Source organism: Argopecten irradians, chromosome 5 (assembly GCF_041381155.1).
Source record: "Argopecten irradians isolate NY chromosome 5, Ai_NY, whole genome shotgun sequence".
Classification (NCBI taxonomy): domain Eukaryota; kingdom Metazoa; phylum Mollusca; class Bivalvia; order Pectinida; family Pectinidae; genus Argopecten; species Argopecten irradians.
The window spans coordinates 43,561,806-43,633,894 of record NC_091138.1 but is presented as its reverse complement, the minus strand read 5'-3'; the positions used below and the strand labels follow the sequence as shown (position 1 = coordinate 43,633,894).

The window sequence follows — 72,089 nt, the reverse complement described above, 5'->3', positions numbered from 1 at the left end:
ATTTTATCTTAAAATATTTGAAGTACATATTTATATTTTTTATAAAGATGTCACAATTTGGAATTATAACAATTTAAAAGCCGTTCATCTCTGTTAAGCATCCTGACAAATTTAATCGATCCATTTAGCTCTTTCTAAGATTTAAGTTCTTGGAGACGTAAGGTTTTAGTCGGATTAAGGTCTTTGTGCTTTTTATTTTTTATTTTTATTTTACTATTGATCATTATTCTGTCAGATAATTCCATGAATGATATTAAAGTTCGCTCCAGCTTGTCGTCAGTATAATGTCACAAGGTAGGGTGTGTTGATTGGTGTCTTCGATTGCATTCTTCAGTGATATAAAAGGGCAAGAGTTCCACTATGTAAGAAGACACAATACGGGTATACCACAGTCTCCAAAACACGCACCACATACTTCATACACGCTACACATCGCATACATGGGAAGCCGTCCTTACATTATCCTGTCTGTTAAATAAAGGACGTAAACATTATCAAACAAATGATCGTGATATCATTAAATTGATATTAATTAACTATAAAAATTCAGAAAAGGAGGATGTTGCGAGTGTAAAACACATGAAATGAATAAATCAAATTTTAAATTTAATATACAGTACATCGTAGTCTATTTAATAACAATCCATCAGGTTTTTCTGTTAATTGGGTTGGGTTTTTTTGTAAAGTGATTCCTTTTCTATAAACAGAAATAAATAATATTGTAGATACACAAGCCAATAGGTTTATATTTGCCAAGCGAAGTGTATCTTTCACATTTTAATGGTCTTCTCATAATAATTCCAAGTTCTGACTACCTTTTTTGCGTTACATTTATAGTTCAGTAGACTCGAATATAAATAGTTTATATTGTCTCTAAGAACACGCACGCGGAGACTCAATTATCCTTCGGAATTATACAAGACGTCTACTGTCTCCGTCAAAAGCCCGTAACATCCTGCGCTTCGAACAAGACTCATTTATTGCTTCTATAGCAATGTGTTAGCAATCTTGAAGATAAATAGTCATCTCATATGGACTTAAAGTAAATCGAGCCACTTCGTTCACTACTCGAACGCTTCGTGATACTTTGAATACGGCTAACTTTTCAGCAGGCTTGACTATTTTATTTACATAATAACAATACCAGCAGCTATCTTGGAATTTATTATTGTTCTCAAAGAAAACAAATGTCGCGTTTAGAAAACTCCAAAACATACATGGCTGTTATTAATTTATCTAGCATTAGTGTCCTAGAGTGGAGATGCGGGAACCCTATATTAATGTCCGTACATCCGTCCCTCTGTCTCTCTATCTGTCCGTCCACGATTGGAGTCAGCGCGGTGATTGCTGAAAATGTGTAGGTGTGAATTTCGTTAGCAGTTACCTCCCATGCGGGTAGGTATCTATTGTGACGTCGTTATTTTGTGAGCGAAATTCACGTCATTTTATCTTATGACAATTATGACATTACGTTCCCAAGCACATTACGTCACAACCAATACCTAACCGCAAGGGAGGATAGCTATGTATTACACAAATGCAGAATATGGGTTTGAGGTTTTCCCCGAGAAATCCAAGATAGCCGTCAAGACCCTCTAAAAGGAACTTTTTTTTTAAATATCCCATTTCAGTGAAAATTGATATATAGTGATTTGCATGAAGAAGTCTGAAGAAATACACAATGGGGTCAACATTTTAAAACTGTCCAATTTCAATGCCAATTCATATTTATGGGTGTTATGTTATGTTATGTTTATGTTATGGTCATGCATATAATTGAAATTGTTTCAGTAAGGTTCAAGAACTAAAAAAAGTCAGTACCCTGCAATTTTTACAGCCCAAGGTTAATTTAGGGGGATGGGGTCCTTTTTGACGGATAGTGTTCTCGGTGTTGCCAGATTTTTTTTTTCTATTTGTGTAGAGCTCCATTTTTATAAGAACACACGTAATAATTATATAGTTGTTTTTGATAACGGTTTTGGGTATATCGTTGTTTTTTATCATTTTGAAATGTAAGTTTTTCACATCATCAAACTATTGGTAAACGGCTTTGTGATCAAAAGGAACCAACCAAATAGTGATCCGTATGCAAAATAGGTCTTCTAAGATTGATTTCAGTGCCACTTATATATAAACTTCTATTCTACGAGCAAATGTCGCTTAGAGAGTCTTATCACAGAATGCAGTTTGATGCTAGGAATTTGGCGTATCTGAAGTAGGTTGTCTTAGGGCGGCATATAAAACAATATGTATGTAAATAGCAACTGCAATGCAGTATTAATACAATCGAACCTGCTCGGTTGACATAGTCAATTCATATGTAAATACAACAGCGTGTTCGACATGAAAGTTTCATTAACTAGGCCGGAATACTAAAATGGTATCGACCCAAAAGAATGCAGCGGGATTTACAATGCATTGTAATGCATGTTCAATGCAGCTTGCATTTGTACGTCTGTTTGAAGAACCATTACAGTGAGCCGTGGTTTTCTACGTTCTTTGATATTTCGTTGACCTTGGTGTTCAGCGAAGACCGTTTCATCGAACGTTTTAAAATGATCAATTAAAACAATCACAGAAGGAAAGTCAGGGTCAGATTGACCTGTAAATGGAATATTGATATTTGTTATTTAGACTTAAATCAATGGACGTATTAACATTTTTTCTTCATTTTATTGTGGCTTCAGAAAAAAGCTGTTGGTAAGACCTTAAAGAAAAGTTCCTGCATCTGTTTAAAGGCCCACTACCTTTCCGAAACGGCTTTTAATTTTTTTTAATGGGAATGTAAAACAAGATCGATAATTTTGTAGAGTATTAAGAATTGTTAACTTACCGTTGATACTACATTTATCATCACCTACTGAACGATTTGATTAAAATAAATAAAATGTTTATTTTCATAAAGCGGGTCGTATTATGTTTCCCGCCTTCGTCCTAAATACCGCGCGGTAGTTGACTATCACTGTGCCAGACGGCAAAACAGCGAATTGACTCTCCACTGTTTTCATATATTACGCAGGAAATCTTGCATATGCTCGGTGTCGTTACCTTATTTTAGGTCATCGGTATGCATTTTCTGAGTTATTAATGTTTTTCAAGAAACCTTTATATTTTGCTCCGGAAAGGTAATGGACCTTTAAATTCACTTATCGGAAAAGGAACACGAAATATTCTATTTTTCTATTTTTCCCTAATGCTTAAAGTTATTAACTTATGTAAATAAAACAATAACCTAGTAAATCGAAGTGAAAGTAATAATATATATAAAGTTGTCTTTGTAACCAATAAATAAATACAAGACCACGTGTACCGAATGTACCGACAGTTACCGATCGGGTTAGCATGCCGATTTTCGCTTTGACTAATGACTGTTGACTAATACTGCGTCATATGGTACCAGTTTTATTTATTTCCTTTTAATATATCCACAATAAATTCACATGGTAATAAATGTTCCGGTTTTATAGTTGAAAAAACACTTATATTCATTGGAACTTATCTTTAAGAAAAATTAAACAAACGCTAATTAAGCTAATTCATTTTATGGTTTAATCAATATGACAGAAATCAATGACAGTTTCTTAATTAGCAAACACGTTCTTTTAAATTAAAAATAAAACTAAATCAAAGTCGTTCATGGTAAAACAATCTTTATTGCACATAGTCAATGATATTATCTAAGACAGCACAAGACATCTCTTCAGTCATTTCCTCAGTCTATATCTGTTTCTTTTTTACCCAAACAAACGGACGCTATTCAATAGAACGCATGCACAAACTTGAATTCATTATCCACAAACAACTCGTCGCCGGATCTGCATTAAAAAGACATGCCTATTAAATTCAATTCAACACCATTGTAGAATAAATAAATTACTTTCAAAGTCTGACAGCGGGCAAAAAGTTTTCGTTAGTCAGCCTTGTATATTTTAAGAAGTCAGAACAGATTACTTAACAGTTGACCAGTTCGACAGAGTTGAAGGACAATGGAAGCTCAGCTGCAGTGACATCATCGTCATGCTAGTCACGTGACAAGAAGTTTATGGCTTTTGTCGAACTATTTAAAAGCGGATAGCTAATTAGATAGGAGTAAAGCTCCTTGAATTACGAAAGGTATTTTATATTATAAAAGAAACGAAGACGAACGATAGTAATAATTGTTATTTCCCTACATTCAGTTGTATTTTCGGAACTTTGAAAATATATGTGAAATAATCAAGACTGGTGAAATAGCAATATAATCTCATATGTTATCTATAATTATCATTTACACTTACAATATTTATAGATTTTAAATACATTTTTATTCTAAAATACTATCTAGATGTGATAATTTCAACGTTATTGTTGCTTTAGTTTTTAATCGACATTCAGCTTGATATCTTGATATTATACTTTTCAATAGGAAAGACGCAATACTTCTGCATGATTTACAAACCAAGATTAAACTTCTTGATACTGCTGCAACTCGTGTAGTGCCTACCCGAACTGACTTCAAATTACTTGTCTATTATATAGGTCTTTTTATATTTACTCAAATTAAAATGTTATCACTCATAGAAAGGATAAAATAATTTAGGTTTTTGTCTCCATTTGATGTTTCTATAACATGTGAAGCAGAATATCAAACTGGAATTCAAAGTATGTAGATAAAACAGACTTTGCTGATCGGTTACAAATCGTTTCTATAATGGCTTAGTTTCCTAACCAACCAACTTATGATACAACGATAGACATGACAGTACTCAAGGGATCATCTCTCTACAACAAATCGTTAAATCACAAAGTTTACCGACATTTAATGCTCCAAATTCCATATATTAGTGTTAGCATCGATGGCTGGATTTCTTCTTCGCTTCGGTTTTTTGAAATGATGCCCAAGTCATTCCAACTTGATTTGGATAGTAACATGCATATACATCAGTTTGTATGGATTTAGATCGTAAGATGTTCCATGCCTTATTTGCATTCCGGAGAACCCAATTTCGAGAGGCAATAACTTCCAATGAAGACATATTCCTCATACATATATAGCGACTTTGATGGCTGGTGATATTCTGTAATTTAAAGCGCTGTAAAATCTGGTTATCATCAATGGGCAATGTTACATTACCCATATGACCAAACGGATCTATTATGACGCAATAAACATCATCTTTTACAACACGAATAGTGTTTTGGCCAATAAACCTAGCTTTATTGTCTGTTATTTTGATTTAGTTGAACACTAAGTGCAAGTTATTTGCAACATATGACAAAATACATTGTATCTCTCTCACAAATCAATTCCACATCAACACGACCATCGATCGACTTCATATCATTTATATGAGAAGTTATGAGTTGGACGTCTTAAAATCTTATATGAAGATATGTAGTATTTTCATAAAATGTGACAAGCAAACATTCTAACAATATAAAGCTATGTATATTTAACAAGTCAGAACAAATTCACTATAACTTGGCACAAAGACGAAACTACGTGAAAAAAACGATAGACTTTTAAATTACACACGTAGTAAACAACTTCGTTGTGAATTTCCCACAACTAAAAAAAAATACTAACACCAATTAACAAAATAATTATACTACAGGAAAAAAACCCATTCAAGAGTACTATTCCTTCCGATTGACGATTCAGAGTTATTTCAAGTACACAACCGGAAGTTTTATCGACTAGTTATGGCTTGCGGATACACAGCATTGGCACAACACGGAATGACGACAAATAGCTATTGCGCTGGAATGGAACGAGAGAATGGGCGCCCATTTTGGTCTCCATTGGGCAACAGGTTTTCTGACGTTTTACATATTTCGCCCAACAAGAAAGTGGGCAAGATGTTAACATTTGTATTTTCGCATGATGGAAAGAATCTTAAGGTTCATGTCAATATCCTTTTCTCTTAACCATAGCAAAATGTGTAAGTTGAAGATCGGACCTTTTCTTGTCACCTCGTTCAAGCGTCCCTGTGACGCAGTATCCAAGTTGGAAATCGGCATTACTGATATTTGTCGTCAAGGTCATCCGAAAATCAGGACAAACAGTGTCTTTGAATTTCCCTGTGATGGTCATTGCACCACTGCCTTTATCCGCCATTTTACCCTTGGTGGTGCGTTTCTTAACTCCTGAAACCTCAACGATCTTGCAGCGCGTTCGGCTCCACCAATAAGTTTTCAGAAGCCAGTAGGATACAAGAGCTGGCTGGGCCCATCCTTCGTACGGAAATAACATGACTTTTGTTGGGTACCCCTCATAGTTAAACACCTTCCGGCAACATTTACCGCGTGTTTCGTAATAAAACAGCTGCACCATTCTTACCGGGTCCTTAAATGTATTATTGTCCAGGCGCTGAAGGAGACTACAGCGCCGTTTATGAGTCGTAATGTCTTCCCACCATGCAACAGTCGTCGGCCATTCAGTTAATTTACATGATGATTCTGGAAGATAAAAAGAGAAAACACATTTGATAAATTGTATATCTAACGATATAGTGTTGCGAGTGATTATTGTCATATTATTTGACACTTGGGGATGAACTATGTCTGATATGGATGTCACAAAACCACTCAGAACCCACTTCCGGGCATAAAATCAGGAAAATCCATCTCGGAATATGGGCACGTGATTAATTGGAATAGACGTGACCGTTGACGTTCCATGTATAAGGATTAAGGCGTCAGATGTCGGGATCTCTTCATATCTACGTATAGGGGGATACATTGAGCGGAGGAAAATGTCAGAGGAGCATTTTGAATTAATGTTAGCCATGAGAGAGGACTCCGTCTTATTAATCCGTCCATTATATGATATATCATACGGATCGATCGTCCTTTACGTCTAAGAGTACAAAGCATTGTTGTATGATTTTTACTCTATAGCAAATAAACAGTGGTGACACAAATATGATCCCTATAAAGATCGGATGTGAATGAAGGTAGAGCTGCTGTTTATAGTCATATATTATCTTCTTATATCTTTTTATTATTTCATCATCTGCTATGCTTAATTAGATAGATATTAATGTCATTAATGGCTCCCTATGCACCTATGCAGATTTGTTGTCGAAACAATTTTTTTTTTTTTTGCGTACTCATTAATTTATACACAATAAAAATGACGTGGCTTATACTTCAAGTAAACGTTTTGAACTACAAGTGTATTTTCAGTTTTTAAACTATGAGCTTGTAATCCTTGTAATGCATACAGGCTATCAAACGCCATATGATTTCTATTAATCTTGGATGCATGTGTTTGGCGAACAAAATTTGTAATTGACTATAAACAAAGCTAGGCCACTGTCCTTTCCATTCCATTTCTATTTTCAGTTAATTCTCTTTTACAGAGCATTTATCGCTACACAAGAGTGGACAAGTTCCGGTCAGTAAACCGAAAATCCATGAATGCCCCATAACATAGATCAATATGAAGTAAATGGTATATGAAAGGGGAACATTACCACGTATCTAATATCGTTAAGGCTGAATTAGAGTATATGTGTATGTGATCTCCGTTTATGTGGGGTTTGCATGCACGCTGCTTGGATAGAAATTTTGTTTCCTATCATAGAATCGTTAGAGAGGGAACAAAACACCAATAAGATTACTATCTATATATTTCCTATATATGAAATGTACTTAGCTCCGATATATATCAAAATCGGTTTGTTTGCGTTCAGTGGAATTTGCCAGTTGTCTTCCTTTCGCATCGAGAATATAACATCATATATGTTTTTATTTAAATCGATTACCTTTTATCTCGAATATTTTTAATCTTGACCATTTTGTTCTTGCATTCAATTTAATAATAGTCGGCCTTCGCTGACCATATCAATCGATGAACTGTAAAATTCAAACACATACTAGAACGTCCATCTTTGCGCGGCTGAGGAATCGCCAAACAGGCTAACCAATGCATGTGCATTAATAAAATTATTGAAAAAATATCAAACAAAAAGAAAAAGCCCCCACGGGTTAATTTTGATACTTTATTTGCATTTTACTGCACAATAGCATGCAACAGAATGCAAAATCACGCGACGGAGAGATTTCAAAATGATATCCGAAGTTATTGAAATGGATCCACGTTCGTATTTTCAACCAAGAGTGCACTTCTCTATATTGCAGTTTCCGGTAGCCTAAGATAAGAATGTCCTATACAATGGTAGATTAATCAACAATCTAAATTCAAACGTCAAAGTATTTTTTTAAATGAACCACCAGATTTGTGTTAACTCGGACAAAGCGAAAGTGAGGCTGTGTTAAGTGAGACGTTAGGTAGAAGAAAACAAATTATGAAGAAAGAAAATATTAGATCCTAAATTTTACTATCATGCAGCAGGCACAATACTACGCCCTACATGAAAAATCCGAGATTCTAATTAAGATCAATATTATCTTAAGGTTGTGCCTGAAATAGACTTATCCAATACGTTGACGTCATTATCACAAGATTACGGTCATAAGTAATACCAACTATGAAGGCTTCCGAGACTTCAAGGTTTCGTGGTGCACGAATGCAAGTTCTCATGAATCTATCGTGCTTCTATGTAATCCATTGACGTGTTTGGGTAATTAGCCTCAGAAATTGATACTTAATGAGTGCAAGCGCTTTGTTTTATTACAAACTGAAATTGCCCCCGAGAGCTCAGGGACATATTTGTAAGACATCGGTATCAAATTCATCTTTACCAGTAGATTAATCACATGCTTTAAAATGAGATGCCGTAAAGAAGACGAATTTATGAAAGACATTTATGGTTTCAAACAGAGATTTTTTAAGCTTTAAGTTAAGCGATTGGTTTCTATTATATCCGTGCATATCACTATTCTTTATTATTCAACGTGAGATCAAAGATTCAGTTGTTCATTTCTCCTCGCAAGCAGTTGCCTCGGGTCTTAAACGCCAAAAGAAGCTTATAGTTAGATGAGAAGGTAGGTTATCCCAGGATGGCCATCCATGTATTGATCTCAGTATCTAATGAACGCGAATACCCTTAAAGATAGGTGATTAGTTCTAAACGTAAGACAAACATGCAACTCCACATGGCTAGGCTCATCATCAGACGGTAATATATTCCGGTAATCTATGCTATCATGTTCGGTAGGGAATTTTTTGCTTCACATAAGCTGATCATCCTTCTAAGTTTTTTGATTACTTTACAAGCCGATCGTGTGCTCAGAACGATTTATATGGGAGAGGTACTTATCCATTATCCACTTAATGCTTATGAATCGGTTTGGTTGTTAACTTGTACGATAAGAGTCTTTAGCTTTAATATAAAAACATTGCATGTTCCGGAAATAGCAATCGGCCTAAAAAGGGAGATAATTAACCCCACTGTCCTTGTATTTGAAACATGCGTATGTAGCGCTGTGGAAGTTTAGATCGAAGATGGGTATTTTTATTGCAATTTGTATACAATAATATTATCATATCATCTGTGTTCCAATTTCCAGCTTAATTCCCTTAACTGGTAACGTGATAGCGCGTGCGGATTCTTTTGTTTGAGCGATCACGATCTAGAACTCTACTAAATGACCACTAACGCACGCTCACACACAGAGGATGGGTGATGTATATAGGCCAGTTGTTTGCACGCAAGAACTACCCTCAATGCATAGTTTATGGTACGAGGGTGGGGGTAAGGAGTGATGAACGATATTTATCAAAGGACTTCTTTCATGAACAATGGAAATATGCCCAAGAACCAATTTGATTAAAACTAGATCCTATATGTAGCATCTTTAATTCAAACCCTTGAAATGAGTTTAAAAAATTAAACAGTCCAAGGGGCCTGTGCTGATGCCAAATTAAAGTTGCCCAGTAGAGGTGTATGACAGGGTTCCCTTTTTGATCCAAAACAGAATCAAAATAAAGTTGTATGTCGTAAAACTGTATTATTCTCTTAAGAGTATAAATAATCACAAATATTTAGGCAAAATGTAACAAATACCATTTTGACAACATTTTTAAGACAGAAAATGTCGAAATTTTGAGAGTTAGTTCCGGCCATGTCAATCATTAACAAATATGATTCCCCCTATTCCAGATTTGGGAAAAATTAATTTAGAATAGTTTTATGCTCTATTGCTTTGCTCTCATTAATTGCAACTGTCGTAAAATAATACGAAACAAAAATTGGGACACAAAATCATGAGGATTATTGTGGGGCTATATTTCTCGTTGATATTGATTCTCGTAAATGTGATAGCATTTGTACCGTCAGTGATGTTAACCATGTGACCTACAAGGTTACTAGAGTTAGATATCTCCATTGACAAACACTACCGGATATGCCTCGCGTTAATGTGGTGTTAGGGATGGCAACCATTTCATCTCGTGGTTTAAAAAATACCCGTACAATGTTTGGCCTTGGTTAAGCATTGACGAGATAATCTGCAGGATGCCTTGATGTACGAATGCAATTTTCAACCTTTGAAATGTTCACACGTTCAACCGATCGTTAAATCAATATAGTACATGGAGCATAGTGTTTATATTTGGACGTGATGTTGTTTTTCGCTTGAATTGAGGTCTGCATTACCTAGCTAGGGAATGTTTGATATATAATTCATGTTCAATAAAACGTTACCTTCGTATTGAAATCGGTCTGTGTGCAGTTCAATTAGTGCCAATGTCTGGTACAAGTTTTACCACAAAGCGGAGGTTAATCGGGGTGATCGTACTCCTATTCCTCTTACAAATATCTGTGATTCCGGATTATTTGTATTTGTGCTGCACTAATGTTGTGGTATTTGTCAAGATTTAGACCAATATACCATACATTAATCATAATAATGGATGTCAAAAAACCTTTAAAGGATTGATTTGCAAAACAATGTGTAACGGGTATTCTGGTCACGTTTATGTTTTATTTCAATAGAAATCATAGTGTTTTTGAAATAGATATATCAAACAAACGCGTGAAACATTTCCTCTCTGCCGTTTGAAAATTATGTCGATGGTCCGGTTTATTAAATTCGATTCTAAAAATAAACATTAATTCCAGAAATAATTAATATGGATCTTCCTAATGAAAACAACGACCTTCAAATAAGATATTTTGAAATGCCAACAAATTTATATAGCAATTTGGACTTATCGTTAGGTTTTTCGCATGTGTGTGATTTTCCGTGGATAAAGTGTGATATATGAAAATATACTCTGATTAGTTAAAATATGTATGGAATAAAGATCGGCATCATCATCATTTACGATATCACTTAGATTATTCTCAAGGATTAGTTGTCAAACGATAACATAAGCAATTTATTTTGTGTTTGAATTTTTACTTTTACCTTCTATTGAAACCTCAGGGTCAAGTTTCACGAATATTCCTCAACTTTAAGGAATTCCTCAATGTCAAAATTTCCATAGCAATGAAGGCATTGAAGATTGTAAGGAAGGTTTCTTACCTTAATAATTTTCGTTAACTTCTTTAAATTAATGCTTTCCTATGGGGAATTCCAAGTTAAGGAATTCATTAAAGTTTTGAAGTGTTCATAAAACTGGGTCAAGATGATTTTACAATCAATTTCGGCAAAATAACATTTTGTTTCCGCCGTCAAATCAAGAACTGGAAAGAAACAAATGGTCCAATAACACCATAAATGTACACAGGAGTAACATCTGACATATTCATTCTGTGTCGTCTGCGTGTTGCGCAGCAATATATTCCGCAGACGTAATGAGTCGGAATTCCACCAGACGGCGCTCGGTGGCACTGGCGGGAAACACTCTGACGTTGACTAACAACCGCTCTATAATCCCCCGTGTAATATTTTTCTCGCTACATTTACCATTATGACCCTGATAAATGAGATGTAACGATAGCACTGTTGTGTGATGGCATAGTTAATTGCCCTTCCCATCCCCAGGGGTTTTACCTTATTTCTACCGGATGCAAAGAATAATGGTATTGTCTGAAGACTTTCCTCCGTCTGCCTTATGGCAGCAAAATGAAGATGATGTTGATCAGTTGAAATAACTTGTGGCTAACCCAATATCGTTTAAATTTCCAACAATAAACAAATCAAGCAAAATGAAAATTTATTATGCTTCCGTGTATATAATGTTTATCATGCTATATACAGCTACTTTAGCATACATTACATTAATATTCTTGTCAGATGACACCGGATTTAAAGGGGACTCGTGATAATCCGGAAAACTGACTATCCGGACGAAAAATCAGACAAAAGCTTGATTTCTGACTATACGTAATCAAACGGTACGGGAAATTCGCAGTCCAAACGGTTTGGGCTGGGGACATAAGTGTTCGGATTATCGAAGGTTAACCGTAAATAAGATTACAGTCGGTCATAACTAGCCGTTCGCACTCTATTTGTGAACAAAAGAATCCATAATTTTAAGCAAATTAATGAGTAAGGTGTGGTTAACAATATCAATGGGTAAGAGTTACGTTGGCTGCTTAATGATGTTCTTTAACATAGCACAAGGACAGATACTGTTGTTGGAGACAATGGTACCTACAAGTTTAAAGCGTTAAGGAGTAGCATGCCTTCAACGGAGAAAAAAGGCACCATTACTTAAGCAATCTATAATTCAATTTTGCACACATCTGAAACATTGCATGTACCTTGTTGTCATCAATGAAAAAGGTACCTGTAATTTACGGTGACCGTTTGAATAATTTAAGTAATATCAATATCCTATTTTTCCATTTTCTCTTATATCTTTTCGATAAATGTATGTGTACATTATTCTTAAATGTTTGATTTTAGAAAAATTAAAAAAAGAATGTAACCCGTTTTGAATTTAAGGAACTTCACTATCCTATTTTTTCATATTCTCAATTAAAAATTTTAAATAAGTGTTGATGCAAATACGATTTCATACTTGTTAATGAATGACAAATTAACGAACAGCAGATTTACACTCTATAATAATTAGACTTCATTGAAAAATGTTATCATCATAAAAAGTGTATGGCCTTTATCATTCAACTTTGCTACCAATGACAATTCTCACAACGAGCACATCAGTAGTTCAAAAAATAAACCGATTGGAAGCGTTTCAGAGATTCCAACGTGTCACTTTAGATCTAAACAATATTTGTAACTTACAAACTAGATATAGCTATCTCCTGGGAAATCACATTTCGTTGTGGAAGGTATTCAAATTTAATTGATTTCGACTTGATATTGAAACTGTTGTCACGTCTCGTAGCGGAGTTGACGGTTTCCATTGTTCCAAGCCGCAGATAATCTGTTCATACTGGAACTGCAATTAGGTTTTGTGTACTGAAGACAAGCACACGCCATACTATGGAAAAGGTAACCAGGGATGATTGGAGTTTTAATTAATTATGAGGTAGAAAAAATGCTGACACCGACGCAATCTAAACTACAAATATTAAGTCGTTAAATAATTATGTTGAATCATTTTGAGTGTTGCAAACGAACATTACATGTTATCAATCAATGTACCCCCTCTATAGAATATTGTGCCTTGCATGATTAATATTCTGTACAGAGGAAGTGGGACGACTAGTTCGCCCGTTGTCAGTGTAATGTGACTGGGTGGGGCGTGCTATTCGGTGTCTTTGGTGACATGCTTCAGTGAGGTAGCACTATAAAATGGTCATATGTTGCAATATCACAAATTAGTCGTTCTGAATACATGTTTCAACTTTAAGGCATAACTTTGGAAACTACCATCAGCATCCTTTGTCCCTGGTGTAGTTATCCAAAAGTAAGCAATAATGCGACCTTGTTTGGAACCGGCTCTATCGGACAATAAACTTTACAACAGCAATATTAGTGTTTATCTAATATATAACGAACTTAAAAAAACTACGTTCATAAGTAGTCATGAACAAAATTTCTCTTAGTACTTTAACTGTCAATACACAAGAAATAAAAGCAACAAATAATATTTTTACAAATTCAAATTAAATCAACACTTAAGGTTTAAAAAAGAAAATATTTTGATTATGAATCTACATTAACAAGGAAATTCTTGTAACACAAAGTATGCGTTTTCCAAATTCGAATGTTATAGAGAGCAGTATCGATCGAAGTCATTGATTTTAGTCTATCACATTTATATCAATTTCTTCCTGTCTTGAATAATATTTCAAGAGCCATTGTCAAAACACATCCATGTCTGTAGGTTTTGTGCTTGTATGATGAAACCCAAACTTCACATTCTATTTAAGGCAGCTCTCACAAATGCTTTGCCTTGTATGTAGTCACATAGTGCGACCAAAACACCACCAGAATACATAGCAGTAGATCTAGACCAATAAGGATTGGATTGTTTGTTTGCCGAGGGACACATCGGTCATGTTATTTCTCGCGCGAACCTGTCTTGATTTGGTTACTGTTCACAGACATCGATTTACAACGAGTGGTATGTCGTAGCCCCTTACCTTGTACATCTTACAGACACAAATTGTGTCGCTGACAAAATACACGGAACTCTCCGAAACATTATTGCAAACTTTATCTTCCTCTGGTACAACGTTTTGTAATCTAAATGATAAATTGGAGACGGTACCGAATTATCCAGTTCTGCGTCTAACAAATATTCTTATCGTGTGTTGAGGATATTGATTTCGTCGACACCCGCACAATCTTGTAACATAATTCATTAATTTGACATCTTTGCATTATTAAAAAATGATGAAAATCTTATATCATTGAAAATTATCCCGGTATGAAAAGGTGTAGTTGTTGCTGGTAGATGGTTTTAAAATGACAATAAGTTTATAGGTTTGAAGGATTAGCGTAACATCCGTATTTACGGTAGATTCCTCCATTCTTTACGTATTATCCGGCAAAGCCATTAAGTCAAAACAACTGATTTGGATCCCTTGTCACGCGCATTTTATAAATCCGCAACGTAAAACGTGCGATGAGTCGTTCCATGGGGACCAATCATTAATTGAAACTGTCGTCAGCTACTAGACAAATTAGCGGTAGGCTATTTACGTGTCAACAGCCCTCGTGATTTTCACAAATTGCTTTCATATGCATGGTTAGGTACAACTGTTGCTAATGTCGGTGCAGATGAATAGCAAACATCGTAAATTATCCGTTTCTTTTAAAACAATCTTGATAATTATTTGCAGTTGAATCCCTTGTTGCCGATAGCTTATTTTCACCATTAAGTTCTCGTTTCAAGTGACTACAGCTGGCCTCCTCGTCGCCTGTTTCCTTTATCATTGTTTACCTTTGTGACATCTCTTTGTCGACCGAGATGTTACCTAAAATGTGCAGAATTTTTAACCGCATAATTTTAACTTGGGATTATTGTTTTTAAATTTTTTCTTTAGTAATTTCATAATTGTTTTTAAATTTTTTCTTTAGTATTTTGTTTTTATTTTGTTTCATTTCCAATAATTTTCATAGAATTATTGTTAATTTCTTTTGCAATTTCAACAAAACTATTAGGACTGCCCCATCCTTGTATGCGATGTGATAAGTGCATGTTAAAGGATAAATGCTTTTGTCTCGTTGCGATAGCACGGAACTATTACATGTTCTGTTTCACTGAAACTTCCATATGATTGCATCAAATATGATATCTCAGCGGGTCACAACTACAGTAACTGAATATTGCGAAACATTTAAAAGAAAGTAAGGTAGCGGGACATTTCTGAACGTTCGGGATTGATCACCATATCCTTATGCAATAAACATGTCATTAAACTCTTTGTGTCTTCTTCTTTGGTTGTAGAACAAACCATTTTCTGACGTCAATTCATGATATTCTTACAAGAAATCACGTGATTCCGCTTGACAGATGTACCTTCTTGTTACAATATCAATACACATAGAAAAGATGCAGCATCAAATGCAATCTTTGGAGAAATCAATCGTTACGGCTGCCACGAGAAGAAGATATATATATGCGAATTTAAGACCCTGGTTACACAAATGTACGGCCATGGAAGGCCTTCTGTACGTAATGTGTCCCCTTAACAAGACGTGCGCAGAAAATAATCGATACAAGCTATGAATTCTTGAAAGAAAAACAAATTGGAAGCCGAACAAGTTTGACGTCTTTAGTGATATCAATTTAAGGCTAGACATGCCTTGTATACAAATATCGCCTCCACGATAGGAGAGCTGTTCCTTTCTGATATACGAGTGAGCACAATAATGACAAAGTAACTTTGATTGATCGACCGTCTAAGATGAGCTATTTTTCTTTTTTATATATCTTTAAAGGAAACCATATTTCTAGAACAAAAATTATAACCCGTCTTCTGAAAAACTATAGTATATATCGATATACTTGTATGTTACCAAAAAGATATTCTGTATTGAATAAAACAATAATTACTAATGAAAAATATTTCCTCACATTTTTCCATGATTTTTTTTATTTGGGAATAAAATTCCGTAGTATGTTTGTTTTCAACTTTCAAGCAGATTGACGGAAATAGGTCAAATATAGAACACAGAAACTTTGAATCGCAATTAAATAGTCTCCTGGTAAAATTTAGATCAATTCATTTTCCATCCGTCATTGCAAGCTGTCAAAGAGAAGACAAAGCCTGCACTACAACTACTAAATGATTGACATTCCATTGCATTCTTGGAATTCCTTTGTCATGCTAAGTCGCAAAACCAGAACACTTAGATGTTCTGCGCAATGTCTTTTCGTAATTACTTCCTCTTCACTCGTGCGGCGACCCAGCGTGGCGTTTTAATTTTATTTTCCGGTAGATTTGATCTGTTCTCTTGCTGGAGCTATATTATAACGAATTGGTTGTGGGTGACTCTATTGTGATTAATCGGTGTTATCTATTTCCATTAGGTTAATGCCCAATACAAACAATTGTTGATTCTGTTACACAAACACAGACTATTTCCCATGGAGAAATGGTAATCATTAACATTCGAAACCCGAGAAAATAAATTACGAAAAATCATTGGTCTCGCTTTTTCCCCTTTTCTTTTCGTTTTATTTCTATCGCCACACAAAGCTTTTGCGATAGTTTTACAGTAAATATTATTACTAATATCATTATGAACAAAACGGATTTTTTTGAACAGTAAATGTGCTAAATGCATTTATTTTATGGCTATTTTAAACGCATGAAACAATGGTTTTTGCGATGGTTTGAAATTTACGATACATCATAGAAAACTTCTTTTGACAGTTTCTGATGAAAAAAGAAAATGATGTGTATCTAACTAATTTATCATTTTGCTACAGGTGAAGTGACAAACACAATGAAAAAGCAACAATTAGTAGGCGTTAATTTCTTTTTTTCCTCTTTTCTCTCATAAACTAATTTAAAACGTTTCCTTTTTTGTTAATAATGAAGGGATAATTTTTCTAAGCGTAAAGTAAAAAGCCCAAAAGGAAACATTATCTCCATGTGCAGATGATTCATAAAGTAGAATAAAGCGAACACATGTTCCGGTTGACTGCACATGCTGTTTGTGCCAAGGCCGGATGTTTTTCATGTGTAACTGGACTATGTTACAGTACCAGATACAGACAGAACATCAATATTTGACATGACCTCCCGAATAGATCCTAGAAACCAGACACAATATAGCACCAAAATGGCGGACACCACCAACCTCACCCATAATTCCCAGCAGCAGATGATGGCTCATGTTTCATCTGTAAAAACGTTTCAAGTCGTTTCTTTTTACTCTCCTTTTCATCGCCAGTGTTTCGTTTTTCCATTTATAAGGTTTGTTTACTAATGAACCTTTGATGCCCAAATATACTGGGACTATTGCAGACATAAAAACTGCTGACGACCGATGAGCCGTTGTATGACTATCTAAGCAGACGATCGGCGACAGAATGGCTCTCTATCTCCGGAATTTATCTAAATGAAAGGACAAAGATGTCGTGCATAACAAATTTTAATCAATCCGACATTTCACTGGATTGCAATGACGGGACGTCCCGGTGTTGTTTGAACTATATACATATACAGAATGTCTGGTGTTGTTTGGGACAGCCACAAACTGACACGAACTAGTTTGGTTTCATTTGGTTTGGTAGGTTTAGCAGGTTTAACATGATGTTAACAGATAGGGTCATTGACGGACGGTCTCCCATGTGTGCAAGGTGTTACGTTGTGTTGATGTTTGTATGTTTTGGGAGGCTGCAGTATATTCGAAAGGTGTAGATACGGTAGTGTCTTTTTGGTAACAAAATATGGTACATGTGTGAAGATGCAATAATATCAAAATAATAGCACATTTGGCACATCTTATTTGAACAGGTAAAATGTAAAATTTGTCTAAGGAACGAGGAACATGCTTATGTAAATTTTAAGTTGTTGCTTGATTAGTTTACATTTATTCATTATACAATCGTATCGTTTAAAGGACACTAGGTAATTTAATATATATATTTTTTTATTAACAATACAAGTACATTATTGTTATTTAACATCAAAATAATCGATGAATCTAGTTTTACTTTTATCTATACTTGACTTACAGGATCAACAAAACATAAGGGTATGTAAGCCTAAAAATATTAAATATAACAACATCTATCATATTAGTATACGCAAAACATGGAATTTGTGATATTACAAAAGCAAATTCTTATAAAAGATAGAACTATTCATAAATAGCGATTACGTACGTTTATTGAGCTGTTTCGTTATAATATTAATTCTTCAAATTATATTATGCTCATATTTTATTTTCATACATGCCATATCTTTGCTTGACATCTGTAGAATCTGAATGTGAAATATTGGAATCTCTATTCCGTGAAATTTTATAATTGAAGCAGGACTTGCATCATACCCCAACCCCACAGTCTTTTCTGCTCATCGGTATATAAATACCAGCAAGGCTGTACGAACCTGTAAAACGTAGATCTTTATATTTTCTTTATCGGGAGTATACGTAATTGCACATTATTGATGGCACTGCTTTCTGAATTTACACTTTTACAATGCAATTCCACTTCAATGTCAAGCCTATACAAGGCATCTACATTGCACTAACATTGAGATCATGGTTAGCCCTTTTCTCTCTAGTTCACTTAATCAGGTACATAAAACACACTTGTAAGTGGATTATGTTGCGTCATTCGTAGGCTAGTGTTATGCTGGATTATACAATTTACTCATCAAACGCGAACTTGTTAAGCAGAATAATATGATTAAAATTACAATTTCTCATACATAATTTCTAAAGTATGGCATAATTAAGCTACCACATACCGAACACAAACATCAGTTATTCCTTAAATATTTTATATCTATTTATTAGGCAATAGTTATGATATATACGAAAACGTAAGTGATTAATTACCGTTAAAAATAAACATCGCCAAAATAACGAATAAGTTGTGCCTACAGGGAACAAACATGTTTATATAAGTACGACACGTTTGTAGCAGTCTACCAATTTAAGAGCATTGTCGATACACCATCCAAACATTCACTGAATTATGAAGTAGGACCGGGGAACTGGTGCGGTCTACACTCATTTAGATCATGACATATCGTCTCCTTGAATTGAATTGCCCTTCACGATGATTACGATGTATTTACTATCTATACGCAACTAATAACTTCTTAGTGGGGCCGTATCATAAACGGGCCATTACTTCATAGTCCCCTGAGACATATCGTGTTCATTCGTTCCACCCAACAGAGCAATCATGGACGTAGTAATTCACTATAGATATATGGATACGTATGTGAATTGTAATATGAATTTTGTTTTTAATATTATGTTTCACGTCTAAGGTAGTTTCGTGTTGCAAAGTTAAGCGGGAGTAAAACAGTCGAACAAAAGCCAGTACCTGATGTGACTTAAATGTTAAAAAAATCGACCACTGTGATAGTATTTTAAAGGATTGATCGTTTCTTTTAGAATTTTAAAAGTGCATTTACATTGGAAATGACATAAAACTGTTTATAGTGACCTGAAGAAGTTTATCTAAAGTCTATCGGTTGCGTTTGTCAGAAATATCAATATCACATATTATTTTGTTTCTTTTATATAACAAGGCTGCATAAAAAAACGTATTTACAACCATTAGACGAACAAAGGTATACTAGTTTAAGAACATAGGTTATCGAAACTTTTAGTGGGTAATAAATTTAATTTTTATTGGAGTTAAATTGGTTGACACCGTTATGTACGGGAGGCAAACACATTCAACAAATACTTCTCGTTATTATCAACGCCATGTACTGTGAAAGATTAAGACAAAAGGATCGCCAAGACAAAAGGATCATCACTGTGTGCAATTCTCGCCTTGAGTGGCAAGGTCATCAATAATTCAACTTTACGCCACAAGTGCGTGCACGCGAAGCACAATTACGGGGTTGTCCTAATTACCCCGACAATGTAGGGGGCAAAACTCGGGGCCTGGTGTGAAACTTTACGTAAAAAGATGATAAACAAGAGACAGTGGTACATGGCTACAGGAGGAATGGGATTTAGACATGGTCGTAAACTCTCGGGTGATTCAAGTCCGAAGCAACAACACGTTATCTTGTTCAGAATAACTGAAGACAAAATGTTTCGATTAGTACATGTTGTGCATTTCAGAATAATCATGTATATGTACTTGCTTTTTAATTGTGAATAACCACGTTCAGGTATTAATCCTTAGAGATAGGTTTTCGCGCTCAACATTTATTCCCCGCAAAAATTAATCATTTTATGTTTAATATCAAACATACAATAAATACAAAACGATATATTAATAGTGAATTGTACTCCATGTAACTTTACAAATTTGGCATTAACGCAATGCTAATAAATGATTCAACCCAGGAAACTACAAGTAATGAAATATTTAGTTGGAGAACAAACACTGAACGTAAAGATGCGGGAACCCATATTTTTCTATGAGCTTAGTTTAGAATTTCTGACACATCAAACAAGGAAGAAACATGTGGAGATGGTCACTTTTGGCCCTGCAGGAAGGGTGTCGTTGCTGTCATTACTGCATGATGTGACCGACTAAATTTAGGATCTTATTTCCAAACTGACTTTATTTTCCTAACGTTTCCTTTGACACGCCTTTTGTCCTTCGGTTAAGAGCTCGTCCCCGAGAGGTAGACTCTGTCCGAGACACACTTAAGTCTATAAAAGTGGTCGATTTTGGTCCTGCTAAGCGCTCAGCATACAGGGAGTAGGAGGACTGGTTCGCCCGTTGTCAGTATAATGTGACCGGGTGGGGTGTGTTGCTTGGTGTCTTCGGCGGCATGCTTCAGTGATAAAACACTATAAAAACTGCAAGAAGACACTACACGAATATACTGCAGTCTCCCAAAATACGCACTTCCCACCACATACATACAACAAACCGCATACATAGAATTCCATCCTTAAATGATCCTGGCTGTTAATAGGACATTAATTAATTAAACAAACAAACAAATAATTAAAGTGACCTGGTGGGGTGTGTTACTGTGGCATGTTTAAGTGATATAGCCTATAAAAAGGACAAGAGTTCCCCTACACAAAGTGACACAATACAAATATACCTCAGTTTCATAAAACAGGCACCACGTTCTTACCACACGCGACATAGTCCCTAAATGGCGCTGGCTGGTAATAGGGCGTTGATATAATCAAACAAACTATGGTGTACTTGAATGCTTAGAATCTTAATTAAAAATGGTACTTTCGCTATCATTTACCAGGGTTATTATTGGTAAAAAAATTGAAGCATAGTCCGGTACACATTTGCATGATGTAAACATCATATGAATATTGCAACAAAATTTCCCGTCATGCGTGATCAAACTTGCGTGTCAATGAACAGATGCTTATGAAATATTCAAATTATGAATATAAATTGGCTTTGAAATCAACAAGATGTGTCGTCCAAAGCAATCACAACTGTGCGAATTCATGCATCAGTTATGTATCGCTTATTTTATATCATAACAAAGGAGCCATCGCATAATTCACTTTGTCTCTGAAAAAAAACATGGACATGAAACGTTTCATCGATAGAATGTTTATTGACCAAATTGCAGTGCGAATTCCTTTATGCATATATTCTGATTGGAAGTACAAATTATGACACTCAAGGACCTTTAGCATGTTTATTGATAATAAAGGACCGACTAATCAATTAATTAATGTTGGTGATTGCATAAAAATTTCAAAATTATATAATTTCGTAATGAAAAATAAAACGCCTTTTTGTTTTGTTTTATATGATATTGACTATATTAACAGTAAAATTTTATTAGAGAATTACTTCGATTTTTTTTGTTTTTTGTTTTGTTTATTAGACTCCTATTAACTGTCATGGCTATTTAAGGACGCCCTCTCTTATGTGCAATGTGTTGCGATGGATGTCTGTATGTTTTGGAAGGCTGTGGTATATTCCACATTCTATATATTATATAGTGCTATCTCACTGAAGCATGCCGTCATAGACACCGAACAATACACCCTATCCGGTCACAGCTACCACTAACGAAATTATAATTGATGGTGGGTCGTCCACCTGTACTGATTGCAACTGATAACATACCAAAAAAAAACTAAATATTTATAATATCATATCGATTGTGCCCTCATCCAGCTGAGATTTAGTCCACAAACAATACAGACATTCACCGTAATAACAGCAGGACAAAGTCACGACTGGCCAAAGTTAATCGATCACCGAGTATTCTATGGAAATATTAATAACAAAATTAGAGGGGTTTTTTCTGAATTATTGTAGAAAGTATAAAGATTGAAGTCTATGCTATGGTACAAACAACAATAAATCATTGAGGAAGGGCTAGCCAAGTTTGTTCAAATAAATGACCTTGACCTTCATTCAAGGTCACGGGGTCAAATAGGCTAAAATCTTTAAAAAACTTCTGTGAATCTTAGACCTTAAGGTCCTGTATTGACATGGCCTGTGGCATGCTGGGATGAAGGGCTACCAAGTTTGTTCAAATAGATGACCTTGACCTTCATTCAAGGTCACGAGGGTCAAATAGGCTAAAATCTTTAAAACGACTTCTTTTCAAGAACCAGAAGGCCCAGGGTACTGATATTGGGCCTGTGACATGCTGGGATGAAGGGCTACCAAGTTTGTTCAAATAAATGACCTTGACCTTCATTCAAGGTCACAGGGGTCAAATAGGCTAAAATCCTTTAAAAAACTTCTTGTGAATAACTAAAGGCCTGGAGACCTGATATTAGGCCTGTGGCATGCTGGATGAAGGGCTACCAAGTTTGTTCAAATAGATGACCTTGACCTTCATTCAAGGTCACGAGGGTCAAATAGGCAAAATCTTTAAACGCCTTCTTTTCAAGAACCAGAAGGCCCAGGGTACTGATATTGGGCCTGTGACATGCTGGATGAAGGCTACCAAGTTTGTTCAAATAAATGACCTTGACCTTCATTCAAGGTCACAGGGGTCAAATAGGCTAAAATCCTTTAAAAAACTTCTTGTGAATAACTAAGAGGCTGGAGACCTGATATTAGGCCTGTGGATGCTGGATGAAGGGCTACCAAGTTTGTTCAAATAGATGACCTTGACCTTCATTCAAGGTCACGAGGGTCAAATAGGCTAAAATCTTTAAACGACTTCTTTTCAAGAACCAGAAGGCCCAGGGTACTGATATTGGGCATGTGACATGCTGGGATGAATGGCTACCAAGTTTGTTCAAATGAATGACCTTGATCTTCATTCAGGTACCGGGGTCAAATAGGCTAAAGTCTTTAAATGACTTCTTCTCAAGAACCAGTACTGATATTGGGCATGTAGCATGCTGGGATGAAGGGCTACCAAGTTTGTTCAAATGAATTACCTTGACCTTCAATCAAGGTCACGGGTCAAATAGGCTAAAATCTTTAAACGACTATGTTGTATGTACTAATAGTCAGATGACCGTTAAGGCCCATGGGCCTCTTGTTCTGAATATTGTAGAAAGTAAAAGATTGAAGTCTATGCTATGGTACAAACAACATTGAAGATTCTGACTAACTGTGGCTATTTCGTGCATTATCGTAGAAAGTCCAATGATTTACAGAAAGCAATGAAATATTCCAACATTGGATTCTAACTAACATTGTTTTTTTCACGAATCATCATGGAAGCTTAAAGAATTGAAAGAAGTCAAAAAGCAAAACGTTGCTATGAAACAAAGTTAATATTGACCAGAAAGTAACCCTTGTTACGAAACAAATCGGGCATTGGAATTCGACGACTTACTATGGCTATTTCGTAAATTATCGAAGAAAGTCTAAAGAATTGATCATTAAAACTTATCTTCTAGTTATGGAACAAGTTCGTCATTGGCTTCTGACAGACTGTTGTTATGTGTCTCTTTGCTGACATACGTCAGAAGGCATCTGACAATGCCTGCCCTCTATATTTGTAACATTGATGTTTCCAATAATGAATTCCAAAGCCGAAACACCAAGCAAACTCCATATGCCAGTGCACAAATATCTTATCCCAATCCGGCGTTAATCAACAAAACCTAAGGATGAGCTATGACTATTGTGGTTAGCGTTCCGCGACTGACTTGACCATACGGCGCGTGGTGGTCATCCATCACGTTATTACTACGTATTGATCTGACCAAGAGCCAACAGACTTCACATCACGGTCCCTGTGCAAGCTAACACGTGATTATCCGAGAATACGCGTGATAGGTAATGATTAATAAGACAAGAGTTAAATTGATACACACAAGAAAAAGATGGCCAACCGAAGGAAACAGTGCCAGGCTGAGACCGGTCAATACTTGCTAACAAATAGGACCCAAATGGTCTAGCTACTGATTACAGTCATCGGGAGGGAAATAGTCTTAGTGAGGAAACGGGGCGAGCAGTCTTAGTGAGAGAAACGGGGACAGGCAGCCTTCGTGAGCACAGGGAACGGGGGCGGGTTGTGTTAGTGAGGGAAACAAGAGAGGGCAGTCTTGGGGTAGGGGTAACAGGGGCGGTCAGTCTTATAGGGGGAAACGGGGGCTGTCAATATTTGCTAAAAATAGAGGGGAAGTAGAAACGCCACAAATTGAGCATTGCACGGGTTGGGTTTAGTATCTTTGATTATTATTATTTCTGTCCTTTTAGAAGCAAATTGTTGACCTACATTATAAGAACCTGTCATGGCAACTATTCCAAGTGGATATTGAACTTGCAGTCGACACATGAATGGGAAGGATATCAGACATCTTTACCTTTTGCTATCTTCATTAGATTAAAGACATAAAGTCTATGTCAAACGCTAAAACCATTCACTACAAGGATTGTTGTCTACGTCTACAACAAAGGAAATGGTCCGTCTGCCTTCGATAAACTACATGAAGATTCATGTGTACAATGGAAGAGTAAGGTTTCCTATCACCAGCGATAGATATGTTACAATTATCGTGCGTTGTAGGTTTTAAAGAGCAGCTGTTACTCAATACACAGAGTAAAGGTGATACCGATACACAATAAAAAATTGAATTTTGAATTCAAAAGGTGAATGGATACAATAATCACGCCTAGTGGTCTGGTAAAGGGTTATCGGAGAAACTAAACAAGTTTTTCAATGAGATCATTTGTACGTCAGAGTTGGTATGTTTATAGACTGGTGCCTCTCAAATAGCTCTTGTTAACAAAGTATCGGTATAACAGATCTGTAGGCAGAATTTTCTTAATATCATTGGTTTTAAAACACCCATCGAAAATCAAAAGTACACCAATTATTGATAATATAGTTATAAAAACTAAGCGCTAATTAATTTAGTATCAAAAATATCAATACACCGACCCCCCCCCCCCCCCCAAAAAAAAAAAAAAAAAAAAAAAAAAAAAAACAGAACAAAAAACAACAACAAAAACAAAAAATAAATAAAATAAAGAATTCTTTGAACATAATCATACTTGATTATAATTTCAGCTTTAGTGGGTATAGCACCCGATCGGGAACACGTTTGTATTTGCACCTTTGCAATGTAAATCTAAAGTGTTTGTGAATCCGACTTCCATGATATCTTTTTCTATACCCTTATTTAGACATTTTGAAAAACATTCAAAAGACATTTCAAAGAATGTCGTAGCGATTTCCTGTAACAGTTCTGACCTATGTACAGTAAAACATGGTTTCTTCGCTAAAAATGTAGAGACCATTTATTTCCTGTGCTTCCTTTTATCGGGAGGCTATTTCACGAGCTTCAAGCCTGGTTATTTTTTATATTCAGTAACACTCAAATCGGGTAATAAGTTCTGAAAAGTGCCGAACCAGTTTGACGAAGAACACCTCCAGATTCTAGTTGTTTTTTCCCCAACATTTTAAGAAATCCATTTCGTCTCCGTCTCCACAGTATTCTTATCTTGATGACAATGACGTATCAATTGTCATTTTAATTCCCACTGGATACTTAATTGAATTATCACACGAACGTTGCCTTGACAACAAAGTTAAACTTTAGTTCCTATTTGAAAGAATAAAAACAGTGTTAAGATATAAACCAAAGATCATTTTCTGGTGAAAATAAACGGAACAGAAAGCCGGTGATGTCTGATATTTCCTTGTCACACATTTGGCGATGTGTTACCAAATAAGTGTCGCATTGACCTTCAATACTTTGTTCCAATGAGCGTCAAGTTCCATCTTGACGTATTGTCAGTATTTCCCTCGTTTATCAGAAGGACACATCACAGGTTCCAAGGCTATGAAGCGCCTGACGGTACCTTACTGTCAATAAAAGTTTATCTTTTACGGAACAAACCACGCGAAATTGCGCGGTACATATCGAGAGTAGGGAACTGTAAATGTCGATATTTAAACATAATCTTATTTAAGCGCTTTTCACACAGGGCAATGTTCGATAACAAAGATTGCATTATAATTAAATCGGTTTTACACTCAAATTGATTGCGTTAGAATATCAGGTTCGCAGTAATAGTTTTAAGGACAATATTATGTCGCAAAAATATATATTGAAGCATTTGTTTGATCATCTTAGTGTTTAATTAAAAATAATTTATCCAGCAATCAAGCAAAAGCTTATCATTTCCCCAAGAATGGTTCCAGAAGAAAACGCATTAATTACAAATTACTCTACAATTATGGATTGTGGTCAAAACAATAAACTATATTTTAAGTCTAACGAGATTTTGATTCTTATTCAGTGCAACTATATATCAAGTCTTTCCACGTTTCATTAAGTATTTACCTAGGGCAAGATGAATCTTTAGGAGAAAAAGAAATGCTTACATCAAGTATATGAAGCATTCCGTATTAGCAAATACGTTCCGTTCCACCTAAAGGCTGACAAAACAGCATTGACTGATGATAAATATCCACCGCTATTTTATACTGTGTGGCGTTTTAAATTCGCGGATCAATATTTCGCGGTTTTCTATAGGATAGAGTTTAATTTTCGCGGTTCATCGTTTCTTTGAATTAGTTTCTGAAGATTTCACTGTTTTTTAGGGCGAGCGTACTCTCGCCCTATTGTTTTCCTTGTCGGATGTGGAGTCTGTGTACATCCGCTATATATGCGCAGGTTCCAACTGCGCACGTGATACCGGAAGTCACTGTCTTATACCGTTTAATAGATTTCGCCGTGATTTAGTGACACCAACTTTTCAAAAATAAGATATACCTATCATCGATGTTCTTCTATTAATTAACAACAGTGGCATTAAACAGTGCTTAACACAGTCGTTTTGTTTAAACTTCAAGCGGCGTATCATACAAACTCTTGCATCGGTCACGATATTCTAAGCATCTGATCGACTTTGGAAACCTCCGGAACAATACAATGCAAATCAGGATTATGTAATCAATAAAAGAAAGTGACGAAACGGATAACTTTTAGTACCGGCCAAAGACATTTACAGTGTTACTAAACAGATTATATTTAATTTATTTCACATCATCCTTGGTCGACCTAGGCATACATATACGTTTTACAATCGCTTACTAGCCCCAGTGACTATAGACCGTATTTGCTACGGTTCTAATAAATATGTATAAAATCACCCAGCCTTGCGTAAGAGAAACAGAATAAATTATACAATATCAGTCAAGGTGCCTGAGCTCTAGATCTGATGTACCCAGAAAGGCATTCAAGCGTGACACAGGTTAGTAACCACATGCACAGAGACTGGAGAGTGCTGTAGCGGAAGACTATTTTGAACATCGAAACAAGTCTATCGTATCAATATCAATATGATAACAAAGTTCAGAGTAATTTCACATTTATAGTTCTGATAACGTAGTTTAAAGAAAATTATTTAATACAATACATCAAGGGCATAAACCATCCTCTCCAAGGTTAATGAGTGGAGTGATAGTGCTACGAATGTACACCTTTTGCCGAGGATGATTTCATTTAGGCTTGTGAGTATATAAGTATATCTGCGGGTTATTTATAAATTAGGTGTTACAGTTTTGTACGTGCAAAACATCTCAACGCAGAAGCCTTATACATGTAGATGCATATCGTTCTAGAAATTAAGGGTTTATGAAGTTGTTAGCGAGCAATTAATGTCTAACAAACATATTTCTAGTTTTTTGTTGATTTTAAAAAATATTTTCGAATCATGGATTTCAATGAAAACGTAAATATAGCGAAAATAAACCATCCGCGAAATGTTTCTACTGTACAGTATACAGTATTTAACGCGGATATATTCTACTACTGCTCTCTACGAAAACAGGGTGAAACTTTTCCTATTTTCGTATTTTATCTGGGTGGGTATAAACACACTTTTTCTCATGTCCCCACAAACAGTGCCTGATTGTCGCCTTTAGCTCACACCATTGTTTGAATTGTTTCACTAATCCCAAAGCGACATTACAAGGGTCTATAAAACATTAACTTCTCATGCTCAGGGCTCACAATTCAGAGGAGATTGAATAACGGTCAACTTAAGTCTTCGATATTTAAAATGTCAAATGCGCCACTCCATATTTAAAGTGAATAGTCGGGCAAAGAAAACCAGTCTAAATGCGTTCATTGGCCTTCCAAAAGTTCTCACATATTAATACGACGGCCAAGTTCTGCTTAGTTTCCCAGTTCTGGCCATTAAAGTAAAGAAAAGTTGAAAGCATTGAAAGCGAAGCTGCGTGGAAATGCAACCACGGACATAGTGAGCCGGGAGGACGTTTTAGAATTCCCATACTTTAAATTAATGTCTTCGTACGCAGACAGATTTTGACGAGAGATTTTATTTTTCCATTTCATAAGAAATTATACTGGATACATTCACGCCATTTTTACAGACTTTAGCCATCCTTGCCCGACTATTCACTTTAAGACTAAGTTTCAGGAAAGTGACAATATGGGCAGACTAGAAGACACGGTCTCCAAACTAACACACTGCCATTGGGTAGGTCAACCTTATATAACCTCTATTTTCATAGCCTTAATCTTAGAGGAGTTTGAGTATTTATATCCATATTCATGGACAACAATTAACAAGGACAGGAAACAGCATAAACATTGTTGTGTTCACAACTGGTTATAAATTTTCACTTTTCTCCCCGATCATAGTACAACATGTATGTTTAGCAGATTGCAGATTATATAGTTCAAATGAGATGATTGCATTTGTTGCATTTTAACGAATATTGGTCAAATTTGCCTCAAATACATTCTATTTTGATATTCCAATCCTAGAAATCCACGCCGCCTCCATATGAAATCTGGACGCGACAGGACGGGACACTATGGGACAAACATAGGTAACATTATAACATTGTGTACCCCACGTTCTGTGTTGCATGTGGCATTACATATTGCTGAAGCATAAAAGCGATCATTATCCACAATGAATTGGAGAGAGCGATAGATTCTAACATTTCTCTTATTACTAACAGCAGTAGAATTGCATATGAACAATTATCATATCATTAAACAATATTATATCTAATGATGAGCGACAGGCAAGATTCAAGTTAAAACCATTTGTTGTTCAGACAATCTAGGCAAGCTAACGTCAGACTGACATACGCCTGCATGTTAAAATTAATACCAGGACTATACTTGTCACAGGACGAAATGAAATTATCAAAATAACTTCATTTAAATTCACTAAATTCCCTATGGTACATACTGGAATTAATTTTTCAATGATGAAAATCGATTTATTTTTCTCTTCGAGTTTGCTTTTGATATTTACTAGTATAAATTCCCGTTGGTATACCATGCAGATTTGATGATAATATACATATATGTGATCATTACAGGTAGCTAGACTGTCGTCTCCAGCGTAATTTATATCATGATACCCTTTCAATATAGAGCAGCGACCAAGTTTTTTACCCCCAGTACCATTTCAGTGTAGGCGTTTCATTCCTAAAGCTTACATTTTAACACTACAGATGAACATTTCCCCATGCAGGACGTGCAGCATCCTTAAGTTTAATGCATAATTCACGTTTTGTACTCCGTTTTACTTCCAAATTAAACGTTTAAGGGCCCATGTTACTATATACGTATTTGTCATTTAGTTACTTAACACATGAACAATGGTTCGAGTTCTTACTTAATGTGATCATTTGCAATAAATAGAAAATTTACACAGTCGTAAACCTCATTTGGTCATAACAATGTACTTGAACATTGTCTGACCGATTATTGTTCTATTGTAGGAATGTTTCTTATTATCAAATAAGCTTAAATAATCTACTTTTCACGAGTTCCAATCTTATTTTAGAAACGGCTCTATGAAAATATTAATTTGCATGATTTAAAAAAAAACGATTATATGTTATCTTGAACCTGTATAGACTTAGTCTGTTGTTTGGTCCCTTTTCATATTTTCATTAAATGAAATTTGTTGAAACTTGAATTATAGTTTACATTTTCACATTTCCATGTACCAACGAGAAGAAAATAGCCGTTTTGTTATTATATTGCATTCAATCGTTTTAGAGGGTTTTACTGTATAAAAATTGTGCACTCTTGGGGAGATTGACATCGTTCGATCGTAGAACGTTTGATTAATTGTTCAATATTTTTAGGTCACCTAAGACGAAGTCTCAAGTGACCTATTCTAATCGCCTTTTGTCCGTCGTCGTGCGTCGTCCGTCGTGCGTCGTCCGTCGTCCGTCGTGCGTCGTGCGTCGTATGTCCTTAAACAATTTACATTTTCGACTTCTTCTCCAAAACTGCTGAAGCAATTTCAATGAAATTTTGCACAAACCTTCTAAGGCATAAGGCCAATCAAAATTGTGAATTATATGGTCCCCACCCCCAGGGGGCTGTGGGAGGGGCCAAAAGGGGTAAAATTGAGTAAAATTTCAAAAATCTTCTTCTCTACTCACAGATGTGGTAGAATCAAATACTCTTCATAGATAGAAAGGTCTTAAGGTCCTTTACAAAATTCGTGAATTATATGACGCTTGGGTATTCTGTTTCCCCTTGGGGAGGGGGTCAAGTTTACTATAGTTTATATAGGGAAAACACATTTTTGCGCATTATTTGGTCAATTGGAAACGAGTCAAACTTGGTTAGCATTATTGAGTTCACAGGTTTGATGGAAGCAAATACTCTTCATAGTCTAAAAAGATCAAATTTATAAATCACTGACCAACTTCAATGCCCAGCATATAGTGTTTATATGTCTTTAATTTGTTTCATTATTTGTTTCATTATATATTCTAACTCAGGTGACCGTTAAGGCCGATGGGCCTCTTGTTTTCTTCGTCACAACATTTAATGTTTAATAGAAAAAGTACTGTAAACCATCTCATTTTCGTGGTGACTTACTCTCACGATTTATGTATAGGTAACACACTCTTTTGTACGCGAAAATAAATCTCATGGGGGTTTTCAGTATCAATTACTAAGTTCTAATTCATTCTACAATTAAACGCAACTGACAGGAAAGAAAACTATATTTACATCAGGTTAGTAAATAATTAGGAAACGCTAGTAAATATAGGCTTATGGGCGACACAATTTTATTTCTTTTACACGATCTTTTATTTTGATATTAATGCGATATATCACTATCTATCTTTTTTATATTAAAAGACAACCGTTCCTAACTCGATATTTTTGCCTGGATCAGTTACCAGAAAATATGATATAATGTCATAAAATGACTGACCTTATTTGTAACGGCAGTTTCGTCTTCTAATTTTGATAAAAAAATTTTTTTGCTCTGTTTACGATATGACACCATCTATTTTTATTCTACTAATATTTAAAAGAATGTTTAAAGCTTGAACTTATTTTTGGCCGGAGGGCGGGTTACTTATATAAATTTCATATTATGAAATGTTTGCCCCATTTTTGTGATGACAGTTTCATCTTATTTTAAAGAAGTCTAGATCGCTTTAGAGAAATCAATGTAAATTACAGAGAAAAAAGTTAATTGAGCACTCCAAATATAGATGAGTGCAATTGCTTTTCCAATTTCCAATCATCTTTACAGGTATAGAGACAATCTGGGAGCTTTGCCAGAAACTACGATAAGTAATAGAAGGGAAAGTGAGTAAGAAATTGCAACTAGCTGTTTACTGATGGATGCCACTTTATTGAAAAACGTATAGGTATTTATAATATTGCAATACACAGATAATAGTCCTCTGGTTCTCGCTTTAATGAGGTAACATATAGGTAAGTTAGTATGAAAGTTTACAATGACGCTGTATCTTTTACCAATAATGTTTCGAAGCCTTCCAAATATAGTAATAATCTATTGTCGTACTTACCTAGATGATGTATATGGAGATGGCACGTGTATATGGTCCCTCTAGATATTCCAATGGTATATTGTGCTTCCAATAAGTACTGTGATGATACCCTCTAGCTTCCCTAAATGGTACAGCGGATGAGCAGACGACAGCCAAGTCGCGCGCGCTTGCCGCCACAGACCAAGTATTGCGGTGATGCGCAGTTCTGGTGAGCAGCGGTTAAAGTAGTCTCATCAATATAGTATAATGAATTGTCAGAATTCAATACATTAATTGTACTGAGAGATTCCACCGGAGGAATGATCTGATCCGTACAACGCTACAAACTGTTGATGCCACTAGTGGCGTGCCTGGTTTTACAGTATGGTCGTATCAATCCCAGCGATTCCCCTCCTTCCTTGACGGGTCGCCGTGTGGCAGGGTTCGCGACGTTCGTTGAAGTGTTGTTACTCCAGACACTGGTGCGGAGACTGACAAATCACAGTGTTATAACACAGGCAGATTTGTCACGAAACAACAACAAGATCAACCACAGTGATGTTTCCAAGACAACCAAGTTTGTCTTCTTGAAACAACATACCCAAACACCATAATCTTGTCAACTGAATATATCAATAAGAAATAGCAATGTTAATAAAAAAAACGTCGCTGTCACGATGAAAAGTAATACATATAGTTGCGTTTTTGCCGTTACAATTGCTGATATATTTGAAGAACATTAAGAATCGTTTTACAGTTACGATTTATTCTTCTATAGTCATCTGTAGAAACTGCAGGATGGTGAAAAGGAGTTTTGAGAAGAAAATATCGGTATATATTTTAAGGAGTATTTGTATCGCTTTACAAGTATGTTTTATTCTACGACCAGCTGTAGAAACTAAAAGATGGTGACGAAAAGTTGGTAGATTCTATATGATCAGAACTAAACAACGTCAAATATAGGTGTATGACCGTCAACAAAATGTTAAGATGGTAAAAAATAAGGTGTGTAACAGTCACCAATAGATTGCCGTCATAATACTTTATATGGCAGTCAATCATTGAGTAAAGAAAACAAGAAATATTGTTAAGAAACAAAAAACAAACAAAAAAACAAAAAAAACAATAGTTCCATGCATGGATATCGTGTTATAGTGCTTTTAGTGTTGATTTTACAGGCAGTACTCACACATTTTTGTCGGCAGTAAAAAAATTATTAATTAATTAATTAAAACTTTAAGGTGTCATATGTTTTAAATACTGTCTGGCTGTCTGGGAGGCAATTAAGATGCGCTTTAATTCATCTTATAGTAATAAAATATTTTTATAATAGTACAAAAATGATATGTTTTTTTTATAATCTAGCATATTTTTTTTTTATTATTCCCGTGAACGTTAAATGGCTAAAAATTGTCGATGTTTACCCTCTGTATTGAAATCAACAATGTTTTTTTTGCATTGACGTGTAATTGTAATAAAATATTATATTTGTCATGGTGTAGCCACTTTCCCTTACCGCATTGGTTTTATCGTGTTTGTCACAAAACTGAAACATTGTATATCCTGTTTGGCCCTAACTTTAGGGATAAAATGTTAGAACATCCTATAAAAAATGGATTTTATTTTGCATTATGGAATCACTTTAAATTGTTCAGGATAACTTCGTTTAGATTTATACTTTTAGTTTTATTGGTATACATCTCACAATCTTACATTTATTGAAAGACGCATGCACAATAAATAATGACATTTTTTTCCTTCATGTCTTTTAGAATCAGAATTTGATTTTTTTAACTGGAGCATTTAGCTGTTTCAATTGTCGTGTAATGTTTCATTAGAGAGTGAGGTACGTCTATCATACGACGTGTTTGTTTGTTTTTTGTTTGGTTGGTTTTGAATACCATATCATGTTGCATTAAAGTCCACCGCCGACGGAGCATAAACGATACTCATCATTTTAACAATAACTGGTGTTTTATCCACAGGGATCTGAGAATTAATTACAGATTATATAATCATGGACACACCAGAGTGACCTAAGACCATTTTTAGACGTCTGTAGGTCAGGATAAAAAAACGATAAAAATCATACTCTACATGGTACTATATACGAGAAGGGTGGAAAGATCTAAGACTCAAAATTTCTAACCCGCCCACCTTTAGCGGCTATAAAAACACATTTCTAGTATATCGTCATAAAAACGATTACTACCGTTGGAAAGAGCGATAATTGTCCTTTCAAAATCATCCTACACATCTATACAAAGTGCCGTCATTAAGGCGATATAAGCCCCATTATGACAAACATCTTGAAAACCAGCTAATTAAAATTCAAACTGGCGATGTGGCCGATATATATGCATAAGCGAGGCTTCGGCTGCAATCTCATTTTCAATGGTGGTAATAATGTAAAGTAAGTAACATAATTCTTCTGCTACTGTTTTTGATAGAAATAAAAAATACCATTTTTCATTGGTGAAGCAACTCCTATTTGTAGTTTAAACAACGTGAAATATAGCAAAATGTTCCAGTTTACTAATTTTTATGACAAGTAATTCTGGTTTGTCATGGTAATTATGGTACCATGTTAATTATAAATATCTAAAGGTAACTGTAATATGACACGCAATTGCCTAATTTACTATTGAATGAATTGGTTTTAGTTAGCTATGTATTTACATTAATTATAGGTTGAGCAATTGGCTGCAGTCACCTTGAAATATTAATTGTTAAGTCAGCCATGTAATTATCTAGATACCGAAATATCACGACAGATATTAGTTATTTAACCATATATTGCATGGTTCAGGACGTACGCATTGAAAATAGTCATTAAAGCTACGTTGCAAGCTGGTTATTTTAATTTCCTTGAAAGACAAGAACATTGCAAGAAAAAATCTCTATTCAGTTTTGAGACTGGGAGTGTAAACATGTTTTGTAGAGTGAAAGGAATCAATTGGAAAACCCTTTACAATTTTAAAGTGATAATTCAATCTTGATTTCAATTAATGACCAATTAATTGGCTTCAAAATTCACTTCGTCATCTCATATGAACTTCAAGTGACGTCGTTGTTAGTTGATTTACAAACATTGAAAAGACACTATGAAATTCGTGTCTTTTCAAAATTTGAAAATTAACTAACGAGAGTTTGATAAATGTGATAAACAACAATTACTTCTTGGGGAACATCTATGTATCATTGCCTGCATCAGTCCTGTAGCTGTGTGTACATTTTTCAAAATTTGAAAACTAACTAACGAGAGTTTGATAAATATGATAACAGCAGTCACTTGTTGGGGAACTTCTATGTATCATTTCCTGCATCAGTCCTGTAGCTGTCTATACAGGGTGTTCGGCTATTCTCCAGCATCCGGTTATACCCATTTTAGTGGTATCGACTACCGCATAACTACCTCCAGGAAATTGCCTTCTTACACGGGGACGTATGTTCGGTACTGTTGTGTATAACCGGGTTTAAGGTTATTTAACAATCTATTATATGTATATTTTATCTCAACAAGATATCTCAATTATAGCAGCATTGTTGAATGAGGGTGTAAATATGAGAACAGCACAAGCAATATCCACTTGTTGGATAAGTAATTTGTTTGGTAAGGGTATCAATTATTGTTCACGTTACGATAATGTAGCACACAGAACAGGCGAATTCAATTTGGATGTCTGTGGCGCGATGATGTGTACCAGATATTGATCTTCCATAGGTCGGTTGGGCTGTGGATGTCTAGGTCTTTGGAGTGAACACTCGCTTTACACCACTAAAATAACACTTTTTGTAAGCAACACTATCAGGCTGTAGGGGGCGTAAATTTTATGTATCCATGGATGCGAGAAACGTTACCATGACTTAGGGGAACATTTTATGTATCCATGGACGCGAGAGTCGTTACCATGGCGCAAAGATACACTTTATGTATCCATGGACGCGAGAGTCGTAACCATGACGTAGGGGCTTCATTTTATGTATCCATGGACGCGAGTGTCGTTACCATGATATAGGGGCTATATTTTATGTATCCATGGACGCGAGTGTCGTTACCATGACGTAGATGTATATTTTATGTATCCACGGACGCGAGTGTCGTAACCGTGACGTAGGGGATACATTTTATGTATCCATGGACTCGAGTGTCGTTACCATGATGTAGGGGCTATATTTTATGTATCCATGGACGCGAGTGTCGTAACCATGATGTAGGGGATACATTTTATATATCCATGGACGCGAGTGTCATAACCATGATTTAGGGGGGTACATTTTATTTATCCATGTACGCGAGTGTCGTTGCCATGATGTAGGGGCTAAATTTTATGTACCCATCGACGCGAGTGTCGTTACCATGATGTAAGGATTACATTTTGTGTATCCATGGACGTGAATGAAATAATAGCGTTTGATATTAGACATCAAAAAATGTGTTAGTTCGTGCTTTATGAAAGTATACAAATCATGGACCTTTATCTTTGAAATTTTGCTTCCATCTATATGACACAAAATATTTATTTTATTTTGTGAAAGTTCAAAGGGGGACCAATTACAATCAGCATATTTATATAATAAAGCTTCACAATTAATAGGATTACTCCTTACTAAAACGAAGACGTCAAATATCGGTAATAACGTATCATTCTTTGAACAATCATAACTTCGTTTATTTATCGATAAAGCAACACATATTAACACTTAATTGGCCTCCAGAAGACCTCACATTGGTTCGATAGAAATTATAGTTGGGTCAAAGGTCAAAAAATTTCCTCTTTATTTTATTTTTTTCCGTAAATGAGTCATCATAGTTTATCAACAAGGTGCAGATCAGCCATAGTTCATGATATGAACACTGCAATATTTAAAAAAAAAAAAACTAAACCGCACAGTATCACAAAGATCGTCTTTTGTCTTCGGGTTTGGTAAAAAACGGTAGGCCTGGTCAGGATTGGATACCATGCATACTAGACATAGTTGGACATAGCAGTATATATCGAATAACTCTTTTCAAGTCCAATAGACTCTTAAAGAAAAGATTATGATTGTAAAAAAAGAAATGTATTTTAAATGTGGTTTAATTTACTGTAAGCAGCAGAAGAAAGACTTTCTATCATATGATTTTTTTTACTTTCTGGGGAGAAGTTGTGTATAGACATGTTGCATGTTGACCATTTTCATTGTCTTTATCATCTGACAATGAAATATTCTGAATTGAAAAGGGCTTTTTATAACTATATATCAAGAACGATGTGGGTTCCAATATAGAAAGACATGGAATTGTTGCAAACTTGTACTGAACGCAGAATAACTAATCCTCATTGAAACTATTGTCTACCGAGTTTATCCCTGAAGCTAGCAAAAGTAGAAGAATTGAACAACCAGACCTTTAATACACGTGTCTATGAGCTGTTCAAAGATAACTAAAATGTACTTTATGGTTAGCATTTACCACATGTCGTGTGAACAACGAATAGAACTGCTTCATCGGACTTTTTATTACATTGAAATTTTTCAAAAACCTTATTAAACACTCAAATGTTTATAGAAAACTGATTAATTATGCATGTTTATATGCAACATCTAGTGGCCAAAAGATATCAAAGACGTGCTTAGTTTTCCGTTGCTTCCATAAAATTTCACTAATTTCCCCTTCGGTAGTTATAATTCCTTTCTTCAGTAACATCAATCTAAAAAAACCTTTGGGAACTTTTCACGCAAAATTGCACCCATGGGAGATATTAAAATCAATTCCTAGCTTCAACAATCCATCATCTGCGAAATCCGCCCCGAGACCTCGGGGAGTTGGACGCTGGAAGCTAGATATACTGAGAATTTAATCATGTTCTGTGTAATTTTAAGTCCACGTCATTGGTTAGGCGTTTACCCTCCGAAACTTCGATTAATAATTTTGTGATTGTACTTAAGGCTTTCAAACAAACAAAGAATGTTTGCATGAAATTGTAAAGCAACGTGATAAGTTTTATATGTTATCCATACTCTAAAATTATTTTTCTCGTCATTCTTAGTTTTATTTCGAAAATGGTGTTCAATGCTTTTCGTACTTCAATGGTTACAAGAATAATCACCACACGAATTGAAATGTCATAAACCAGATGAAAAATCAAAAATAAACCAGATCTATATTTGTGCTGCATGTAAACTGGACACAATGGGTCTCCTTGACACCTGCCCAGAGTATTGTAAGAAAACATCATTCGAATTTTTTTAAGACTACAATGTAAACGAGATAAAAAAAATGCATAAAGTATGTATGTACTAAACTTTTAACACTTGCAAAATTGAAAGAAATCGGAGAGTGCGCGAATTTTGCATTTCCACCTTTCAATAATATTATTGATTGTGCTATTTTACTATATATGTGAAAGTCGAACATACCGGTCGAGTTGGTAAACAAGACTGGGGGCCAATTAAAAATGACAGTATTTATTATTAGACTTTATTTTAAGCCTTGTTACATTATTGAATGTTTATTGCCGTTATTATATGGCTCCACACGCGTAAACGTGTTGAAGTCATACATGTTTAATGAAGCATTGCCGTGACGATAAAATCACATTCAGATGTCGTCTGCTCAGCCGGGTCTGCGATAATTATTCTATCAGCTTCCGATAATCTCCGGCTACGTTACCAAGTACGTTTTAAATTCTATTTTAACAATTAGTATTATTTTTGTCGTATAAAAATAGAAATGAATTTAAAAAAGACCTGTTTGTGATATTTTAGAAGTACTTGTTACTTAATTTAAGAGACATATGTAGAAGAATGTCGGTGCCAGTATGGTACAAGTGACATTGTCGTCAAGAGAGAATGATCTGCAAGGCGAATCTCTCGGGAGCTGGTTGATACAATACATTATAAATAAAAGTACACAGTCTCTCCTGGCGTGTTGTCTGATTTTACACGTTTCAGTTGAATAGAAGTACATTCTGAATGATTAGGACAACGCATTACTTCTGAAAATGGCGCGGAATGGCGTAGAAGCTCAGAAACAAATCCCTGAATATAACGGGTGTTTTATTTAGAATGTTTGAACTTCGGTAAAACTGCTAATATTTTTCTATAAACTTTATTACCTTTGTGGTCATATGTGCATCACTGAGGCATTTATTAAATGTAATACTTGAAACATACGTGGATACAAACTTTTTGTTGGTCACAGCTAAACGCATAGATCTGGCAGTTACGATGTATACGTATACATAGCTGGTGCTATCTCATTGTCATACAATTTACGATAGCATACGAAGGACAACTCGTAAGTTTTGTTGCAAAGGTTGGCCGTCTTGGCAGTATTCTCTAGCATGTTTAAAGATGTTCCACCGCCGACAAATAGTATTTTTTCACTATCAAAAATAGGAGCAGACGATTTAGTATTTTTCTTCAGTTACAAAAATTACTTACTTTACACCATTACCACCATTGAAAAGTTTGAGCTTCTAATTCTACGTCAAGTTAAAAAATATGAAAAATAATTAATTGCATCCCGAAAAAAATCCGACGCACTATTTTCTATATGGAATGAAGAACTGATTGCGCATGCACCAAAGGCAAAATGAAAATATATATATTATTTTTGTGTTGATTAGACATACATACACACGATTGAACACCAATTATTGTTCAAATAATGAATATCATTTATGCTCTGTAGGCGATGGAGCATCTTTAATGAAATAATAAAAGAGTGTGAAAAGCGCAAGATGTCCATTAACGAGCTTCCTTTTTAAACAAAATTTTATACATATTTAATATAAGTTTGAAAATGAGAAAACGTCATTTTAAACATAAAACATAATATATGTTTCTGGTTTTATATATATTGAAAATTGCAGTGTCAGCACAAAGGGAAAACTATACATTTTTCTATCGTTCGTCAAGTAGCGGAAAACCGATAAAAGCGTAGTGATTTAAACATTATGGTATCATAAAGTATGGGCGATAATATGCTGTAAACCAAATTTCTTTAGTGGGTATTAAATTTCGCGATTTCTGATTTAAAACAAATTCGCGAAGTCTAAAGCTTTCGAAAATTGGAAAATTAAAGGTAAATATCTATCAATATATATGAGGTTTATTTGCATTCACGCAGAATATTTGCGAATTTACTATGATCAAGCAAAAGATACATGGTTTACAGTTTATCATAAGGTAACTGTAATTTAGATGTATGAAAATAAAAATGAAAATAAAATTGAACAATTTCTATTAAATTTATTGCACGGCCGAATCAAAACAACTACCATTTGTATGCAACTACGCATACGAGTAGAAAGCCCATTCTCGTTTTTCAAACCAAAGACAAGTTGTCTCGCGCCAACAGAAGGTTGATCGACGTCAGATGAATATTATAATACACCATTTTCCGTAAATGATTGCTGGTGTGAACTGACCAGTGGTCAATCACATACTTGTAAACAATTTTGAAATCATCACTTATGATGAATTGATTTTTTTCATAGCGGGGCATGACAAAATACATTACCATGGAAAAACATACAATGGACAAGTTTTCTTGTGATAAAAAATTAACAATCTTTGTTCTTAATTAGAAAATTAGCAAACAAAACATCACAATACGCAATCTATTTTTTCTTGTTCGAATTTTTACTGCCATGTTTCGGTTTCCCTTTTGTTCCTAATTTAGATTTTGCAATAAGTCCAACCCTGACAGAAACTTTCGGCTTCTTGGTCTGTTTACTCTTCATAGAATTCAACATTTCTACTTCAGCGGTCACATTCGCAACAAGTTTTGAATTGCTGATTTCTGAACTAGAGCCATTGCTGATTTCTGGGACTCGCTGAGGAGTTTTCACTGCAGGATTTTCAATATTGGTTTCGCTTCCCATGTCAATTTGGATAAATCTCGGAGTGACGACGTCGTTCGGGGAGCCCCTTTCATCTCCGGGGTCCTCGTCTAAGAGAGTACCACTAGCACCCAGCCTTCCTAGTCGGGAAGTGTCTAAAAGAGACATCCTAGTCTTTAACCGTTGCAATCTCTCCACAAACACACAAGCGCGTTTCTCTCTGTTTTCTTTTTGCTTTGCCACAGACGCACAGACAGTTTCCACTTCAAGTGGCGGCTCATCCGTCTTAAGAGGCGGTTCTTTTGACCCTCTTTCTTCGATAACAAGAAATGTCTTATCACTTACCCTATTGACCAAATGGTCATTTTTTTGCTTCGCGTGATCATCAGAATCCTTATTTGCACCAACATTTTCACTTTCTTGTGAGGAAACTAGATTACTCGGTCCAACTTCTTTTGACGGTTCCACAGATGCCAATTTGGTATCCAAAGACATTTTGATATTTACATCACTAAACACCAACACGTTGTTTTATGTAAAACCTTACTTCGAATTGTGAACTTTCACGCCTCTTCCAAGACAAGCTTTACTTCTCCAATAGTACACTTAAATGTCATTTTCAGTCGCACTCCTTGAACTTCTGCTGTTTATTCCGACGAAGATGTTGACATTGACGCGTTTGGTTAGTACTGCACCAACCTGCAGTGGTTTTAATCTCAAGTTTATATGTCTTTGTGTTTCACCGAGATTCGGCCCACGGGTTGGTCTGTAATCGCATTTGCGCTTTTACTGCCCATATTCTCGCAGGGATTTGGCACGAGTTTCCAACCAATATGTGTATTATAGTATCTATAATACATGTATAGTATCTATAATACATGTATGAATTGATCGTTGGTTGGAAATTCGTGTAAAGTCTCTGTGTATCTACTAACATGTGTGTAGAATACGCTGTTTGTTGATTAAAACTTATTTGACGCCAAATTTTGTAATATGTAATTGACCAGTCACATTAATCTAGGATTATCGTTAAAAGTACACTGGTGACACTGTATAATTAATCGGCATTAAAAAATCATTTACACGCGAATTAAATCGGATTATAGTAGTTTAAGCTGTTAAATAATGAATCAATCATTAGAACTGAATTTAAAATGCATGAGAATTTTTGTGGATAACCATTGAAAGACTTTCACATCTTTTAAACATCCCATCGCCATTAAAGCAACTTTTGAACTAGCTGTTTAGCTTGCCTTGTTAAAAAAGGCTAAAAATACATACACATAACAAACTTGTTCAGTCTTAAGATTAAACAAGATTTGGATTATTTATTTCAGCGACATAGATAGAACATCTATATATCTTTATTCGTACATATCCCTTTATCAAGTACATAAGCTCTCGCTTTGAAGATGGTTATCGCCTTTGAGCAACACTTGTAGTATGGGAAAGTCGAACGATTGCAAAATCTTGAGGGAAAATTCACGGTGCTCTTCCGAAATCAAATTTCCCCGAAATGTCTTGATGGGAGCATCATCAATATGGCGGGAGACGCTCATTCTCCCGGAATTTCTGGTCCAAAAATATTTTTCTTATCGTCTCGCTAAAATTATCCCCCATACGGAATATTTTTCATCTCTTCATATCAAGGTTATATAACACAACTAAAATGCATTAGTCATATGGGTTTACACTTAGTCTCATGTGTGTGATTTATATACATTATGTTTAATACAGTGTAATGTAGACTAAAGTCCCGAATCATCAAAGTTTAGATTTATTTCGTTTGTATTCTATCGACAGCCCGAGTCATTTAAAAACATGCCAGATTTAGAAAGTGGACATTAGTCAGAGCGCTCAGAGAAAAACCACCAACCTATGGTTTTCTGCTCCTGCTTAGCGCTCAGCACACAGGGAGTGGGACGACTGGTTCGCCCGTTGTCAGTATAATGTGACCAGATAGGGTGTGTTACTTGGTGTCTTCGGCGGCATGCTTCAGTGATATAGCACTATAAAAAGGGCAACAGTTCCACTAAACAAGAAGACACAACATGAATATACCGCAGTCTCCCAAAACACGCACCTCGCACAACATAGACGTAACACAACGCATACATGGGAGGCCGTCCTTACATGACCATAGCTGTTAATAGGAGGTTTATAAATCAAACAAATAAACAAACCAATCTGTACTGAAAACTTTCAGAATATTTCATGATATCAGTCAATACACCTAAATTATACATTGAAATATTAAAACTAATATACCACAGCCTCCCAAAACATACAAACACACAACATAATATTGCAATTGTGTTCAGGGGAGGCCGTCCTTAAATGACATTATATGTCAAAGGGACGTTCATCTGAATAAACAACCTACAATCTCAAACTTTTATTATGCCTATTATTTATCTATTTTACAATCCGTTAGTTAATCATAAAATTTATATTTGTATCTAGGAATATCTTACAGTCCAATGGACATTTTCAGGCCTTTTAAGGAACTAGACTGACATATGGTAAAAAAATGTATGATGTGTAAATACAATCCAAGCGAGACAAACTGTTAATTACAGATGCTCCATCACTGAGATACCCATCATTTTATCAATAAATGATGTTTAATCGTGTATATACAGTATACTGTATACTGTATGTGTGTGTATCTAATTAACACAAAAATACATATTAAATCATTTATTTTGCTTTTTGTATATGCACAATCAGTATTTCATTCCATACAAGGTATAGAGCCGTGGATATTTTTTGGGAGACGGAATTAATTATTTTTAATATTTTTACCTTGAAGTAAAATAAGAAGCTCAAACTTTTTAATGGTGGCAATGGTGTAAAGCGAAGTAAGTTTGTCCCTGTTTTTGATAGAGAAAAAATAGCATCTTCAGCGTTGGAGCATCTTTAAATATACAGCAAAACACTGATCTTTAAAAACAATTATTTAGAACCAGAATCACTGACATTTTTCCTTTCCTTTCTATCAAATTAATATATACCAGTTTTAGCGCAGCCAAATTAGCAGAAATGTTAAAATCTGAAAATGGTTCAATACCGGAAATACCCTTCTAAAAAATTTAGCGCTGTACATGACTTAGGGGTTGAAAGACAGCAGGAAAACCGTTAAAATAAAACTACCACTGAAATATTAACGTTTGCAGTAGTAATTGATTAAGAAAAGAAAGACATATGCAAGTTTAATTATCCTTTTAATAAATTTTCTTTTTGTACACATTTATGCTAGGATATATCAAACAAAATATGCATAAATTGTAATTTACATCTCATATGAAATAATTGTAAACTATAAACTGGCGCTCATTTTATATTACAAAATTCATTTTTTACAAAATAAATTTACAAAATGAACTCATGGCAGGAAATAATATCTTGCCAGTAAAGATAATACTTGACTGGTAAATGTGTTGTGGTCATTTAAAATATTGAAGCTGAATAAATATTTCTAAAAATTTTGCAGTTTGAATAAAACAGCCAATCAATATGCATAATTCTAAAGAAATTGTCAGAAAAAAAATCCTCCATAATTTTTATCTACTTAATAGTAACTTTCACAGAATTTTTCAAATCAGATATAATAGTAACTTTCACAGAATTTTTCAAAGTCAGATAATTAAAACATGATATGGAAATGTCTCATTTGGCAACTAAGGAAATATTTATGAATTTCTAAAACCTGATTTTTTTAATAAATGTAAAACAATTTCAAATGGTGTATACATATGTATTGCAATGATTCTTGTATTTCTCAACTTAAAAAATTTTTGGCCATTTTGAATTCAATGGTTGTTTTTAGCATGCAGGGACTTGGCACAAATTTCAAACCGATTCATATCCTTAATATTATAATACATAAATATATATATATTGACCATTAGAAATTTGTGTCAAGTCCCTGTGTATAAGTACAACAAAAAAGCTCTGTTTGCACAAGCTCACTGCATATGAATTGATATAATGCTGTTCAATTAAACACTACTGAGCCGAACTTTCGATCAGATTTGTGTCTGCTTCAGACGTAATGATCATCTCCTCGGTGACAATTCCAGTTATATCACCGTCCACAATACTCTGTACTGTTTCCGTGGTTTCAACCTGCTCCTCTACATTTGCAACCATCATGGCCTGTTCTACAATAGAATCGGACAAGTCCAAAGTTGAACTGGGGGCCATAGCAACAGCCTCAATTTCATTTTCTGATGTCATATTTATGAGTTGATTGTCGCCGTCGGCTAGTTGTGACAAAGGCATCATGGCAATCATCGCCCCTGTTTTTGAGTCCAGGATTTTCATGCCCTGGTCGCTATCGGTGACAACAATGTAATCATCCGTAACCTGCACCCCCTCCAACATGGTAGTGTCCACTGCTGCCTCTGTGACAATCTCTACATTGTGAAGGTTATCATCTCTTAGGTCTGTATGTAGTACAACATACTCCGTCTGACTCTCCACCTGAGAAAAGAACAGACAATTTGTAATAATTTGTTTCCATTTTAAAAGAAATCCAAAAAACATAATTGGAAAACCAAACAATTTGCATATCTCAACAATCAATATCAATTTCCCAATATTTCTATTATGACATTTTCAGTGGATAAATGTCATATTATTGGGATTTTTTCCCCAATAAATCTGTATATATGTACATGTATCATATTTTAAAAATTTGAAGTATCTTGATTTTTAAAAATTTGAATGAAATCAAATACTTTTAAACTCTATTTGACTTTTATGAGAAATATTGTAAGTTATGTCTTTACATTTAATTACAGTTACTGTAGCCAGGGGAATAATTTTTCTTAACAGAAGATTCTAGGAATGTTTGCCAATAAAGCCTTTAGAAAGTTACATTTCATTGCATAAGGGAAAAGGAAATACAATCAAATTCCACAGGAAGTTTAATCTATTGTTTGCTGACAGAAGACTAAACGTGAATGAAGACAAGAAGCTACAGGTACATATTATAAGACTCTTTCATATGTGGATATGAAGGATAGGGATATTCTACCCGAGGGTCACAAAATGTAGTAAAACCCGAGGCTTGCCGAGGGTTTTGCAACATTTTGTGATCCCGAGGGTAGAATATCCCTATCCTTCATATCCACTTATGAAAGAGTATTTTTCTTTCATACCACGACGTTTTACTGCAATTTTACAACTATAATATCCCGCCATTTTGAAATAAATTCGAAGAAATCCACGACTGGAAGTCAATTTCCATACATGAAAAATTACGTGATATTTTCAACACAAATTCCGTTGCTTGCATCTTTTATAGTAAAACCAGTCAATTTTGTGAAAAAAATGTTAAAATTTTACCGAGGAAATAGAGATTTTGTTGACGCCGTGACGTCACGAGGCTTTATTGCATGGGTAGCCATGCAATACAGCCTCAGGCGACATGAGTGTATTGCCCTAGACCAGCCAGTATTACACGTGTAGGTATGAAAGAATAACATGTATTGTTATTACTCAAACTAGTTACCTGTTGATGAGCCCTAACCACCTCGTTTGTGGTGATGTACTGTTGTGTGTCTGCTAACGTCGAGAACTCGGCCAATACATTGGAGTAGGAGGTACCACTCCTTGGCTCTTCTTGCTCTTCAACATTCTGCTGTTGTGCACACGGCACGGCAACAAACTCCGCCAACACATTCGTGTAGGAACTTCTACGTGTCCTCTTGGGCCTTTCTGGCTGATCTGCAGCATTTCTCTCCCGCGAACTTGGCACTTCAACAAATTCCGCCAACACGTTTGTGTAGGAGCTTCTACGTGTCCTTTTGGGCTTTTCTGCAGGTTGATCCTCAACATTTTCCTGGTGTGAACTTGGCACTTCAACATATTCGGCCAAAACATTCGTGTAGGAAGTACTACGTGTCCTCTTGGGCTTTTCTGGCTGATCTTCAGTATTTACCTGACGTGAACACGGCACTACAACAAACACAAGAACAGATTTCATATCTCAGAATGACTCATTTCAACTCACAATGGTCCAGTTCAAGTCCTGATTTCACAAAATAATCAAAAACAGTGGTTGCAGAATTCGCTAGGCATCCTTAATTTCAATACCAAACTAATGTAAAATTAACTTTCTTTTGCGGCTTCTTAATTTCGCGATTTTCCATTTCAAAGCATTTTCAAGGAAATAATTTTTTTTAGATTTAAAATTGAATTGTGTTACCTTTTAATCAAATTGTACAAGAATTGTAGAAGATATTTATTCATGGATATGAACTTTTTCAAATTAACCTTGATTGCAAAATTTGCGTAATAAATCGCATACGAAAGAATGTTGGTTTTCAGTACTCAAAACGACATTATAGGGAATATTTTAAAGATAAACATGGTACCTTTTGCCTTTAGATGTCTGTTGAGTGTACCATGCTCGGAGAACGATTTTCCGCAGAGTTTACACACATACGGCTTCTCTCCGGTATGCATACGCTTGTGACGATTTAGAGAGCCTTTCTCTCGGAAGTGTCGACGGCAATATGGACACACATAAGGCATGACATTGGTATGGGTCCTCATGTGAACCTTCATGGCATTCTGTGAAAACCGTAAACATGACATAGTAATTAAAGCACGACTTTGAAACTGAATCACTACATAATCAGGGAGTTTGTAATTTCTGCAGAGGTGATTTCGAAATTCAACCATTATTACAGAAGTTATGAAAATTGAATTTTCTAAACTCTGCAGAAAACAGCCATTTTTATAAGAGACTAAATAATTTGCAGATTTGCATCGGGCAAGGATAGTTCTGCCAGTATAATTTCTATGAAATGGAAAAATAAAATCCTCCTCAAAATCTGTTGCAATTTCAAAACGTCCCCCGGCTCAAGCAAAGTTTGATTATTTTGCCGTCGTATTAATATGGAGAACTAGAACATTTATGGTTTTCTTTGCCTGACTATTCACTTTAAGCAAAGTTGATTATTTCTTGAACAATTTACTACATCATTTATATGAGACTTGAACTTCAAGAATTATTATTGCATTTTTAAAATGACATTTTTAAACTTCCAGCTGCACACTTTTAGAATTTTGATAAATATTTCATAATGAAACTATAAGGGAATTCTTGTATATGATTCTTTTATCCTATAAAAGTTTACAACCAATATAGTGAACAAACTTATTTGGCTTAATTTCACGTTTTTATAAGAAACAAATTTTTTACAATAATTTAATTTCGCAATATTTACTTCTAGGCTTTAACTTAACCTGTATTTTAGAATTTTATGACAATTTATTTTTACTATTTCTTACTGTCTGCAACATACAAAAATTTAATTGCACCCCAAAATAAGTTGATTTACAATTCTTTGAGTTCTAGAATTCAAAAGAATTTTAACTTACCCCTGTTTTGAAGGACTTGTCACACAGCTCACAGGGGAAGGGACGATCCGAGCTGTGTATTTTAAGGTGTTCGCGTACGTGGGAAATACGCTTGAAAAGTTTGCCACATTCACCACATTTATACTGTCTCTCCTCACTGTGGACGCTCATATGTTTACATAGCGTGTCTTTTGTGACGAAACACTTGTCACAATGCGGGCACTTGTGGGGGCGATCACCTAAAATATAAAATAACATACATGTTAGATAATTAATGTAAAGTAAAACAGGTAATTTTCAGTCCCCATAAAGATTCCTATAAGATGCCTGCAATGTGTGTATGATGAAATATGTTTTTAATTATCACAGCTTTTGTTGGTCCCCAGAGGTTTGTTATAACCATGCTTTACCATATTAAGTAATTAAAACATTCAGAAACAAACATCTCTACAAAAGCTACATATACTTTATCAAAGAACTGATTCAGACACAAGCAAAAGATTTGCCCATTGATAGTTAAACAGTAGGTACCAATGACCTTTTCATTGACCTTGGAATGTTTTAAACAGAAGGCTTAAGTTCAAAGCCAGACCTATGTGTGACACAATTCTACTATGAGCTTTGTAAATATAGATTTTGGTGATATATTGAGGATATGACCCAAACCAAAAAACATTGGTAGCCAGAGAAAAATCATCATCCTACAGGCAATATCTGGCAACTACCTCATGTAGCATCCCAAAACAAATGGCCGCATGACACCATACCTAACTAATTTCCTATGCAACCGTTGCTAAGGTAAGCGAACACAACCAGTAGGTGGATGGCTAATGGTAGAATATTTTTGACCACTCAGGAACATTCTCCTCTCTCCCCTTTCCCCCCTTCCTAGAGATATAACACTAACCTATATGTGACCTCATGTGCAGTCTGAGGTTAGAGTTGGCTCTGAATACTTTATTGCAAACGGAACATCTGAACACATGATTCTCGGCGTCACCAGTTGTGTCTGTGCTGCCGGTGGTACTGGTGTCCGCAGCTGGTAGTTGTAACATTTGACGTATAGCTATCTTTGCATTGCTGTAAACAAACATAATGTTGGCTATTAAGATTATACCACAGAATGCACAAATAAGAACTTTGAGACAAGTTTCATAAAATTTTATCTAAAGAGAAAGAACTTGAAATCGCAAACAAAAACAACAGAAACTTAAACTTCCAAGCAAAAGGTGTTATTTTCATGCTTTTGTTTTTATGTTACCGTATTCGACCCTATAAGCGCCCATGTCCTATATGCTCTCCTAACCCGTTTTGAGGTCTCAATTTTAATTGCCCAGGCATAAATAAAGACCAAAACTATACAAAGCTATAGATTTGCAATAATTTTGCCTGATTATCATCTTTTCACTATGATTTTTTCAAATTTTTAAACGCCCTGAGCGCTACTTGAGTCAAATACAGTAAATATTTTTAATCAGAATAGGAACGTAAAAGCCATATACGAGTGAATATAGGATATGATATCTATAATGACATTTAATATCTGTAATATGGGATATTGTTATCTTTAATACTTGATAAAAAATGCATATGTGATACTAACTTCTACTTTTTGCACTATTATTAACTTTACTTACTATCACCTTTTAACCAGTATGGTAAGATAAAAGCCACATAAATATCTGGTATGTCATTTAATGTATTTATGTGTGATACTAACTGTGTTTGCATCTCCTTGTCCAGGCTATCGTCTGGTGTACGACTTAGGTGGTATACCGGCTCTATCTGCTCAGCACCCTGTAACAACAAAACAAATCTCTTACAGGAACCACAGAGGGACATTGACACTTACTACTGGCTAAAGAAAGATTACTTTGAAATTCTGAATAACAATTTTTGAACAGAGAGAAAGCATTCTGCATTTGCATATTACAGAGTTATCTACCCTTGCTGGTAGGTATTGATTGTGACAACATGTGCTTGCGAGCATATTGTCATACTCTTTAGAGTAAACTACATGAATTTTTTATAATAAAATAATGATTTCACAATGGGCACCTAACAGCAAGGAAGTAACTAATCAAAGACAGAATATTGTTTTTGAATAAAATCTTCAAATTTTTTTTTACAATTAAAACTTTTATTTTTTAAAGTTTGATACCAACCTTAATTTGACTTTGATGTAGTGACCACATGTGGTTGGAGAGATCTGCTCGGCTTTCCGTGACATAGTGACACATAACGCAATGGAATGTCGCATCTGCTAAATGTGTCCGCAGGTGGACTCTCAGCCCTTCCACACTCGTCATATCTTGTTTACAAACCTAATGGATATAAACGTAGACATGGTCATTAATATTTCTCCCTTTGTTCTTCATTACATCTTGTAGCTTAATCCATCAACTTTAAAAATATTTCATTTTGTGAAAAAAAAAATTAATAAAATAGAGTAACCATTTGCATCATCTCTGTATACTTTAAACCCGTGTGTATAATACATGCATTCTGCACATCATTCAGTGTCATTATATAATTACTACATCAATTCTTTAAAGATGCTCCGCCGCAGACAGAGCATAAATGATATTCATCATTTGAACAATGATTGGTGTTTAATCGTGTATATATATGCCTAATTAACACAAAAAATAAAATGAAATAATTTATTTCGCCTTTGGTGCATGCGCAATCAGTACTTCATTTCATACAGAATATAATGCCACAGAATTTTTTCAAGATGCAATTAATTATTTTTCATATTTTTAACTTGAAGTAAAATTAGAAGCTCAATCTTTTCAATAGTGGTAATGCTGTAAAGTAAGTAAATTTTGTAACTGAAGAAAAATACTAAATCGTCTGCTCCTGTTTTTGATAGTGAAAAAATCCCATTTGTCGGCGGTGGAGCATCTTAAACTTATAGTGGGAAGTTATTGTCCAAATCAGATTGAGATCCTATTGATCTTAACAGAAGTGCACTGCATATAAACTTAGTGTGATGCAAGTTTTCTGCAAGTTTTATCCAAATATCCCACTTTGGCTTTTTTTACACAACAAACTATATAAAGATGGCAGCAAAGACAGATAAAAACTAGAACTGTCATCCAGGAGACCAACTCTCGGTGACTCGCCTAGAGTTGTCTAGATCATAAACATAATTTTCCTGAGACCAGACTCACCAAAATTTTGAGAATCCATTTAATCTCTTTGTACTGGGACTCATACAAATTTGTAATTTAATGTTCTAGACTTGCCTAAAACTTTCTACATAAATTATAGTCTTGCTGAAAAAAGCAGATGAGCAGACGGCTATAATCAAGCAAAATAGAGTAATGAGGACAGAAAGAAATTTTCCTAATCATAGTGTCACAATGAGCAGATACATCATGCACTCTTCCAATTTTCCATACAATTACTGAATGACAAAAATACGCGATTAATTTTTTCAATTGGTAGTAACCCAGACATTGCGAAAGTTGAAAAAAATGTCCGAACATACGGACTGGCAAGGACTGTGAGTTAGCCAGACCGAACAACATTTTGCTGGACTGAACATTAATGTGAATTTTTAAAATAAACATAAATTCCTGCTATAAGTTTCCAGGCAGCTGTTTTCATGATTATCTATGCAGTTTACATTTTTGCGAGGTTTGACACCTGCATAATACTTCAGAGACGCCTTTTGTACTGACTTCTGGTACTCAATAATTGCCAGCCGGTCAGTCCGGTCCGATATTTAAAATAGACCGAGTCAAATTTTGCCGGACACGTCCGTCGGACAGCCAAATTTCGCTATGTCTGTTAACCATTAAATATGGTACAAGTTCACATCACATCTCACCTTACACACTGTAGAAACTTCTTCCTGAACCTCTGGAACTGTTTCTTTTTCTTGGACCGGTTCAACTTCTGAACTGGAGGCTGTTTGTCCAGCTTCCACAATTTCACTATTTTCTGCATCCATAGCAGCAACTTCTCCGGGGAGTATCTCGCCCTCTTCTAGTTCACATGCCTCTTTTCCATCCACTGTTGTTACACATTCCTCCGACGACGTCTGTGAAGTGACAAATGACCAACGCTTCCCATAACGAGGCAGGTCGTTATCACTCTTACTGGTACAAGGAATCCTGGTGACAAAGTCAATTTGTAATTTCTGAAACTTTTTTCTACAAGATAATGCTAAATTTTGAATTTCAAATGTATGTTTCTTTCTCCTTTTATGGCAATCCTGTCCAAGCCAAAGTCAATATTAATATCAATTTCAACAAATTTTATTGATATAAATCAATAGGATTGGGCAACAGGCTAGGCCTATATATAAGACCTCTCCTTCAATAATACATGAACTTGATATTTTCTCTTTTTTTTTTTCACTTTTTAATGCTAACTTTATAATTCAAGTGTTACAAAAATATTATCTTTGTTTTTTTCTCTTTTTATGATATGTTTTTCCCCCTTTTCTTTTTTCTTCAAAATGAGATGAAACTGTTTGCATTTCATTTCAAAGTGTCATTATGTGAATGAAATTTTTTTAGACAGCAGTTGAATGAATAGGATATTAACTTATCAAAATAATATTTATTACTCTGTACCTAATGGACAGTTAAAACAAAAGCTAAATATCCCACCTTGATTTCATATGACGTGTCAGTGCCCCAGATTCGGTGAAAGATCTTCCACATTTTAAACAGGAAAATGGCCGTTCCCCTGGAAAAAAATGTATCTAATTATTCCTTCAAAATATCCAGAAATATTATTGACAAAAAAAAAATAAAAAATTATATTAGAAATCATCTTCCTCTTGATACTTAATACCAGGTGCTTCTAAATTTTCTAAAACTGTATATATGCAATCAAATCTGAGAAATTAATTCATTCCTCATCAATCTATTGTGAGTTCTATATGTTGATATTATATTTTTCAACATATAATGAGAAGTAAAAACTCATATAGATTATAAAGGTTGAAAAGAAAATATTATATAGAATAGCAATTACTCAACAAATGGCAGCATAATAACATGTAACTAAAGATGAATATTAAAGTTATTATCACCTGTGTGTCTCCTCATGTGGCGTTTCAGAGATCCTTTAGTTTTGAAGGCAAACACACAACCTTCAACACCACAAGGAAAGTCCCTTTTGTTACTGTGTGTTAACAGATGACATTTTAAAACATTTAACTGAAACATAAGAAAGCATAGTTCATCATTGATGATACAGAAATACAAAAAAAAAAATGAAAATTGTATCTGTAGATTCCTAAATGTTATTGAGTCTGCTGCACATCATTTCAAAGAATCTAAATAATAAATCATTATCAGAAAATTCAAAATTACTCAAAGAATACTACATTTACCTAAAGATTGTCAAAAATATCTATCAAATTATTTTTTTATTTTATATTGACTATCAATATAATATTTTATAACCGTAATTAGCATTAAGAGAGGGGAGAAAATTCTGACATCTTTGCTGGTTACTAGTAAAGATCTAAAGGATAATCCGCCGGGATGACTTCTTCACAGTAATGTGTTCGGTTATTTTATTAGGTCAGTGCATTTTGCTGTAATTCAGTAATTTCTATGATAGAAAAGTGAATTTTTCACCAAGAACAATTATTACAAACTTACATCCTTAAATCTATTCTGACAGATGTGGCATTCAAATCTTCTTTCATTATTAGTATCTGCTGTCGGTATACTGGTAGACTTCTTTTGTTTGTAGTCCGGATCCTCAACACTATCTTCCTCTGTTTCGTCATTTTTGATGACACGTCCAATATTAGCTTCGACTTCTCCCCCCTCGCCATCCTCTTCTCCAACATTTGTGGTGTAGTCTCCTGTTGAGTCATGTACATATTCTACATGTCGTCTCAATGTCGCCTCTCTGTGGGAAAATAACATCATCTTACTGCGGAGCCACTATATATAAACCTTACCAACCACAGACAGTAGTTTACAGTGAATGATTACAGCGCATATTATGGTGTTTAAATACAGGGGTTTTAAGAGCCCAAAACAATGAGGGTAAAGTAAATTGTACTGTTGATTGGTCCCAATTTCCAATGATTGTGACATCATATTTTGACGTTATTTTGATGACATCTTAATTATATAAATTAATCACCAGACGGTGGATTAATTGATGGTAAATCGTACTTTACCACATCATCTGGGATCTCAAAACCCCTTATTATCATGCTAGTGATCAAAGCAGATTATCATGAAGCTTGTATAATAGTATATTGTACCTGTTAAATTTGATGTCACATTTTGGACAATAGTAGGCTGGCTTGTCAGTAATCACCAATTCCTTATTAATGTCTAATGCCTCTCCCTTTATCTTCCTTTTCCGACCTACAAACAGATGGCAATGGTACAACTATACATTGACAAAAAATTATCATGGTATTGCATCATTCATCTGGATACTTTTGATCATTGAATATAATTATCAAAATTGCCTCTTACGCTTATTGCAGCTCTGAAAGTTTTCTCATACAGATACATTTTTCTGTCTGGAACAAGAGTCCAATTCTATATACAATTGGAAATTTATACTGGTAAATAACAAAAGTTACATGTACAACATCCATAAAATTATTAGGGATACATTATATTATATATTTAATTTAAATATCAGAAGTGCAAAGTTTTCTTGCCAGTTTATAGGCTGAAAGGTTTCTTTAAGCATGGAGCTATAGCTATTATATTATAGTTGTTAAACTTAGGTGATTTTTTTTTTCAGAACTTATTCGCAGGGGTTTATTATCATGAATTATCTTTAATTTGAAAAGTGTCAATCACACAATACTAATAGGCTATAATATGTTTCTTAAATTTCACAAGGTTTTAAATTTCACATACTTGGATAAATCCAAAAATTTAGTGAAATTAAAACCCCCACATATATAATATGATAGCCACTATAAAGTACATATACCTAGTATATATGTTTTATTTCATATACCCGGAAGTACCTATAACCATTATCAGCAATGCAACCATTTGATTTCAAAGCTACCTCGTTTCTTTTTCTTTGTACTTGTATTTTCTTTCTCTGACCCTTCCGTTGTAGTTTGATTGTCTTCATTCTCTGCCACTGATGTGTCTGCAGTCTGTTTCTGAATCAGTTTAGGAACAACCATCCGTCGATCGTGACCAGAACGTGAGAATGTGACCTTGTAGTTGTCATGTTTGACTTTGTGCTGAAGGTATTCCTCCAGACTTGTAAACATGATGCGACATTTCTTACAGTAATGGATATCCTCATCTCCCTCATTGTCAGTATCAAAACCTGAAAATATCAATTTATTAGAAGGGAGTCTTTCAAGCACATGTATCTATGTCCAATCATTTAGGCATTGTATTGACATTCGTAACATTAACAAGAGGGACGTGTACATGTGTGCTGAGAGATGCCAGATTATTTAAAATCATACCTTGATATCCACGCCTCTATATACGCTCTGTTATGTCAAGAGAGTATAGCAGTTTATTGAAGCAGAGGAGAGTTCGAGATATAACTTTGATCATGGCCAGGTAACTAAAACCCATGGAAAATTCAATTTAATAAAGATTAATAGCAGAGAACATTTATTAACCCCTGTTTATACTGTTATATTTAGTAGTGTATCTCTATGTATGTTACATATTTTATATTAATTCATAATTGGTCCCAGGACAATTACCCGTATATATAATCATCTTATGAATTTCTTTTGCACAATCTTCTTTTCTTAAAGGCCCACTACCTTTCCGGAGCAAAATTTAAAGGTTTCTAAAAATCATAGATAACATAAGAAAATATATATCGATGGCCTAAGATGAGGTTATAATATGAAGCTTTAGTCCGCTAAACCTGCCTATATTATTAGACTTTTTTAATTTTTTTTTTTTTTTTTTGCCTAATATATATATTAGGCAAAAAAAAATTTAAAAAAGCCTAATAATATAGGCAGGTTTAGCGGACTAATGAAGCTTATGCAAGATATCCTGCGTAATATATGATAACTGTTGGGTTTCATTTCACTGTTTTGCCTTCTGTGGCAGCGATAATCAACTACCGCGCGGCATTTAGAACGACGGCGGGAAACGTAAGACGACCCGCGTTATGAAAATTAACATTTTATTTATTTAAATTAAATTGTTCAGAAGATGATGATAAGTGTAGCATTAGCGGTAAGTTGATAACTTTTGCGACTCTACTAAATTATCAACCTCGTTTTACATTTCTATTTTAAAAGTTAAAAGCCGTTTCTGAAAGGTAGTGGGCCTTTAAGTTTATTGCATAGTACTTAAATTTTGTCGTGCTGTTGTAAAAAGTCTAGCGCATAAACTTATATCATCTAAAACAATTTTGATAAATGTGATATTGGTTTGAGGTACAATTGACATTTATGAACTAAAGTAATATTTTCAGTACTGTATGTATATGCACGAGGCATGTGCAAGTGTTAATTATAAGCAATCTGAAGTGTTGATTTGATGTCTATATTGGCGATTATGTCTATAGCAAGATCATAAAAGGAAATGCTGACAAGTTTCTAGTAGGCTAGGCCTACAATGTATTTCATATGCATGCGCTTCAAGAGTGGCAATATATTAGTTTTTGCAATGTTTACAATATTGATATTACAATGTCCCTATTTTTGATGCATCCTTTTGATTTTCACATTCGTGACACATTTTATGCAGTTTTTTTAAAGACATATGAAGGTATGAGAATGTCACGATTCGGTTACATGCCAGTGGTGACTTTTTTCGTCTGCTTACCTTCTATTGTAGACGTATTTACGACAGATGCAGTGTCGTTAGATTTTTCAGACATGGCGGATTGCGACTATCGACAAAAGGCCTTTATCCGACTTCCGGTATATTTGGGGGCCGTGTCAAAATCGTTATACGTGAAGAAATATTTAAGATAAATTTGCCATTTAAACCATTCAGTAAGTGTATGTTTTTCTCAAAAGGAGAAAAGACACAAATTACTGTACCGCGTTACAGTTCTTCAAAAAATCGAATATAGACTCTACATATTAAAACTTCTGAATAAGAACCTTTGAAATGACCATGAGTATTACGTCATCGTTTTATGTGTATGCGTACATAACGTGACGTTCTACACAAGCGATCTTCCGAAATGACTTCAACACAGGAATTAAAAGACGGTAAAAAGGGAATTTCTTAAATAATAACGATTCTTGTATAATTTTATCTAAAAAAGTAGTAAAGTACACAATCCTGTTGTTGTTTCCTGGATACAGATGTTACATTTTCTCTTAAAACGCTTTATTCTGCTAAATTTAATATGAACTACATGTCCCCACTTGTCTGCAGGTTTTCTCATATATAGAAACACATATGTTTCTGGTATATATATTCAAAAGTTACTGGAGTATTTCATTACTTTTGTTGCTTTTATATAATATTTCAATATATTCCGTAGTATGATTGTGAATATTAATTTTCAATTTGACAAAGTACCACACAAACGCCGGACAGTACAAACTCAAATACTATGGCATCACAGGTAACACACATGCATGGATTATAGATTTTCTTTCACACTGCACCCAGACAGTAATTCTTGAGGGCAAACACTCACACAACATACAAATAACATCTGGAGTCCCTCAAGGAACCTGTCTGGGCCCCATACTTTTCCCAATAACATATATATATCAACGACCTACATGAAACACAGTACCCTTAGACTCTTTGCAGACGACAGTATCATATACAAGACCATACATAAACAAGAAGACACACAGAAACTACAACATGACCTTGACAACGCAGGACGATGGAAACACGATCTGGCTAATGCAATTTCACCCCGACAAGTGCAATGTACGTCATCTCCACTACCACCAAATGCAACAAAATCCACCACAACTACACTCTCCATAACCACTCACTTGAGCACGTCAAATACAGTAAATACTTAGGCCTCACATTACAAAACAACCTTCAATGGGACAAACACATTAACAACATCGCCGCAAATGCAAACAGAACGCTAGGTTTCTTAAAAGGTAACCTCACAATCAATTCACCACACATTAAAGAACACGCATATAAAGCACTCATCAGACCCAAACTAGAGTACTGCTCCTCTATCTGGGACCCACACAATACTGGCCAAATACAACAAATAGAAAAAACTCAACACAGAGCAGCACGATATGTACATAACAGATACCATAACACTTCTTCAGTCTCAGACATGTTACACACACACTCCAATGGCCAACACTACAAACACGCCGTCTACAATCACGACTCATCCTCCTATATAAAATCACACGCTACCTCGTTGCCATCAACCCAGAACAATACCTAACATCTGTAGACACCCGCACTAGACACACACATCCCTATGCATCCCTATGCATACACCTTGCAGCCACAAAGGATACATTTAAGTATTCCTTTTTCCCATACACCATCACACACTGGAATCTCCTCCCTGTGACAACAGTACAAAACACTACACTGGAGGGCTTCAAGGCAAACATAAACAACGTAGCCCTTGAAGCCCCCACCCACAAATAAACACCTCATTTTTATCATGTTTTCAACCTATCTACTTTTATCTATTCCAGCACCAGAAAAAAAAATGCACTGTATATAACCCCCTCCCCACACCACTGAGCCGTATCACCTCACCTATAATCGTCACTATTGACGGATGGTGACAAACTAAAGAAGAAAAAAGAAGAAGAAGCAGAAAAAGCATATGTTTTTTTATTAAAAATTGAAAATTTGAATTGCATGCCAAATTATGATTTTTGTATCTTTCTTCCAGTTATCAAAGAAACATTAGAAAATCATGGTTCACTGGGACAGATTAAAGCCAGGATTAGGGCAGAGGTGTTTAATTCCCTAGATGATCACGGAGAAGCCAAACCTCCATTGAGCAGTGAAAACATGATCATCAATGAACTTATCCGAGAATATCTCGAGTTTAACAAATACAAATATTCATCTTCAGTATTAACAGCAGGTACGGTAAAATGCTCCAATAATGTCTGGCCATAGGTAACTTTTTTGCTAACCACCTTGTACAATATATGACAGGACATTATTTCAAAAGTGTGACATATACCATATTCAATGCCAAAGGAAAACCTATGTATACAATGGATCCTGCTAAATATCATGTTGGTTATTGTAATTTTATGCTTTGGTAATATCACTTTTTTTATGTTTCAATTTCACTTACTTTTGCTTTAAAAATGCATTATATCACACCCACTCTCACATAAATTAGATGTTTAAAACACATATAATATTTTACTTTTAGTCTAAAAAGATCAGATCATTGAGCTTACATGTATACATATTTTTGTATAACGATGAAGTTCTGTTGTAGAATCAGGTCAACCCAAGGAACCGTTGAACAGAGAGTTTTTAGCAAGAGAGTTAAATATACGTAATGACCACACATCCAGTTCAATGTAAGTACAATGTAAAGAATGCATCTTTTATTGTGTTCATATCCAAATAATACCCTTCCAAATAGACTTACACATATATAGGATACAAATTGTATGGTGGAAAAAGTAGTTTGAGAATCTTGCACCTCTTGTGATTACTCCAATAACATGAGAGTCAATTGGCCAGCTGTTTGTTTATCAGACGTTAATTTGCTGACTGTCAATATAATGTTAAATCAGACTTCAGATTGTTTTTGAATGGCCAAATTACATCAGAAACCTTCAGTTAAGCTTAGGGGGTTAGCTTGATGTATAAACCTTCTACAAAACAGAGTAAAAATGTTTTTACAGTGCAAATGAAAAGCAAGTTTACTTTTAGTGTATTTATTAGGATAAGGAAAGTGTCGGTGGAGAAGTTAAGGTACTTACCAGTAGTCGTCAATAAAAATGTATCATAATGCTGATTTCTATTTCAGTCCAATGCTTTACAGTATCATATCACATTACATAAAGGACAACCAATCAGTACTGGGCAGATCCACCATGGGCAGCAGGAACCCAGCACCTCAGATAGGGACAGCCTTCAGGGACCAAAGTAAGATCTATTGCAATATCTCTCAAGTTTAAAACTATCATTTAAAGGCCCACTACCTTTCCGAAATGGCTTTTGATTTTTAAAATGGAATGTAAAACGATATTGATAATTTTGTAGAGTTGCAAAAGTTATTAACTTACCGTTAATACTACACATATCATCACCTTCTGAACAAATTGATTAAAATAAATAAAATGTTAATTTTAGGTGTAGATAGAAGGAAATCAGTAGTACTCAGAGAAAAACTATCAATCTATCTCCATCACCTACAGCATCTTTCCCTCACGAGTTTCAAACTCAGAGGTGGAGGGTGTTGGGGAGAGCATTATCTTCTGATCACTATAGTAAACTTTGCCATACAGAAATTCTAGGTTAGAAAAATAATTAAGAAAAGTTACTAATTAGTGTCTTGTTATTTCAGATGAAGAAGCTGAACAAGGGATTATAGTGAAAGGTGGCGCACGTTGATACAGATGAGGATGATTGTCCCAAATAAATCACAATAACCCACTCTGTGAGGCTTTATGATGAGTCGAGTATGTCTGTGCAGGATGGTTTACACAGAATAGTACACAGTTATGATGTTTAGTTAGTAGAAGATCGTCAAAGAGCTACACCCCTGAAATTTCATAATGGACTGGTCTAGTCTTTGATTTAGAAGAGCCTAGATGTGTCTAAAGGGGTGAATGTGTTACGTGATATTGGGAATAATTTGCACGATTTAAGCACTTTTATGGAGTGTAAGGATGTGAAAGAGGTTATGAAGTATAAGTTTTGGAGCTCAGTGTAAAAATAATTGGTTAGGATATTTATAGCTTGTAGAAAATTGCCAATGAGCTACACCCCTGAAATTTCATGATGGACTAGTCTAATCTTTGATTTAGAAGAGCCTAACTTTTATGGGGTGGAAGTGAGTGAAATAATGTGAAAGGGGTTATAAAGTAAGCATTGGAGCTGGGTGTAATAACTAGGTTTACTTGTCATGTCCTATTCTGTTTTGGATACTACAGAGTTACTTCCCTTGTGGTTAGATGTCGATTTTGACTTCATCATTTTGTGAGCAAAATTCGTGTTGTTTTTCTCTGAAAAGTATGATGTTAACCCGCAAAAGGAGATAACTATGTAATATTCAAATGCGGAATATGTCATTAGGCAAAAAAAATGTCTATTTAGGGTTACATTGGCAAAAAAAAAAGGGTTGGTAGATTGGAAGGATTTTTTGTTTTGGGGTCTTTCACTCTAAAATGCTTCATTTTTAGCTCGCCTATTCGAAGAATAGGGGGAGCTAATGTTGTCACCCCGGCGTCGGCGTCAGCGTTGGCCCCCATTTCACGTTAAAGTTTTTTTTGAGCAAGTTTCTATTTTGTCAATTGTTTAAGAATAAGGCGTCATAAATGTTTATGATTTTATTTTCCTAATGTGTATGGATGCTGAACGTGATAATACAACCAATTTCGGGTTTTTTGAGTCTGTTAGTTTGTCATATTTCCATGTTAGTTTTTGAGCCAGTTTCTATTTTGTCAATTGTTTAAGCATAAGTCATCATAATTGTTTATGATTTTATTTTCCTAATGTGTATGGATGCTGAACGTGATAATACAACCAATTTGGGGCCCTTTAGGGGGTTTTTGAGTCTGTTAATTTGTCATATTTCCATGTTCAAATAGTAAATACTTGAACATCAACTTCTTCTGAAAAGGCGAGCTTTGCTGTTCTTCAACAGCTCTTGTTATTTTGTTGTAGATTGAAGGTAAAAAATTAGGGTCGGTCGGGTAACCCTAAACAGACATATTTTTTTGGGCCTTAGTGAATGAGGAATGAACAAATTAGGTATACAGGACTATGGTAGAATCTAATTCATGAAAGATTTGTCAAATCCGTCCAACTGGTACCATTTTATATCCTCAGAAATGACAATATTTGTTGTACATAATCATATGCTGGTGTATATGGCATTTGATAAATATTTATGTGTATATATAATAAATGATCATGGTCATATGAAATCATAAACCAATGTGTTTGTTTTTACATTTGAAATAGCCAATTGTACAAAACTTGTACTATATTCGACCCAATATACAAACAGGACTGTTAAAAAAATTGTAAACTGAAGGGGTGCTTAGTAGGACCAAATGTGGACCGATATATCATAAAATTATTTTACGGAGTAAGCCATTAATCAATTTACAAAAGAAATCAAATAGAGAAATCTTCACGATGGTTTTCATAGTTCATATAGTTTGTATTTAGTCAATGTAAGTGAAATTGAGGCCTCAAAAAGGGGAAGGGGTGCTTATAGAGTTGAGGGTGCTTAGTGTGTTGAATACGGTTTGTAGAATTCAAATTCTGCTAGATTAAAACGTGGTTTTATAATGTTTAAATGCAGAAAGACACCGGATAAAGGTCAATCTTATTTTAATTAGATTGGATAAAGGTGATAGCAATAGTCCAGTTACGTTCTCAATCTCTCAATTACCACGAAATCAGAAAATGTAGCATGCTACATTTTTTTAGAATCATAGTTTTCATATGAATGACCTTGACCTTCATTTAAGGTGTCAGCAGGGGTCAATTATTATTAAGTCTTTAAACCAATTTTAATCAATTACATTTTTTAAAATGACCTTTAAATTTGATATTGGTTGTATGTGTAGAATCAGAAACATATATACATCTAATATATGTTTCTGGTAGAATGCTATTATGAAAAAGTACCAAGTGTGTAAAATTAATGACATTCAAGGTCATATACATTTATGGAGGTCAACGGAGACAACAATGATCATGTGGATACAGTGTTATTCCCTGCAGAAACCCAGTGCACATCGTATGACTGCATTTTTCTTCTTTCTCTCTCTATTAACTCTCACTATAGTCACCATCAGGCACCACTCTCTAACTCATTCCACACCATTATTTCCATCTCACTTAAACGGGACCCAAGGAAACAATTGCAGGTAGGTCATAAGTTATCATAAAAAGTCGCCTTACCATATCAGGGAAACAGACAAATGTAGATGTAAGTGTATAGTACAAGTAATAGCTTCCCAAAAAACTAAGTGGGCTACAAGGAAGCTTAAAGTTATATGTGCCGTACCTGGGCGAACAAATTGACATGTTACATTGTATGTGTTCTTCATTAATCTACTGAAAAACAAAAGGTCTGATGAATTACAATGTAGGCCGTGAAAATCATTTACATTGTTTATTGATTCAGATGACTTATAAACGTTAGTTACAACACAAAAATAATGTTCAGTAAAATAGCTGTTTCTCATCAATTATGTATGTTTAGATGGAAACTTTCCTGCAGAAATCACTTACAAATTACTAAGTTATGACACTCTGAAAATGCGAAATGAAATTGTAGACCACAAGTTGGCTTCATAGTCTGACCGTACATGTAGGTACTCATTTCGCTTGACTATGTGTACAATGTATATGATGAATTTTGGCAGTACTGCTAAAATAATTTTCTGCTCTTATTTGCACTTGTAAAATTAAAACCAATGAATTGAAAGTACCGTAATTCAGAAAATATTTGTAACTTTTGGTAATGAATGGCATATTACAAGCTTATCTTGATTCGTGAGTATAAAAAATACGGTATGTGAACATTAAACAATAATTCAAATGATGATACTGATTAGCAATTTCAAATGTAGGAAATGAAACCACGATCGGCGGATATTTTCGCCGTAATAGTACAAAGCACGCGTTCTTTGTTGTAAAACGTAGTAAAAAAAGTCACGTGCTTATACCTGGTACCTCATTCATGCCATTGGCAGGTCACGTGTGAGTATGTGTTTACTTCCAAATTTGGTGATTTCTCTGACCTGGTATCTAGTATATATACATGTAATTTGGCCTTTTGACAAAGATCTTATTTTCTCTGTGTTAAGTTTATCTGTTCTGAAACCTAAAGCAGGTAAATGAAAATTTAGAATTCTACGAATTTAGCCGGGAGAAGCCGATCTTCGCTGATCCTAGATTAGACGGTTAGACCGATTGAATTGGTCAATTCACATTATATTATTCATAGATATTTTAACGTTGAAACGACAGTTTTATAACTCATTTCAGTCCATTATTTATGGTAATTACATATGTGGAAAGCAAAATGATATGCGTGCAATTATAATAACATTTTAGAGTCTAAATATTTTCAAATAAATCAATTCTTTCCGAAAAATGGCAAGCAAACTATCACTATATTTGGAAGTAAACACACAATCACGTGATCACTAGTTACCCATAATACAATTCTATATTTCGGCCAATGGCATGAATGAGATATAAGCACGTGACTTGTTTTACTACGTTTTTACTACAAAAATGCGGACATATTCCGAGTTTGGAGGTAAACCACGCCCCTGGAGGATTTTTATCCCAAATTTTAAACCTGACCATAAAGAACGTAATAGAAATCGGGGGATGTACATATTTATGTACACAATATGGACAGGGCACGCTAACCAGTTAAGCTGGTTTCCCAATGTGTACCTACACTGTGACTTTATATGGCTCTATACTTTATTCCTCATGAGTTTTGTCCTACATGTCTGTACGTGTTTACTCTGTCGCGATTGGTTTAATTTTGCTAGTCCCGGATATTGAATAAAGTTATAGTAGAGATGATATTCTGGACAGCCTGTCCTTCTGAAATCGGAAAAGACGTTAATCCGGGGTCCGGTGTAAGGTCAGTCACGACATGCACGTGCACGTTAAAGATCCTCTGATGGTATTCGAAAAGAGAAGGCTTCTTGCAAGTCGCCACAGAGTAGGTTTTAGGTTTTGTTAGGTTAATATAGATTAGGTAGGGTAAGGTAGGCGTTTCTGTGGCAGTCCAAAAATACCAAAGTTATTTATGTATTTATAAAATATTTATTCATTTTATTTTATTCATTTATATATCTTTGTATAAGGTACAATGATAGTGTTTCTGGCCCAACAATTTGAAACTTTTTATTAAACATGAAATTGCGATATTGCCTCCCTTAACATACCCATCAAATCTGCCACCCTCCCCCCGAACCTGGGTTACTTTTATACACAGGGAGAGTCGGGAGTATAATGTAGGTTTGACGTCACCCAACACGCTCCTGTTACACAACAACATTTATATGAAATTCAGTATGTTTCACAACATTGGAAATGAAACCCGGTTTTCGCCATATAACGGTACAAAACAGCACGCGTTCTGTGTAGTAAAACGTAGTAAAACAAATCACGTGCTTATTCCTCATTCATGCGCGTTCTGTGTAGTAAAACAGTAAAACAAATCACGTGCTTATACCTCATTCATACCATTGGGCGAAATTTAGAATAGAACTATGGGTAATTAGTGATCACATGATTGCGTGTTTACTTCCAAATATAGTAATAGTTTGCTTGCAATTTTTCGGAAAAATTGATTTATTTGAAAATATCTAGACTCCTAAATGTTATAAATATCGCATGCATATCATTTTGAGTTGCATATATGCACTGCTTTACTATAAATAATGGATTGAAATGACTTATAAAACTGCCATTTCCACGTAATATATATAAATGATATAATGCGAATTGATCAATTCAATGGGTCTAACCGTCTAATCTAGGATCAGCGAAGATCGGCTACTCCCGGCTCAAGTCGTAGAATTCTAAAATATTTAACTGCTTTATGTTTCAAAACAGGTTAATATAACACAAAGAAAATAAGATCTCCATCAAAAGCCCAAATTATATATACTAAATACCAGGTCAGAGAAATCATTATATTTCGAAGTAAACACACACTCAAGTGATCACTAGTTACCCATAATACAATTCCATATTAATATTTCGGCCAATGGCATGAATGAGGTATAAGCACGTGACTTGTTTTACTATACGCTTTTACTACAAAAATGCAGACATGTTCCGAGTTTGGAAGCTAACCACGCCCCGGGAGGATTTTTATCCCAAATTTTAAACCTGGCCATAAAGAACGTAATAGGAATCGGGGGATGTACATATTTATGCTAACAAGTTAAGCTGGTTTCCCAATGTGTATTGTGTACCTACACTGTGACTTTATATGGCTCTATACTTTATTCCTCGTGAGTTTCGTCCTACATGTCTGTATGTGTTTACTCTGTCGCGATTGGTTTAATTTTGCTAGTCTCAGATGCTGAATAAAGTTATAGTAGAGATGATATTCTGGACAGCCTGTCCTTCTGAAATCGGAAAAGACGTTAATCCGGGGTCCGGTGTAAGGTCAGTCACGACATGCACGTGCACGTTAAAGATCCTCTGATGGTATTCGAAAAGAGAAGGCTTCTTGCAAGTCGCCACAGAGTAGGTTTTAGGTTTTGTTAGGTTAATATAGATTAGGTAGGGTAATTAGGCGTTTCTGTGGCAGTCCAAAAATACCAAAGTTATTTATGTATTTATAAAATATTTATTCATTTTATTTTATTCATTTATATATCTTTGTATAAGGTACAATGATAGTGTTTCTGGCCCAACAATTTGAAACTTTTTATTAAACATGAAATTGCGATATTGCCTCCCTTAACATACCCATCAAATCTGCCACCCTCCCCCCGAGCCTGGGTTACTTTTATACACAGGGAGAGTCGGGAGTATAATGTAGGTTTGACGTCACCCAACACGCTCCTGTTACACAACAAACGCTTCAGTGGAACATTTATATGAAATTCAATCTGTTTCACAACATTGGAAATGAAACCCGGTTTCGCCATATAACGGTACAAAACACGCGTTCTGTGTAGTAAAACGTAGTAAAAACAAATCACGTGCTTATTCCTCATTCATGCGCGTTCTGTGTAGTAAAACGTAGTAAAACAAATCACGTGCTTATACCTCATTCATACCATTGGGCGAAATTTAGAATAGAACTATGGGTAATTAGTGATCACATGATTGCGTGTTTACTTCCAAATATAGTAATAGTTTGCTTGCAATTTTTCGGAAAAATTGATTTATTTGAAAATATCTAGACTCCTAAATGTTATAAAAATCGCATGCATATCATTTTGAGTTGCATATATGCACTGCTTTACTATAAATAATGGATTGAAATGACTTATAAAACTGCCATTTCCACGTAATATATATAAATGATATAATGCGAATTGATCAATTCAATGGGTCTAACCGTCTAATCTAGGATCAGCGAAGATCGGCTACTCCCGGCTCAAGTCGTAGAATTCTAAAATATTTAACTGCTTTATGTTTCAAAACAGGTTAATATAACACAAAGAAAATAAGATCTCCATCAAAAGCCCAAATTATATATACTAAATACCAGGTCAGAGAAATCATTATATTTCGAAGTAAACACACACTCAAGTGAACACTAGTTACCCATAATACAATTCCATATTAATATTTCGGCCAATGGCATGAATGAGGTATAAGCACGTGACTTGTTTTACTATACGCTTTTACTACAAAAATGCAGACATGTTCCGAGTTTGGAAGCTAACCACGCCCCGGGAGGATTTTTATCCCAAATTTTAAACCTGGCCATAAAGAACGGAATAGGAATCGGGGGATGTACATATTTATGCTAACAAGTTAAGCTGGTTTCCCCAATGTGTATTGTGTACCTACACTGTGACTTTATATGGCTCTATACTTTATTCCTCGTGAGTTTTGTCCTACATGTCTGTATGTGTTTACTCTGTCGCGATTGGTTTAATTTTGCTAGTCCCGGATACTGAATAAAGTTATAGTAGAGATGATATTCTGGACAGCCTGTCCTTCTGAAATCGGAAAAGACGTTAATCCGGGGTCCGGTGTAAGGTCAGTCACGACATGCACGTGCACGTTAAAGATCCTCTGATGGTATTCGAAAAGAGAAGGCTTCTTGCAAGTCGCCACAGAGTAGGTGTTAGGTTTTGTTAGGTTAATATAGATTAGGTAGGGTAATGTAGGCGTTTTCTGTGGCAGTCCAAAAATACCAAAGTTATTTATGTATTTATAAAATATTTATTCATTTTTTTTATTCATTTATATCTTTGTATAAGGTACAATGATAGTGTTTCTGGCCCAACAATTTGAAACTTTTTATTAAACATGAAATTGCGATATTGCCTCCCTTAACATACCCATCAAATCTGCCACCCTCCCCCCGAACCTGGGTTACTTTTATACACAGGGAGAGTCGGGAGTATAATGTAGGTTTGACGTCACCCAACACGCTCCTGTTACACAACAACATTTATATGAAATTCAATCTGTTTCACAACATTGGAAATGAAACCCGGTTTCGCCATATAACGGTACAAAACACGCGTTCTGTGTAGTAAAACGTAGTAAAACAAATCACGTGCTTATTCCTCATTCATGCGCGTTCTGTGTAGTAAAACGTAGTAAAACAAATCACGTGCTTATACCTCATTCATACCATTGGGCGAAATTTAGAATAGAACTATGGGTAATTAGTGATCACATGATTGCGTGTTTACTTCCAAATATAGTAATAGTTTGCTTGCAATTTTTCGGAAAAATTGATTTATTTGAAAATATCTAGACTCCTAAATGTTATAAATATCGCATGCATATCATTTTGAGTTGCATATATGCACTGTTTTACTATAAATAATGATTGAAATGACTTATAAAACTGCCATTTCCACGTTATATATATAAATGATATAATGCGAATTGATCAATTCAATGGGTCTAACCGTCTAATCTAGGATCAGCGAAGATCGGCTACTCCCGGCTCAAGTCGTAGAATTCTAAAATATTTAACTGCTTTATGTTTCAAAACAGGTTAATATAACACAAAGAAAATAAGATCTCCATCAAAAGCCCAAATATATATACTAAATACCAGGTCAGAGAAATCATTATATTTCGAAGTAAACACACACTCAAGTGATCACTAGTTACCCATAATACAATTCCATATTAATATTTCGGCCAATGGCATGAATGAGGTATAAGCACGTGACTTGTTTTACTATACGCTTTTACTACAAAAATGCAGACATGTTCCGAGTTTGGAAGCTAACCACGCCCCGGGAGGATTTTTATCCCAAATTTTAAACCTGGCCATAAAGAACGTAATAGGAATCGGGGGATGTACATATTTATGCTAACAAGTTAAGCTGGTTTCCCAATGTGTATTGTGTACCTACACTGTGACTTTATATGGCTCTATACTTTATTCCTCGTGAGTTTTGTCCTACATGTCTGTATGTGTTTTTAATTTTTGCTAGTCCCGGATACTGAATAAAGTTATAGTAGAGATGATATTCTGGACAGTCTGTCCTTCTGAAATCGGAAAAGACGTTAATCCGGGGTCCGGTGTAAGGTCAGTCACGACATGCACGTGCACGTTTAAGATCCTCTGATGGTATTCGAAAAGAGAAGGCTTCTTGCTAGTCGCCACAGAGTAGGTTTTAGGTTTTGTTAGGTTAATATAGATTAGGTAGGGTAATGTAGGTGTTATTTTGTGGCAGTCCAAAAATACCAAAGTTATTTATGTATTTATAATTTTTTTTTTCTTTATTTTATTCATTTATATATCTTTGTATAAGGTACAATGATAGTGTTTCTGGCCCAACAATTTGAAACTTTTTATTAAACATGAAATTGCGATATTGCCTCCCTTAACATACCCATCAAATCTGCTACCTCCCCCGAACCTGGGTTACTTTTATACACAGGGAGAGTCGGGAGTATAATGTAGGTTTGACGTCACCCAACACGCTCCTGTTACACACCAACATTTATATGAAATTCAATCTGTTTCACAACATTGGAAATGAAACCCGGTTTCGCCATATAACGGTACAAAACACGCGTTCTGTGTAGTAAAACGTAGTAAAAACAAATCACGTGCTTATTCCTCATTCATGCGCGTTCTGTGTAGTAAAACGTAGTAAAACAAATCACGTGCTTATACCTCATTCATACCATTGGGCGAAATTTAGAATAGAACTATGGGTAATTAGTGATCACATGATTGCGTGTTTACTTCCAAATATAGTAATAGTTTGCTTGCAATTTTTCGGAAAAATTGATTTATTTGAAAATATCTAGACTCCTAAATGTTATAAATATCGCATGCATATCATTTTGAGTTGCATATATGCACTGTTTTACTATAAATAATGATTGAAATGACTTATAAAACTGCCATTTCCACGTTATATATATAAATGATATAATGCGAATTGATCAATTCAATGGGTCTAACCGTCTAATCTAGGATCAGCGAAGATCGGCTACTCCCGGCTCAAGTCGTAGAATTCTAAAATATTTAACTGCTTTATGTTTCAAAACAGGTTAATATAACACAAAGAAAATAAGATCTCCATCAAAAGCCCAAATTATATATACTTAATACCAGGTCAGAGAAATCATTATATTTCGAAGTAAACACACACTCAAGTGATCACTAGTTACCCATAATACAATTCCATATTAATATTTCGGCCAATGGCATGAATGAGGTATAAGCACGTGACTTGTTTTACTATACGCTTTTACTACAAAAATGCAGACATGTTCCGAGTTTGGAAGCTAACCACGCCCCGGGAGGATTTTTATCCCAAATTTTAAACCTGGCCATAAAGAACGTAATAGGAATCGGGGGATGTACATATTTATGCTAACAAGTTAAGCTGGTTTCCCAATGTGTATTGTGTACCTACACTACTTCATTCCTCGTGAGTTTTGTCCTACATGTCTGTATGTGTTTACTCTGTCGCGATTGGTTTAATTTTGCTAGTCCCGGATACTGAATAAAGTTATAGTAGAGATGATATTCTGGACAGCCTGTCCTTCTGAAATCGGAAAAGACGTTAATTCGGGGTCCGGTGTAAGGTCAGTCACGACATGCACGTGCACGATAAAGATCCTCTGATGGTATTCGAAAAGAGAAGGCTTCTTGCAAGTCGCCACAGAGTAGGTTTTAGGTTTTGTTAGATTAATATAGATTAGGTAGGGTAAGGTAGGCGTTTCTGTGGCAGTCCAAAAATACCAAAGTTATTTATGTATTTATAAAATATCTATTCATTTTTTTTATTCATTTATATCTTTGTATAAGGTACAATGATAGTGTTTCTGGCCCAACAGTTTGAAACTTTTTATTAAACATGAAATTGCGATATTGCCTCCCTTATCATACCCATCAAATCTGCCACCCTCCCCCCGAGCCTGGGTTACTTTTATACACAGGGAGAGTCGGGAGTATAATGTAGGTTTGACGTCACCCAACACGCTCCTGTTACACAACAACATTTATATGAAATTCAATCTGTTTC

The 72,089-nt window shown here is 35.0% G+C and overlaps 3 protein-coding genes across 3 annotated transcripts; 1 reads left to right on the top strand and 2 right to left on the bottom strand.

Annotated features, from left to right (window-relative positions):
* Window positions 1–5,887: 5,887 nt before the first annotated feature.
* LOC138324440 (uncharacterized) lies at window positions 5,888–6,606 on the bottom strand. The gene is made up of 2 exons (XM_069269507.1): window positions 6,579–6,606; window positions 5,888–6,438 (listed from the first exon to the last, which is right to left on the bottom strand). Exons 1-2 carry the CDS (start codon window positions 6,604–6,606, stop codon window positions 5,888–5,890), a joined length of 579 nt encoding a protein of 192 aa, XP_069125608.1.
* A 38,008-nt stretch (window positions 6,607–44,614) lies between these two features.
* On the bottom strand, window positions 44,615–57,688 carry LOC138323963 (transcription factor E4F1-like). The gene is made up of 14 exons (XM_069268920.1): window positions 57,556–57,688; window positions 55,805–56,077; window positions 55,032–55,137; window positions 54,412–54,667; window positions 53,835–53,961; window positions 53,407–53,485; window positions 52,620–52,905; window positions 50,947–51,105; window positions 50,502–50,578; window positions 49,689–49,861; window positions 48,803–49,020; window positions 47,791–47,989; window positions 46,926–47,371; window positions 44,615–45,892 (listed from the first exon to the last, which is right to left on the bottom strand). The coding sequence occupies exons 1-14, from the start codon at window positions 57,608–57,610 to the stop codon at window positions 45,416–45,418; spliced, it is 2,931 nt and encodes a 976-aa protein (XP_069125021.1). The 5' UTR covers window positions 57,611–57,688; the 3' UTR covers window positions 44,615–45,415.
* Window positions 57,689–57,857: 169 nt separating this feature from the next.
* LOC138323964 (centrosomal protein 20-like) lies at window positions 57,858–62,829 on the top strand. Its single transcript, XM_069268922.1, has 5 exons — window positions 57,858–57,950; window positions 59,591–59,788; window positions 60,158–60,242; window positions 60,698–60,816; window positions 61,238–62,829. Exons 1-5 carry the CDS (start codon window positions 57,923–57,925, stop codon window positions 61,282–61,284), a joined length of 477 nt encoding a protein of 158 aa, XP_069125023.1. The 5' UTR covers window positions 57,858–57,922; the 3' UTR covers window positions 61,285–62,829.
* Window positions 62,830–72,089: the final 9,260 nt, after the last annotated feature.

What these genes read in the sequence shown, in the direction of transcription:
- LOC138324440 (XM_069269507.1), bottom strand. Translation starts at nt 6,606, where the DNA reads ATGGATTTTCCTGATTTTATGCCCGGAA. An exon ending in TCCTGATTTTATGCCCGGAA is followed by an intron (nt 6,439 to 6,578) that starts GTGGGTTCTGAG and finishes TTTATCTTCCAG; the next exon opens with AATCATCATGTAAATTAACT.
- LOC138323963 (XM_069268920.1), bottom strand. Translation starts at nt 57,610, where the DNA reads ATGTCTGAAAAATCTAACGACACTGCATCTGTCGTAAATACGTCTACA. An exon ending in TGTGACATCAAATTTAACAG is followed by an intron (nt 54,668 to 55,031) that starts GTACAATATACT and finishes ATTTTCCCACAG; the next exon opens with AGAGGCGACATTGAGACGAC. An exon ending in GACAAGGAGATGCAAACACA is followed by an intron (nt 49,862 to 50,501) that starts GTTAGTATCACA and finishes GTTTGTTTACAG; the next exon opens with CAATGCAAAGATAGCTATAC.
- LOC138323964 (XM_069268922.1), top strand. Translation starts at nt 57,923, where the DNA reads ATGACTTCAACACAGGAATTAAAAGACG. An exon ending in AACACAGGAATTAAAAGACG is followed by an intron (nt 57,951 to 59,590) that starts GTAAAAAGGGAA and finishes TCTTTCTTCCAG; the next exon opens with TTATCAAAGAAACATTAGAA. An exon ending in GACCACACATCCAGTTCAAT is followed by an intron (nt 60,243 to 60,697) that starts GTAAGTACAATG and finishes TTTCTATTTCAG; the next exon opens with TCCAATGCTTTACAGTATCA.